General features: G+C 36.5%; 3 protein-coding genes across 4 annotated transcripts; 2 read left to right on the top strand and 1 right to left on the bottom strand.

Moving 5' to 3' along the window:
• Positions 1-815: 815 nt before the first annotated feature.
• LOC122305739 (cytochrome b-c1 complex subunit Rieske-4, mitochondrial-like) lies at positions 816-3,113 on the bottom strand. The gene is made up of 2 exons (XM_043118298.1): positions 2,912-3,113; positions 816-1,459 (listed from the first exon to the last, which is right to left on the bottom strand). The coding sequence occupies exons 1-2, from the start codon at positions 3,111-3,113 to the stop codon at positions 816-818; spliced, it is 846 nt and encodes a 281-aa protein (XP_042974232.1).
• Positions 3,114-11,428: 8,315 nt separating this feature from the next.
• Positions 11,429-13,844, top strand: LOC122302220 (N-alpha-acetyltransferase MAK3). Its single transcript, XM_043113365.1, has 4 exons — positions 11,429-11,721; positions 11,845-11,965; positions 12,652-12,707; positions 13,470-13,844. The coding sequence occupies exons 1-4, from the start codon at positions 11,530-11,532 to the stop codon at positions 13,704-13,706; spliced, it is 606 nt and encodes a 201-aa protein (XP_042969299.1). The 5' UTR covers positions 11,429-11,529; the 3' UTR covers positions 13,707-13,844.
• An 18,167-nt stretch (positions 13,845-32,011) lies between these two features.
• Positions 32,012-59,516, top strand: LOC122302221 (alpha-mannosidase At3g26720). 2 transcript variants are annotated; one of them, XM_043113366.1, is made up of 30 exons: positions 32,012-32,032; positions 32,124-32,343; positions 32,465-32,548; positions 32,675-32,763; positions 32,907-33,081; positions 33,270-33,389; positions 33,524-33,607; positions 33,687-33,758; positions 34,052-34,165; positions 34,259-34,359; positions 34,490-34,583; positions 34,697-34,864; positions 34,960-35,049; positions 38,217-38,282; positions 38,388-38,444; positions 38,969-39,188; positions 39,311-39,450; positions 39,699-39,767; positions 39,893-39,949; positions 40,065-40,136; positions 41,670-41,717; positions 41,824-41,943; positions 42,344-42,409; positions 56,323-56,435; positions 56,566-56,650; positions 57,009-57,119; positions 57,192-57,287; positions 58,022-58,069; positions 59,031-59,099; positions 59,191-59,516. In XM_043113366.1, the coding sequence occupies exons 2-30, from the start codon at positions 32,143-32,145 to the stop codon at positions 59,404-59,406; spliced, it is 3,045 nt and encodes a 1,014-aa protein (XP_042969300.1). In that variant the 5' UTR covers positions 32,012-32,032; positions 32,124-32,142; the 3' UTR covers positions 59,407-59,516. The 2 variants fall into 2 exon arrangements, with proteins under 2 accessions (XP_042969300.1, XP_042969301.1); XM_043113367.1 differs by lacking the exons at positions 57,192-57,287; positions 58,022-58,069; positions 59,031-59,099; positions 59,191-59,516 and having other exon boundaries at positions 32,021-32,039; positions 56,323-56,467.
• Positions 59,517-62,840: the final 3,324 nt, after the last annotated feature.

Genomic DNA, 62,840 nt, shown 5'->3' on the forward strand with positions numbered 1-62,840 from the left:
AAATGCTTTCACCAGAAGTAGTGCAAATGGGAAAAGAGCTTTAGCTGAGTGAAAAGGGCATGGTGTGTATCTAAGGAATCTTCGAGAGACGAGCAAGATTTGTTTTGCATAAAAATAATGTAACTCATAAAGAATTGACTAGGCCAAGAACAATGCTTTCATACAAACAACCGTGACACTTGAACCAGTGGTGGCATCTATTTTTGTGTTCGAAGTTAATTTAGAATGGAGGTTATCGTACGAGAGTAAAAACTCCCTCAAACAATGCACTCTTAACACCAAATTTTATGAGTCGTAGAGTTATGAACTAGTATGTAACCAAGTTTTGGCAATTTCCAATTCTTTTCTAAGGCCAACTTATTTGGAAAAGTTTGTAAGTTGTTATCTATTAAAAAAAATAAAAAAATGATACTTTTTGATGCACATGTTTTCACAACAACAATTACATTGAAATAGACCCCTAATGACACCAACAACTACCCTCCATGAACCAAAAAATGAGGCAAATCACCATAATTCCTTACCATGGCAACATAACAAACCCATTCAAATAATTTAATTGATGCTTCCTGAAATTGTGAAGTATCAAAATTATCCAAACTCAACAAAGGCCATGCAACTTATTAAGAAATCTAGAGAAACACCAACAGTCGCAGTTTACAATATCCAAGTTACAAAATCATTTATAATCATGCCCATGGAGGAAGAGACTGAAATCAAAGATGTATGCAAGAAATCTTTGCTAGTATCTGCTCAAATCAAATAAAGTTGGGATCACATATAACTGTATTTTGCTAGAAAGCAAGCCACGATTCTCAAACAATCATTAACTTGTTCTCTTCAAAAAAGGTGTATGTTGGGACCTCCAAATTGTATGGTGATGGCCCCTTGCAAATCCTGCCAGAGATGTCATAATGGGAACCATGGCATGGGCAGAACCATCCACCAAAGTCACCATCATTTGGCAAGGGAATGCAACCCAGATGTGAGCAGACTCCAATGAAGATAAGCCACTCGAGATTCTTAACCCTCTCTGAGTTCGGTTGTGGGTCTCGAAGAGCTCTAACATCAACACTATTTGCTAGCTTTATATCATCCTCAGTTTGACGCCTGATGAAGACTGGCTTTCCACGCCACTTAACAGTCATAGTAGAGCCCAACTCAATACTGGAGAGATCAACCTCAAGCGAGGCTAGTGCAAGAACCTCCTTACTGGCTGGCATGCTCAACACAAACTTGAGGATAAGGAGGCGAATCAACGAGGCATAAACAAACCTACCACAAGTCAAAACAAAATAGGCAAATGCCTGCTTGCTGAGGTCACTTAGAGGGAAATGTTCATGGTTGTACTCGTCATAAACTATCTTTGAAGTAGGGTTCATAACAGCTACCACAGTTGTAGGAACATCTAGGACTATGCTGTTTTCCTTTGTTGGGGTGAGAGACTCGAAAGCAAAACCTAGAAAACCAATCATTTGCTAGTTAGTCATTAGAAAACACGAAAGAAGCAAAATGCAAAACTATGCCTATGGTCATCAATAAATATATCAGAGTACAAATAATTAGCTAAAAAAGCCAACCAATCATTAAAGGAGAAGGCTGATGAAAAGAAGCTTTAAACTTCTCTAATAATCAAGTGTATCTTGCTTCATGGTGAAAGAACCTACACATGCTCACGCTTTTTTCAGCTGTCTTTATTTTCATTTCCACATCCCTCAACACAAACAGGAAGCAAAAGAGCAAACTCAGAAATAGGGATCACACAATACATGTTTTATGTATTGACTTATACATATCACCACATCTTAGTTGGATAAGCCTACTTCCCACATGAACAAAAAAACCAATCCCAAACATAATGTTGGGCACCATAGTTTGCTATCAATAAGTGGTTAAGAAATTTTACAAAAGGCCAGGGAGTTGATAAACCACACACACACAAATAAGTATTCATGATTATCATTCTATGTATCTTGTCAATATCAGAAGGACTTAATAGAAATATCAACTTTGAACCGGCAAACAAGAAATTAAAATTTTGCTATCTACAATTATATTTTTCTATATAGAAATATGTTCTACAATATTCCAATTCAGAGAATACACATGGATATTCATGAAATCACGACATAGAAATTTATCACCTAATATCATCAAACATCTTTTAGAGAAGCATTTACAACGTTGCACACCATAGTTTCTTAAGTTTTGAACAAGCCTTGCAATTTTCAGGGCAACTCGATATAGGGACACCTAAATTTGGATTACATTACTCCTTGGCCTTTGGTCAAACCAAAATTCAACACACCCAAAAGGAGGAAGAACATTTCTTCATATACCCAACTGATCATGAAATACATTTTTGTCATTAATAATTTCTAGCTTTTATTCTTCCCATAAAAAATCTTAGATTACAACCACAATAGATAAACAAGTTTCCACAATCAAAACCCAGGCACCCCCAATGATTGCAAATAACTATAACTATAATACTGTAACTAGCTACCCCTTCCCAAATAATCAAAAGCACCTTGAACAACAGCAAGCCCAAGCAAGAAAAATGAAGATATTTCAAAACAAAGTAGCTTCGAATATTGGTTTGTATCACTTATATAAGTGGAAACCAAATAAAAATAATAATAATAATAATAATAATAATAATAATAATAATAATAATAATAATAATAATAATAATAATAATATAGGAAAAGGGTAAATATGTATCCCTTGGCATTGTCTATCACGTTGAAGCAACATAACAAGAACCAATATTTATCCAAAAATAAATATAGGTAGAAGAATAGACATTAGTAGAATCATTTCATATTTATAAGAAATAAAATGGCAATTGTAAGTCGTGTGAGACTTGAAAAGTTGTTAGTATTTCAAGGGAAGGAAAAGAAGCCCTAACCTCTTAAAGGTATGTTAAATAAGCCAGGTTTGGAGAAAAAGGGGGAGTAGACGATGCCGTCAGATCTAGGCTGATCAGATGACGAGGAATAACCAACGTTAAAGAATAAATCACAGTGAAGTAGGACCGAGGCTGCCTGGTTGGGTCTCCATGGCGACGGCAGAGATAGAGAAGACAACCTCTTTGCTGCAACCCTCAACATCTTCTATTGACTATAACCAAACTGGTTGGCATCGTCGAATAATTGGGAAATTTGGTTGAGGGAAAAAATGGCAAACCCTTTTGATAATTGATGGGGAGGGGGAGAGCAGAAAGAGGAGAAGAGATTGTTCAGACTTTAGAGTGTCCCTGATTTTGACACATCAGCTATGCAAAGATCCAATGCCTACCAATAAATTGAAAAATCTTCGGTGTACAAGAATCGGTTAAACCGACCGAGACTGACTCAGACTGGTCGTCGAAGCTCGAAACTGGCCAAAAAGGGCATAGAACCAGTCGACCAGTAGTTGAATTTTGTTAAAACTGTTGTTGACTGGTTTTGTCCCGATTTGAGGTTGGACTGGATTGTTGAACCGACCAATTACATATTATATATATTAGATGAAACGGATGACCGATTACATATTATGAAACGGCGTCGTTTCATATGTATTGAATAGAAAAAGAATTTAGAATCTAGGTTTAATCCTCCCTCATTCTCTTCTTCTTCTCCAGTTCTCCCGATTCTATCTCTCGCTTATCTTGTTAAGCAGCGCCATAGCAGGCCAGCAATGTATCTCCTCTCTTATGCAGCGATGCAGTAGCTCATCTCTCTCTCTCTGTCATCTACAACGCATCTGTCTCTCTTTGTCATCTGCCACACATCTCTCTCTCTCTCTCTCTCTCTCTCTCTCTCTCTCTCTCTCTCTCTCTCACACACACACACACACACACACACACACACATTGTGATGCCAAGCCATCTCTCTCTCATCGCACCAAAATGGCAAAACTGAGTCGCACCTCCATCTCTATGTTTCCCACCATTCGTGGCACCGAACGGACACCGACGCTCAATCGAGATCATTACGAAACCAAAGTCGTTGGTTTCCTCCCTCTTCACCGGCCAATCTCAGCCGGTTCTATGCATCTATTGTTGTTGTCAATGCGGTTTTCAGCCCTAATTTAGTGTAAACAAAATTTTTACAAAATAAAGTTTACAATGTAGTTTAATGTGATGATTATAAACTTCTTTTATAGATATGGCGAGTAAATCTATTGTATATGATCTTTGTGTAAAGTTAGCATGTTTCATAAATTTAAAAGGCAATTATCATCGCCTATAGCCTAGGCCCTAAACTGAGTTGAAGAGAATACACAAGATATGAGATCTTAATGTATTTATAATTGGCTGGTTAAGAGTGAGTTTAGATGATGAGGTGATCTCAGATGATCTGAGTTGATATGTAAATAGTAATATTTTATAGGTCCTATTGAGATGTGCTTGATCGTAAATAGATTGATATATGCTTAAATGTATGAAGTAAGTTAAGATCGGTTTAACTTTTTCATGGAAAATTGAAAAAAATAATAAATTCCACCAATTATTGATATGCGATGGATTGATGTGATTTCAATTAGGCCAATGCATAAAAGGCCTTGGGCCCATTCGTCCGAAATACTCGACATGGGCCCACCTGACTAAAGCAGGTTCAACGGATCAATCTCAATTGCACACAATTATCAGTCGAAATTGATAACTCGATGAATTACACACAAAACTGTCATTGTAATTCTCTTCTATTTTTGGTCAGAAGAAAATCATGATTCTCTCCCACATCTCCCTCTCTCATCTCTATTATCTGTTAAACAGATCCTCAGATCAGATGCATCACAAAGATACCGCCTCAGCTTCTTAGCAAACCGGCTCATCTCGGCAAGCACGCTCTTGTGAACATCCATAGAGATGCAAAACTCGTCTTGAGTAAACCCTATAAAGGGTTGCCGTAGCCGTCGTTGTAGCAGTTCTTAAGGGTGAAAAGGACAGCGTTGGGATAGAGATGAAGCCCTGTTTTATCATCGTTGAGACCTCCTTGGATTTCAATGCATTTTCCACTGCCACTGAAACCCTCAATGCGACAAACCCACACCCACAGATAGCCACACAAAGAAATTTAAGAAAGCAACAACTCGATATCAAGCACAGTAAGAGATTAAGAAAGCCAAAATCGAAGTTTTCATGGAAAAATTAAAGAGAGAAATAAAAGAGAAAGAAAGGGGAATCCAAGAACAAAGTGGTAAGGAGGAGTTGGATCTGCTGTGAGCTATGACCACCCTCAGCTTCGAGGACTACGTGGAGATCCTTAAGGTGTACTTGCAGAGGAAGGGTGGGTTTGGGAATCGAGGGAGACAAAGGGGAGATAATGGGTTTGCAAATGAAGGTGAAGGATTGAAATTTATGGGTTTGACCCAATCTGAAATTTACAGGATTGGGTTGGGTCAAGTTGGTGTGACCTTCCCTTCATGTCGGGTCGAGTAGGACTCAAATCTGGTTTGGGTGGGTCGCTGTGCAGGCCTAATTTAAACAATTAAACATAGCTTAAATTTCATGAACAACATCAAATATTTACCAAATATTATACCTCACAATTATATTTATATATAATCTCTTATTCTATATCTTACAGTTAAAATAAACATTTTTTTGCATAGTACCTGCCCTATAAAAAGTTATATCTATCTAATTTCTTTTCAGCATACTATCAACATTTTGTTAATAATATCTCTGTTGATGCTCCATCATACAATGGGGGGAAATGCAACAAAGAAGAAAGTAAAACTGGGAAAAGAAGAATCAGTTAGCAAGGTAAATTTTCACTTGCAGTTGCTATATCATAGATGGACAAGAATGAATAGACAAACCCCGCTTGAACGAAAATCTCTATGGGCCACCACCATCTAGGACTAGGGCTAGAACCCGTGTTACCCTTCCCAACCCTCATGCACTCCCCAATGGAAGAATGAGTGATCTATTCCCTATAGATCATGGCTTTACCATTCGGTCCCGATAGCCAGCAACTTGCTGGTAGCAAGGTGGGTGTTGGGCTAGGCCTTGGCCCTTATCTAGGTTTTACCAATCCATCCAGCATATATAAATATATATATATATATATATAATATTTTAAAAATGGAATGAAATAACGTCATTTTGTTTTAGGATAAATTATCTATATTTTATGTATCTATCTCTCTTATAGAGATATACAAGGGAAAAAAAACATTAGATTGACGCTCATTCTCTTTCTTTCATTCTTTCAATCCCCCCCTCCATCCAAACTCTCCATCTTTTTCAACTCCATTTCTTGCCGACCCCAGCCTCACAACACATCTCCTCCTCCTCTTCCTCTTTATATTCTTTTATCCTTCTTCACTTTTTCTTCTGAAGGTGATTCTCCCTGAGAGATCCAGGAGCTCTGGCATGGTTGTGGGTTTGTTCATAAAGCCACAACCACTACGTTTAATCTATGTATTTTTTGTTTTGTATCTATTTATTTGAAGTTGATGTATGAATTTGGTTGGTGGATATGTAGATTTGGTGAACATATATGTAGATTTGGAGAGTTTGGGGATTCTAGACAAGATGGCAAGACCATCCGTTCACTCGACAACCTGGCGGGATCACCCGTCCATACAAGACGTGGCCGGATGCTGGGTGCCCATATGTAGCCTCCCACCCATGCATGTGTAGGGAGCAAGATAGCCGACTACCCACCAGCCTAGGGAGTAGCAAGCTTACAACCATTAAACTCTAGTGTGCCATGACAATTACTAGGGAAGAAGGAATTATGCCAACTAGAAGGACACAAACTCCAGACACTCTCATTAGATTTCTGGCTATATGTGACCATTGCTTCATTAGATTTCAGATTGTTCTTATTGTAGATGATAATTATATTGTTTGATCGAAACTTATAAAACCAAATGTTTTTTTTTTTTTAAATGATGTTAAAACAAATATTACATACCACATGTTTTTGGGAGAGAGAGACTGCTTAACATTTTGAAGCACAAGATATTGTAACAGTCCGCTAAAAATTCAATAGTGAAATTTCTATAGAATTTAGGAATCTCGTGAAAACTCCATAAGTTTTCACGAATCGACTAATCACAAAAGTTTTAGTCTGTCAACATAGTTAATTTTATAACTCGTTATGGTGCCAGAAATGCAATTTTAATTATTTGAGGTGATAAAAAGTATCAGAATACGTTATGGTCTACGCCACTAGACTCAGTTGAATATTTAGGATTTTATGGCTCAATAACCCATTTTCATAATTTCGAACAAAACGACTGTTCGAAACTGTGAATTTATTTTTATGGGCACTTCGAAGTTGAGTTTTGATAAACGATTTTCACTATAGGTTAATATGAATATTAAGGAATTTTCAGTACTAAGTTTATTATACATTTTTTTTGGAGTAAATAGTAACCTCAATAAGTGTACTAAGTGCAGTGTTTCCAAAACCGTAGTGTGGAATGTCCAAATTAGGTTAGAAAAGTTTTATTTGGACATTTGGCAAGATCTTAGCCACACTTAGTGAATAATACCAGACATTTGGCACAAAGAGGAACCATTAGATGGATTTGTGAAGGAAATCAATATGTGAGATCATGCCACATACGCAAAACTTTTTTTCATCTGATCAACCAAATTGAGCCAGATCAAAGAGGTTTTCAACCCTAAATGGTTGGAATCCAATTGAAAACCCTAAAAGTTTGGTTGAAACTGAAACCCTAAACGGTTTCCCCAAACCCTAAAGTTAGCCTTCAAACCCTTGTTGATCCAATTTCTAGCATTGTATTTAATCATTTGATTAAATCACTTCCACATACTATTAATTTTTCAAATTCATGTTATGACATCATTATCCAACATTTTAAACTTTGGAAATTTAATTGAGCTAAGAAAAATTAGATTTGGGATTGATAGCATTTCAAACCCTAATCAAACCCCCTTTAAACCCCAAATTGAAGCCCCACTTGGTGAAGGCCCACGAATTTGGCCACCTTGGCAAAAATTTTTAAAGAAGTTTCCTCCCCCACATGGAAAACCATCCACTGTCCTTGGCTGCACCCAATAGTGCCTTGATGAGATAGAGAAATCCACCACATCAACTTCCATACCTTATAGCTTTTGCAGGCAGTCATTTCCCCCCACTATTCTCCACTTTATGTCACATAGCCACCTCAAATCAAGGTTCATTCAAGCCCATTTCTTCCCCCTCTAGAAGTCTAGAGTCATTCAAGACAATTATTTCCTTTTAATCACTTCTTCACCCCGTTATTAGAGAGAAACCCAAAAGAGCTCTTTGGGGCAGATTTTTGAGTTTTTTTACATGGATATTTTTGACCCTTTGTAAGTATTTTCACATGATGAATCCTTCATAAAAGTTATTTTTCTTTGAGTATAGTTTCCGTAGATATATTATTTGTATCATTACATGGTCATTTGGTTGGTAAAAAGTATTTGTAACCATAGAAAGGTCATTCTGAGCATGAAACTAGAGAGTATGTTATGTTTTAGAGTTTTTGACCAAGCTAATTGACATATATTGGCCCAAAAATTTTATGGAGTGTTGTTAGCATAGTTTTATGAGTTTACATTGAGGTTTTGTTGCATGAATAAATCTAGAAATTTGAAAACTGGAAGTAGAAAACAGTTTTTATTTGGAGAAAGTTTGAATATTTCAAGATTTGATCTTACTCTAAAGGTTTTGATATTTTTATATGATGATCCTAAGTCTCTTATTTTGCATGTTAGGATGTTATTTTGAAAATATTTAGTATTAGTTTCAAAGATATAATTTTTGTATGCAAGAGCATTTCGGTTAGGCCTCATATTTGATGTTTTTGGGTTAGATCCATGTTTTATTGAGTTTTAGCCATGTGATTTTAATTTTGATGGTTGGGTATTCTTTAGGACACATTTTTAAATCATGTGATGTTTTATTTCGAAGATCTCACATTCTTAAGTCATTGATCAAGAGATTTATCAAAACTAGTTGAGGAAAAAGTTTCTGTTTTTGAACTACTAAGTGTAAAATCAAAAACTCCAAGTGTTATTTTGTGATTTTGGTGACTTTAGTTTGATGATTTAAAGCATGGTTAATCTTAGTATGATGTTATGAATATGTTATAAGTAAGATTTAATTTTTTTAGAACTTTTGGAAATATTTTGATTTAGGGTCAAAACTTGTGATTCAAGTATTTGGATCTTTGTACAAAAAGATTGGTGTTGATTATTAGATTTTTCTAAATGGATGTTTTAAGTATGGTTTTAAACTTAGAATAGGAAGATCCTTGTTGCAAAATTTTGGGTTAAGAATGAGTTTTGAAGTTGAAAAGAATTGTAATAAAAATAAAGAGAAATGATCTATGGATGTTTCAGTCGGATCACGCTAGATAGCGCCAGGCACTAATGCTGATGAAGCCATATTTTATTTTACGTGTGTTCACAGCAAATGCGGCACAAATAATTCATGCGGCCACAACAACTGTGAAGCATACACTATTTGAGACACGACAATTGTGACACGTAAAATATGTGGGGCCACAACAACTGTGGAGTATGTATTAACGCACTCATAGCTGGTGTAGATACTTGTTTTGTGATGCGGTAATCGGTAGGGACACACGGCTCAATGGGACCCATGTAGAACCCATATGGTCACGTTATTAATTAAATCTATTGAACAAGATTCCAACTTCATGTCAAGAAGTTAAGAATAAGCAATCAAGGTGACTTCATGAGATAAGAATAAGTTTCAGATCAAGTTCATGTTATGTTATGTTATGTTCATGTTCACGTTAAGTTTCAAGTTCATGTTCATATTATGTTATGTTCACGTTTATGTTATGTTCAAGCTCACGTTCATGTTATGTTATGCTCATGTTCATGTTATGTTTCAAGTTCACGTTCATATCATGTTATATTCACGTACATGTTATGTTTAAGTTCACGTTCACATTATGTTATGTTCATGTTGATATTATGTCTCAAGTTCACGTTTATGTCATGTTATGCTCAGGTTTGTGTTAAATTCAAGTTTATGTATATGTATGTTCACGTTCATACTATGATTCAAATCCATGTTATATTTCAAGTTCACATTCATGTTATGTTACTAGCCCAATATTATATTATAAGTTCAATTTTATGTCATGTCAAGTCAAGTTCAGTTCATGTTTCAGTTCAGGTTATGTCAATTATGCCATATTATATGTCAAGTTATGCTATGCTTACTTACGACTTTAATTATGCATTCATACTTTTACTGCCATACATGCATCATTAACCTGTGTGGGAGTTTCATGTTAACTTACTGAGATTTGTAATCAAATCTCATCACGATAGTCCCAACTACCATTCCCCCGAATGGTAGGTGATGTATCAAGATCAAAGCAGGGAGCAGACATTGGTAGACTGAAGGAGGTTGACTAGATGCCGCAGACACGACGCGGAACTTACAGCTTCCATAGTTAATTTTTGGACAGTATTCTGGCCTTGTTAGTCAAGTTACAAGAGTTACTCGATGAACTTCCTCAATAGTGTATTTTGATAATGTAAATATAGAGTATAACCTCCCATGTTTTTGAGATTACAGTCTTCTAAGACTCGTACTGAAATCGTGGATATTTATTTTGTTAAGTATGCTTAGATTACAATTTAACTATTTGGGATATTATAAGTTTGATGCATAGTATTGCTCAAGAAAAAAAAATTATTCGCCGCGAATATTGCATAATGCTAGATGCATGTTAAAAATATTGCATCTTACATGTCATGAACGGGGGCAAGTAACCTTGTGTTGTATATCCCGACGTTTCATATGTCCATTCGATTCCAAGCGGAAATCTGAGGGCGTCACATGTATTGTACAATTATAAAGAGGTTTTAAAAAAATAAATTCAAATTGACATGACTTTTTGTGATCCGTTAAATATATTTTATAAGAAATGATACTCACATAATACATTTCACAATGCATGTTGTAAAATAAAGATATTTATGTAAAATGATGTTATTTTTATAAAATAGTTTACAAAAATACTTTTCTTTTTAAAATATTATTATGTAAATTGTTATGAAATGTTACATTTGTTTATAATTTTATTATTGAAAACGTCAGCCTTTTCTGCTTAACGAACCAAAAAACAAAAAGTAGTTTTGACTAACGACTCAGGCCCTATTTAGATGTTGAGTTTAATTGAAATAAATTAAATTTTTTATGAATACTAATGAGTTAAGATTGTAGAATGAGTTTTGTAGAGTCTTAAGATAAATTTAGATGTATTTAAATATTAAGATGAATTAAAAAATCATAAATTTTATATATAAAAATTTTTTAAATTAAAATAAATTTAATAATTTAAATATTAAATATTTAAATATTAAATTTATTTAAAAATTTAATTAAATTAAATTGATTTCAATCCGATCCAAAAAGGGTCTATTAAACGAAGGCCCGTGAAGAGCCCAAAAGCAAACTCCTCTTTCACTGCATGCTCTCACCCCCGTCCAAGTTCAAAACCCTTCACGCAGGCACATAGCACACTGAGTAGGGAAGAGAGATAAAGGGGATGGATACGAAGAACGAAGAAGAAGAAACTAGGAAAGTAGATTTCGAGCCAGTGGAGATAGAGTACGTGAGCTACGGGGGTGAACATCACCTACCCCTGATCATGTCCCTTGTTGACCAAGAACTCAGCGAGCCCTACTCCATCTTCACCTACCGTTACTTCGTCTATCTCTGGCCCCAACTCTCTTTCCTGGTTACCTTTCACTCTTACTTGTTATGGTGTTTCTTTCAAAGCCTACAAACTCTAATTGATTATTTTTCTTTCTTTTGCGTCTGTGTGTGTCTGTGCGTTTGGTTTTCTGTGTATGGGTTTCAGGCTTTTCACCAAGGCAAGTGTGTGGGGACAGTGGTTTGTAAGATGGGTCAACATCGAAATACGTTCAGAGGGTATATTGCTATGCTAGTTGTCATCAAGCCTTATAGAAGCAGAGGCATTGGTAATTTTCCAAATCCGCGGCATTTACCGATGAAAAAAATTAAAATATGCGGCATTTATGATTTTCAATCTGATCCAATCACTGCGATTAATTTTGCAACCGAACTGTTAATTTTGGGCACCCAACTTTATTACGATAAATTTTTTTATATTGTGGAACTTAAAACTTTTTAGGTTATCATATTTATAGTAGTGTGTAACTATGTCTTATGGAACTGATGCCTATTCTTATGGTATGAGAGAGTCTAAGGAGCTTGTAAGGAGGAACGTAATGGTTGAGATGTCATTCATATGCGTGACATATATACTGATTGTTTTGTGTATATGATGTAGACCAATGTGTGTTAGCATGGTGTTTATCACAAAAAAATTGGTTGTAGTTTCCTGCGTACTCAGGAAAGGCCTTTCATTGTGTTTAAGTAAAATTTGACTTTTACCTGTAAAAAGATGGTTGCAGTTATAAATAATGGTCGATTATAAATATTTGAGACTTCTTGTTTTTATAACCTCTACACACTGGTGCCTAAATTTATCATATGGTGTATCTCTAAAAATTCACTTTGCTATATCTTATTGGCTATGAAGCTTTGTGGCATCTTAATATTTATGTTGAGATTTTTAATAAAATTTCTTATTACTTATCCAAAAAAAAATATATATTTATGTTGAGATTTCCTGGTATTGCAGCTACGGAACTTGTTACCAGATCTATCAAAGTGATGATGGAATCAGGTTGTGAAGAGGTATGTGAGTAAGTCAGCATGGATTGTAACGTTACCAACGTGTGTTACCACCTTTGCATAATTTATTAAACGTAACAAATTGGAACTTACACATAACCCTGCTCTTCAATCTGTACCAACAGTCATCTCAGTGAATGTTCTTACCAAAGTGGCATTGCGTGAGATCATTTCGGTTTCTTTCATGATTGAAACCTGTACTTAAAATTTATTTGTGTAGTATGCCTTTACATTTGCACAAAGCATATCAGAAAGGTGGTAGTATAAGCTATTACTAGCATCGTGGTTTTGTTACTAGCTGCTCGTCATCACTAAACTTCAATCACCGGTTAACCTACAGGAAAGATTAGAATATGAAGCAGGTTCCAGAATCATGGTGAATTTTACTGGGAAATTAGGGCTGAAATGAAAATTATGGGAATTTTTTGGTCAAATTAGGAGATGAAAATATATGGAATTGATTGTAGGACTTAGGCACATACTGTTTCTGCAAATAATCTTTTGATTTCACATGTCCATTCATACAATAAAAATTGAACGACTTCATTGGTGAAATAATGGGCTTGCTGCCATGAGCAGACACATGGTGATTTTTTCCATGTTTTGAGCTAATTTATCCAACTACATTTGTTTTTTTACATTCATGATGATATTGAGTTCGGCAATTTCTATCAATGTTTAGAAGCGAACACTGGCTTACGCATATGTTATTTTCCTCTCTCTTCCTTTTCTTCATTAAAAAAAAATATATATATATATGTGAAGGTAACATTGGAAGCAGAAGTTACAAATAAAGGAGCTCTAGCACTGTATGGCCGTCTAGGGTTTATAAGGGCAAAGCGACTCTTTCATTACTACTTGAATGGTGTTGATGCTTTTCGGCTGAAGCTGTTATTCCCTTCTCCAGAGTTATTCTCCTCTCTGCCAGTGATTACAAACAACGAGGACAGCCACCGGCATACTGATCACATGCCACCTGAAGAATGTTGTGAGCTGCATTGACACTAGTATTTAGATTTTCCAGCTCAGTATATGTCCTATACATTCATAAACTTGTCAATTTCATTGCTAGGGCCTTTGAGATGCATACCATCTGAATAATCAATCTTTTGCAATCCATGTCCTGAAAAGGTTCTATTATTTTTTTCGCATTTTGCCAACAACAATGTTATTGTTCACCTTGGATTTGTTATACTTAAGTCTTTCTGGTTAATTTATATTTTAATTGGTTTTTAATGTCAATCAATAAAAAAGAAAACCATTTTCCATGCACCAAATTAATTGACGTGATTAGGGATGACAAAATATATAATAAAGAATGACATTTATCTTTTACTGCTTGTTTTACAATGTTTTAAATCAACTATTCCAAAATAATTAACTAAAAACACCACAAAGTCTTAATATAAATGCCAACCTCTCAACATACCATGTCATCAGAATATGACAAATTTACAGAATAACGTTCTCCAATAACCATGGCATCATTTGGTGTTTAATCCACTATACTTAAATAACATCACCCATGCTCTCTAATCTTGATCCTTAACTGAAACATTCAAATTATTTGAAAAAATATTATGAAGATAAGAGGTAAGTTATCAACAATTCAATAAGCAGAGAATATATACTAGTATGTAAACATGAGCCTTTTCACATAATTCAAAATGCAGAGTAAAACATTTCGATTGCAGAGTGCGAAACCAAAACATGTTCTCAAAATATCATAGCGATAGTTCAAAAGTATTCATATTTACAAATAATTTGTCATAGTATAATTGAACATCATCATCATCTTATCATATTATATGAAAATTTCATATTATAACAGAGGCCATATTTAATCCCATGTTCTCAAAATATCATAGCGATAGTTCAAAAGTATTCATATATAGATATCATTTGTCATAACATAATTGAACATCATTGTCATCTTATCATATAATATCATATCAGAGTATCATATTATAATAGATGCCATGTTTAACCCCCGTGGTAGGGTTGTGCTATTCCTAGTGGCCAAACTGGATAGAGATATAACTGAATCTTTCCATTATCATTCTCAGAGCCTTGATTGTGCACATAAGAAAGACCACGCAGAAAATCCAATTTGTTTCTAAGGTGGGTGCACTAAGAGACAGACAAGTTGGTACCAACCATATAACAAAAGCCACAGTTTTAGACCTGTGGTAAGGTCAGAGCAGAGCATAGCAGAATCAAATATAGAATCAAAATGTCATAACAAAGGTTTTCAAATGCCACGTCATATTAAAATAGAGTATTGAACATAATCATATCATTTTCATATAATCAAAACAGATTCGGAGTATCTATACATAATATTCACAAATTTTTAGATTTCATATTCGCTCTTTTTGCATAATACATAAATAAAATGTCAAAAGTTTTCTCATGTCTACACCAGTCATGACAAAAAATATTTTCTCTTCTATACAGATTTCATGATAATGCAGAATATATAACTGAAGTTAATTTCACATTACTTTTCAAAACAAACATGCATATTTTCACAAATCAACCTTAGTCCATTTTTTTTTTTATGCAAAGTCTAACATAGGAATCGGGTTTACCTGGCCTCTACAGTATACTATCTAAGTTTTGAACTCGAACAGAATCTATGTCCCAACCTAATCCAAAACCACTAATATATAAGTGTCTCAATTTAACATAGAGCCATACTACTAATAAAATCCTAAAAGACTAAGATAATCTATTTTTTCCTAAAATCTAAAATCTTCAAAACCCTAAAATATAGTCACTTTATAAGTAATTGATTCTTGCATAATATCTCCAATCAACTATAGGGTTAAGCATTAAAAAAAATCTCAACAATCAAACATTGATTTTCACTTAGTTCTATTATAGAAAATCATTATAAATAATAAACTCTATTATCAACACTAAACAAGCAAGGTTATATATATATATATATATATATATATATATATATTTTTGTAATTTTGTTGTGGGCCCCTTTTAGATGTGGAGAGGGTGAGGGCGGGTGAGTGAGCTTATGTACAATGGAGTGTGATGGCTACGATGGCGGTGCACAGTATGTGTCTACAGGGCGGTGTCCAACGATCGAGGCTTATTTTCTGGCAAGAGCAGCAGCTTGAAGTAGGTGGTAGGGGATGAACGGTGTGCTTGTTTTCGACTTCACGACGTTGGTTTTGGGATCCATGGTGCAACGACAATGGCTTGTGGAGTATGATTAGCACTTTTTGCATAGGAGGGTTGGACGTGGAGGGGGCCTGGCTATGTGTGGCATTTTCTTAGGTGCATGTGGGGTGGCTTTTGTCTAGTTGTTGCAGAACAATTGTTGGTGATGGGTGCTACATGTATCGTGTTGTGTGGTGGCTAGGCAACTTGTGGTAGGGCCCTGCTTGACGCGAGGAACTACGGTTTACAATGGACTGATTGTTGGGGGGTTGCTCTATTTTTGTGTAGTGGAATAGAGGCTCAAGGTGGTTTATAGAGGGCATGTAGTGGTTGTGCGAAGCAGTGGCTAGGTGGTTCCTAGTGGTTGGCCGAGGTCCTCATTATGTGCAGTAGTGGTCTGGTGCATCGACGCTATGGGACGTGACATAGGGCTACGTCTCGAGTTGGGCTTCATCGTTCAAGGCAATGGTTTGATCTCAGGGGGCTCCACTGTGGTGGTGATGTGGACTTGGGGACAGTTGTGCGTACAAGTCTATTATCACAACCATGAGGGAGAGCCACTAACGATATGTTGTCGTGAGAAGGAATAAGCTACAATGGTAGTCTTGGTTTGTGATAATAGGACTTTTGGCAGTGTTTTGCTCTTGGTGAGGGGAAAAAACTGTAGGGGAAAGAGTGGAAAGAACTATTAGGGAGTGGTGCACAGAGAGCAATTATGGGGAGTGAGAGAATTTTAGAGAGAGTGGGGCGTGAATGGGAGAGGAAGTATCAGAGGAGAGAAAACTAAAAAGGGAGGGGAAAACCGTCGGTGAGTGGGGGAGATCATAAAGAAGGAAAGAATAAAAAGAAGAATAAAAAAATAAGAGGGAAAGAAAGAAGAGGGATTTATGGCATGGGCCTAGGTGTTACAGAGTATTCTTGAAGGATCGTTCTAAAACAATAATTTTATTGAAATTTGAGTATTTCACCATAAAAAATCCATTAATCCTATGGGATAGTTCAAGGGAATGATATGTGTACCAGAAGACCGTGATTCTCCCAAAAGCTCGTTATGATTTAATGAACCTGAAATTGCACAATTGAAACCTTGTAAAGAAAACAAAACACTATGATATGTTTGAAATAAAATATATAACATATTTATGTCTCGAATGTGCTCCAGCAACATCAATATCAAGTGTGAAAGTTCACTTAGGGCTTGTTTGAAAGTTAGACTCGACTCAACTCAACTCAGTTTAGTCTAGTTTTAAATTTAGTCTAACATCCAAACATTCAACTCTCAAATTATTAAACTTATCTCAACTCAAAACCATTTTACATGTGGGACCCACAATCTTTTTTAACTCAACACACCTTTACTTGCAGGATCTACAACCTTTTTCAACTTTCTATAAATATATCTAAACTCATCTTAGCATCCAAACTCATCCCATGTAGCTTTCATTATTTTCTTACTCTTCTTTCGATCTTTCTTTAGCATAGGACAATCTGCCTTAGTATGTCCAAACTTATTGTATTTATAACAAGTTAAAGAGTCATTTTTACTTGTATCTTTCTTGGAAAAGTTTTTGAAGAATTTCCTTAAATGAGCTTTATTTTTCTTTAAAAATCTCTTAATTCTCCTTATTATCATCGCAACTTCTTTATCTTTGTCGTCACTTTCCTCATTTTCATCACTTTCACTTTCATAAAAAATAGTTTTAAGTGTTAAACTCTTCTTTATCTTTCCTTATTTTTCTTATCTTTTCAATGTGTACTCATGGGTGGTAAGTGACATTGCGAGTTTATTTATTTTGAATTTCTTGATATCTCTAACTTTAAAAATCGCCATCATTTTTTATTTTCAGCATTTTGGCAAAGAGTTTAGAATTTTTCTTATTATTTTCACGTTGGAATAGATTTTGCGAAGAGTTGTTAAGCTGTTTATGATGTTTGTAAAATGAGTGTACATACTAGAAATAGATTCATCATCATTTATTTTAAACATTTCATATTCATGAGTAATAATATAAATTTTTGATTCATTGACTTGTGAAGTTCCTTCATAAATAACTTACAAATTACCCCAAATTTTCTTTGCAGTTTGCAAGTCATTATTCTAGTGAACTTATTCTCCTCGAGAGTATTATATAGGAGGAGATTTATAGTCATTGAATTCAATGTTTGAAGTCTCTCATATTTACGATCCAACTCTTCTTCTTTCTTTTTCACATTTACTCTATCAATAATTTTTTTTGGATATAAGGTCCGTTTACAGAGTATTTTCAAATTTCTCGACCTGGAGCATAAAGAAAATTCTCATTCTAACTTTCTAAAATGTGTAATTATCTCTGTAAAATAGTGAAGGCCGACTGTTAGATTGACTTTCACCCAATGTAGCTACAATGTTAGTTATAAGATCTTAACTCAAAATATAGTTAATTTTACAAAAGAGTCATTGCTTTGATACCAATTGTTGCCCAAATAACTAACACAATATGGGAGGTGAATTGAACTAGTTTTAAAAATTAACAATTATAAATCAAATACATAATATAAAATATAAATAAAATACAGAACAATATTAAATATAAAAAGTAATGGTAAGAGAGAAGCAAACTCAATATTTTAACAAGATTCAGCTCTACTGTCTACGTCCTTACCTTATACTACTCTTTGAGAATTTTCAAATTCACTATTTAACCTATTTCAGGTAGAGATAGAAACATATTACACTTATGAGTAACACTGGTATAAATAATTCATGTAGAACACCATATACATTTGCAATCGCTTTATACTTGATGATTTAACTATTCCTTGCTTAGAATACCTTCTACATGCACAAAGGTTATACACACATTTTTACTGATACAAGAGTTGATAGTAGATAGGTTATCAGAAAACACTCATCAACGAGTGAAATGAAACCAGTAAAATGCAAATTATATCTCTCTCAAAATAAACAAGGGTTTAGACTCAATACTTATAGAACAAAGATTGAAAATTTTGAATGAATGTTGTAAGACTTACAATTGATGTGTATATACTTTTCTTGTAACTTTGAAGATCGTAATTGAGTTTTTTATAAGTATATAAGACTTCATTTTTAAATTTAAAAAGATTCATATATAAAAAGAGAGCATCACTCGCTTTTTAAATTTTCAAATAAAATTTTCTCATTTTTGTAATTATCAAAGATAACATTATTCATTTTTCAAAAATTTTAAACCTAATCTTTTACTTCTTGCAAATGACAAAATGAGTATTATTTACTTTTTAAAATTTTCAAACAAAATCAATTACTTTTTGCATATGTAAAAAAGTACATCAGTCACTTTCAAAATTTCAAACAAAATCTTTTATTTTTCGCATATGACAAAATGAGCGTTATTTACTTTTCAAAATTCTCAAACAAAATCATCATCTACCTTTTACATATGTTAAAAAAAGCATCAATCATTTTTAAAAATTTTCAAACAAAACATGCATATCTGAAATATAACAATCAATTATATTTCAAAAATTCAAATTTTTAATTTTCAAACATATCATGCACATGTAGAAAATGCAATTTGATGTTTTTTGAGAAAATATTATTTTTGAGCTTTAATCCAATTATGAATTTTTCAAGAGATTTAATAAATTACTCTAAGAGTTTTAATTGTGAGCTAGTTCCCTTTCTTGCTCATACTTGGTTCGTTCATGTGCTTGCTCCATTGTGCATATAACTTGAGTTTGAAACTCCTTTATGCTTGAATTCTTTTGTTATCATCAAAATCCATATGTAGATATATAATTATATGAACATTGAAACTTTGGGTTCAATACATTTACATTCAGTTTTTTTATTAGCTTTGTAGTCACAAAAAGTTTAGATATACATTTAATGGATGTGGTTACTGCATGTTTATATGTATTACTGGATAATGATATTTATATGAAAATACCTGAAAGATGTAAAATGCCTAAAGCATGTAATTCAAAATCTCAAAATATTTATTCTATCAAGTTACAAAGATCTTTATATGGGTTAAAGCATTTTAGACTTATGTGGTACAATCGTCTCAGTGAATGTTTAATAAAAGAAAGATTTGAAAATAATTCAATTACCCCATGTGTTTTCATCAAAAAGTCAAATTTCAAATTTGTTATTGTTGCGGTATATATAGATGATTTAAATCTTGTTGGAACTCTATAATAGCTAATGAAAGCTGCAAATTATTTAAAAAATGAGTTTAAAATGAAAGACCTTACAAAAATAAAATTTTGTCTTGGTCTACAAATTGAGCATTTTTAAAATAGAGCTATTGTTCATCAATCCACATATACAGAAAAAGTCTTGAAGTACTTCTGCATGGACAAAGTTAATCATTTGAGTACTTTAATGATTGTCCGATTACTTGTTGAGAAAAAATATGAGAAATAAATTCTTGATTTTGAAGTACCATGTTTAAGTGCAATTGATGCTTTGATATATCTTGCAGATTGCACATGACCAGATATTATATTTTCAGTTAACTTATTTGCAAAATACAATTATGCACTAACTAGGGGTGTAAAAATTAACCGAAAAACTAGACCGAACTGAATCGAATTGAATCGGTGGAATCAATCCGGTCTGAGGCCAGTTTCCTTAGTTCCAAAATCGGTCAGTACCGGTCTGGTTCCGGTTCTATGTTCTTTAGAACTAGACCGAACCGGTTCACTATATTATATATTTTAAATTAATTTTTTTAATATTATATATAATATTTTTTATGTTATATATAATAATATAAATTATAATTATATATAAGATAATGTTATTATAATTTATAACATAAAATTTTAATCTTAAACTTGAAAATTTATTTGATCACATGCTTTAATTATAAAAATATATATTAATAACATTTTATGACTCAATAAATTCTCAATATATTATTTTTGATAAGTACATTAGTAAATTAATAATACTAATATACATTAGTATATAATGTATATTAATTACAATTTACATTTTAAGGCCTAATATTAATAGTCTAATACTATATTACTATTAGTAATATATTTTAATTCTATATATAAATTACTATACTAAATAATTATATATGAAATAATGATATGGTAATAATAATACTATCACTATCAATGATATAGTTATAATAAATTAAAATCACTCTAACAAATACTAATATATAGTTATTCTAATCACTGTAACTAATACTAATACTATTAAAATTTGAAAACTGGATCAAACCGGTAAAATTGCAGGTACCGGTTTAGGAGGGTAACCACTGCGTAATCCATTTTAAAAAATGAAAAACTGGTGCATACTAGTTTAATTCTAAAGTTTGTCTAAAACTGGACTAAACCGGACCTGTTACACCTTTAGCACTAACTAGAAAATATTGGAATGAGGTCAAATATATTTTACGCTACCTTGGTGGAGCAGCTTACGTGAGATTGTTCTAAAAAAAATGATCTAATCCTCAAATAATTGGTTGCAAACATAGGTTATTTTTCTGATCCGTATAAAGGAAGATAAAAAACATGATACAAGTTCACTTGTGGTGGTACTGCTATTTCATAGAGATCTATCAAGTAACAAATATTAGTTACTGCTTCTTCCAACCACTCAAAGATTATTACAATTCATGAAGCAAGCCGAATAATGCATTTGGTTAGGATTAGTAATTTAACACATTTGAGAAAAGTGTGGTTTATTCATAAAAAATTTCCTCTCCTAGGGTTTCCTTTGTAGAGGTGTTTTCTATTGCCCTTGTGCAGCTTGTTTCTTCTTTCTTTGAGTACGATTAAGGAGGACGATCTCCATGTTCTATACATGAAGCTGTCTTTAACGGAGAAGGAAAGTGAATATGTGGTGGTGGAAACGGAAAAATTGGAAGACGTGCTACCTTATGGTGGAAAGTGTTTGCTTATGAAGCTTTTCACTAAGAAATATTTTAACAGGGAAACTTTCAAAGGTATAATGCGGAAAGTTTGGCGGACTGTAATGGGTGTTTGATTTCGGGATCTTTTGTCCGTCCTATTTCTTGTGAGTTTGAAGATTGTAGAGATAAGGAGAAGGTTTTAATGGAGAGGCCTTGGACTTTTGATAAGCACCTGGTCTTGTTAGAGGAAGTGGATGGTCGACTTCAATTGCAATAGATCAAGATGGAAATGGCTACGTTCTGGGTTAGACTCCATGATTTACCTCTTATGGCGAGGAATGAGTATGTCGGTAAGAAACTTGGGGAAGAGTTGGGGACTATTGAAGAGGTGGATTTGGAGAAGAGGGAGGTGGAATGGGGTGAGTATATGAGGGTGTGAGTTAAGTTTAATGTCATTGAGCCTCTGTTATGTGGTTCCAAACTATCTATCGGTGGTGGTGAATTAGTGTGGATTCAGTTCTCCTATGAGTGGAAATTTTTGCTATTGGTGTGGTAAGCTGGGTCATATCGACAAAGACTGCATCTGTAGGGTATGTGATTCTGGGATGATGAATCCGAATGTTTAACCCTATGGAATATGGCTTTGGGTTGGGAGCTTTAGTGACCAGAATAATCAAGGGCGGAGTTGTCCAACCATCTCTGATAAGGTAACACACAATAATGCTGAAAGGGGTGGGGTTCCTTCCAATCAGGTGGATGGTGATGTTCAGACGATAGGGGGAGCAGCTACCATGGCTGCTGGAGGAAGTTTGAACAGCGCCGGCAGAGGTGGAAACTGGGAAGGGACAAACGTAATGGCAACAAAGTCAATAGAGCCGGTGAAAGCGGGGGAGAGGGCTGATTTTCAAGAGGAAACGTTACCCATCAATGCTTTGCATGGGAGTGATGTTTTAAGGAATGCGGGGGTTACGTTACCCATAACTGATATTGGGGATGTTAATAGGGAGACAAGGTTGGCGAATGATTTGGGACTTAACCATAAGGAGGTTAATGGCATAGTTGATGGGCTTTGTGGGCTCTAGAAGCAATATGTTAATAAGCCAATGCTGGGCTAAGGCCTTTTTTTGAAGCCCGATACTTCAAGCAGTCAAAAGTGGCACCATGTGTTGTCGTTTCACTTTGAAATGACAAAACCTAATCCCAAATCTTGCGTACAAAAATCCGCTAAGGGTGTGAAGAAGTGAAAGCTATTGAAAGGGAAATGGGTTGTGATAAAGATGCGAGGAAGAGGTTCAAGTCAGACAGCAGTGCTACGAAAAGTGTCTCGGTTAGTGATGATGCGACGTTGGCTGAAATCTCCTTGTTTATAGTGGTGGCAGTTGAATAGCACTGTCGATAGCCATGAAAACCTTGTCCTGGAATGCCCGTGGGCTTAGGAACCCATGGTGCATTTGTAATCTCTGTGATTTAGTCAATAGGGAAGTGCCCGACGTGTTGTTCCTACAAGAGACAAGACTCTGTGTTCGTGAGGTTGAACAATGTAAGTTTAAGCTTGGATTTTCGAATTGTTTAGCTATTAGTGCTACTGGTAGGAAGGGGGGGGGTATTGCATTATTATGGGGAAGGGATGTAGATTTATCGATTATTAATTACTCTTCTTATCATATTGATGCTGTTGTGAATGATGTTACAATGGCTTGTGGAAAATGGTTTTTAACTGCTATTTATGGATTTCCCGAGACACATTTGGGGTTATAGGACTTGAGATCTCCTTAGGGGCTTGTGTAGGTCGAATAGGGAGACTTGGTTAGTTATGGGGGATCTGAATGAGATCATGTTCCATCATAAAAAAATGGGAGAATCTTAGACCTGAGAAACAACTTGTAGCCTTTCAGGATATTATTGAGGAGTTTGGGTTGTATGATATGGGGTTTAATGGGTATAAATTCACATGGTCAAATAGAAGGGAAGGAAATCATTGTGTTAGTGAAAGACTTGATAGGTTTCTTGCCAATTCAGCTTGGTGGAACTCTTATCCAAATGCAAAAGTTTGTCATGGGTTTGTGGCATATTCGAATCATTTACCCATTTGGGTTGAGTTAAAGGGTGACACTGAGGTTCCTAGAACAAAAATGACTTTTCAATTTGAGGAAATGTGGGTGGGAAATAAGGATTGTGAAGCTATTATAAAAGAACAATGGAGGAGGAGCAGTGCTCAGTCAAATATAGAGGATGTAGTGGGTATAATTTGGGAGTGTGGAGCAAAACTGAATGCATGGAATAGAAACAAATTTGGTCCTGTTCAGAAGAAACTTCAGCAAGTGAAATTGCAGTTGAAAAAGTTATATGAGGATAACCATGGATTTGATATTTTAATGCTGAATTTGGCTAGAGATGAGGTACAGATCTGGTTGGAGAGGGATGAGTTAATGTAGCGATAGTGGTCAAAGGCTTTGTGGTTAAAAAAATGAGACCAAAACTTTAAATACTTTCGTATGAAAGTCTTGCAAAGGAGAAAAAAGAATAGAATGGTGAGGATTTAGGATGATATTGGACAATGGCATGAGGGTCCAGTAAAGACAAGGTGATTCTTGATTACTTTAGAGAATTATTTAATATTGCTAATTTGAGTGACTATCTAGAGTTTCTAAATGTTTTAAGGGCCAAAGTTACACCACAAATGAATGGAGATTTAAGCAGAGCGTATACTGAAGATGATGTCAAGGAAGCACTATAGCAAATGAATCCTTCCAAAGCTTCAGGCCCAGATGGCATGTCTCCAATATTCTTCCAAAAATATTGGCATGTGGTAGGGAGTTTTTTCACTGCAGTTGTATTGCATGCTCTAAATTTAGGTTCTTTCCCTTCATCTTTGAACCACACTTTTATTACTTTGATGCCAAAAAAGAAGTCCCCCCTTAGAGTTATTAATTATAGACCGATAAGTTTGTATAACGGGGCCTATAAATTAATTGCTAAAGTTCTTGTAAATAGGCTAAAATGGTTTTATCCAGCATTATTGGGGAAAGTCAAAGTGAATTTGTGCTGAGGCATTTAATTATTGATAATGTACTGATAGCCTATGAGTTAATTCATTATTTGAACCTTAAGAAAAAATGGAAGAAGGGTTTTATGTCTTTGAAATTGGATATGAGCAAGGCATATGATAGGATCACGTGGTAGGGGTGTACACAAAACCGGCAACCCCTCCACCGACGGCAACCGATCGCCGGACACCAAAACCGACGAAGAACCAGTCGGCTGACAGTAGAAATTAATGAAAACTGATGCCGGTCGGCTCAGTCCCGATTCGACCACAAAAAAAAAAAAGCCAACGACACCGTTTGGTCTCAACCAAACGGCGCCTTTTGGTACAAGTTAGGGTTATTACCCTTCCTGTTCCCAGTTCCCCCATTTTCCCTTTTCTCTTCTGCCGCCCCCCCATTCTCTCTCTCTCTCTTCTCTCTCTCTCTCTCTCTCTCTCTCTCTCTCTCTCTCTCTCCATTCAATGGCGCCGCAAAGCTGAACCAGTGACCCCCATTTTCCTCCGTGACTCCCTCTGCCTCCGGTCTCTGTGAGTATTCTGTATATATATATATATATATATTATAATCTTTATATAAATTATATATAATATGTATATACATATAATCTGTTATATATATAAATTATAATCTGTTTTATATATATATAATCTGTTAGTTATTAACTTATATATTAGCATAAATCGTATATATATAATCTGTTATATATCTGTTATATATATATAATCTTGTACTCAGATTCTTACTTTAACATAAATCATATATATATAATCTGTTATATATATATATATTAACTTATATAACAAATTGTATATATAATCTGTATATATAATCTGTTAAGTATATATAATAGATTGTTATATATATAGCAATCTCATATAATCTGTTAGTTATTGTTAATTATTTATATAAATTGAGAGAAGATGAGTGAACAACTTAGATTAGAGTCTTAGACTTGTGATATTTGCCATGTTGCAAACTAGCTGCTGGGATTTTTTGTGTTATGTTTACCATGTTTCAAACTTGTGATGTTGTTAGTTGTATAACATTTATATTTTGTTTTATAATTTAGATGGATTCTTCTTCGTCTCCGATTGATGTTGATACAAATGAATCTCAACCAACAATTAATTTGAAATAAGATGTGAGAGAGACCCATGTTTCAAAACCCCTAGTGCCCCTACTAGTAGTACTTGTCCATTACCTAAGAAACGGAAAGGGACAGACAACTTGATTGTATGAGATCATTTTACGAAGGTGGATAGTTGTCCTATAGATGATCTGAAGGCTAAATGTAATTATTGTGGCAAGATGTACACTTGCCACTTAAAGAGGAATGAAACTTCAACGATGCAAAATCATTTGTCTTTATGTCGTAAAAATCCTCATAAACCTGAACCTTTGGATAGGTATCAAAAAACATTGACAGGTGAGGCATCACCTGAGGAGGGGGTTGGAGAAAGTGATGGTAGTACATTAAGAACTCTCGTAACCCACAAATTTAGTGAAGAGATTGCGAGGTTGGCTATTGCAGAAATGATAATTATTGATGAGATGTCATTTAGGGTTGTTGAAGGACAGAGATTTAGAAAATTTGATTGGTCTCTTGAACCCCGGTTTAAAGTTCCATGTCGTGTCACAGTTGTAAGAGATTGTATGAAGTTGTATGAAGTAGAAAAGGAAAATTGTATGAAGTTGTATGAAGTAGAAAAGGAAAAACTTAAAAAAAGTGTTTAAAGATGGGGGCATGAGGATTTCCTTGACGACAGATACATGGACATCAATACAGAATTTGAATTATATGTGTCAACTGCAAATTTCATTGATAAGAATTTGAAATTGCATAAAAAAATAATTAATTTTTGTTTAATCCCTAATCATCGAGGGAATACCATTGGAAGATATGTTAAGTCGTGCTTACTTGATTGGGGCATTGATAGAATATTTACTGTAACAGTTGATAATGCAAGTTCGAATGATACTGCAATTTCTTATTTGAAATAGTTTTTGATAGGGAATTTGTTGGGGGTAAATATATGCACATGAAATGTGCTCATATATTGAATCTTATTGTGAGTGAGGGTTTGAAGGAGTGCAATAATGCCATTGCAATGGTTAGAAATGCAGTTAGATATGTGCGTTCATCCCCCGCAAAATTAGACAAGTTTAAGAGATGTGCAGAAAAAGAAAAAATTGATTGTAAGAAAATGTTATATCTTGATGTACAGACACGATGAAGCTCAACCTATTTGTTGTTGGAGGCGACTGAGAAGTTTGAGAAGGTTTTGAGGCGGATAGAGAGTAAAGATTATAATTTTCTCTCTTACTTTGATGATGGGCACATGAGACCTCCTAGAGCTTCAGAATGGGAGACAGTGTGGGTGTTTATCAAGTTTTTGAAGATATTTTATGAAGCCACTACTAGATTTTCTGGATCTTTATATGTGACAGCCAACACCAGCCTTTTAGATATTTGTGATCTTCAAACTGAATTGATTATGCTGAGCGAGAGTACTAATACTTGTTTAAGGAGTATGGCCATAAACATGAGAACCAAATATGATAAGTATTGGGGGTCATTGGATATGATGAACTTGTTCATGTTAATTGTTGTTGTGCTTGATCTACAAAGCAAGTTAGGACTTCTTACTTTCTATTTGAAGAAAATCCATGATGAGTTTCGTGCTGAGGAGTTGGTTTCGAATGTGAGACATGTATTAGCAGATTTGTATGTTAAGTATAATGCTACATTCGGTTCCACCATGAGTACTCCAGTTTCTCAACCCCCTCCAACATCTAGATCCATGAATGAAGGTGATGACAAACATGAGACCAAATGGTTCAAGGAGTGGTATGGGGCATCTTCTTCCATGGGATCTAGTATTACCAAAACTGAAGTGGATCAATATTTATCAGATGGTTGTGAGGCACTCAACGAATCGTTTGACTTGTTGACTTGGTGAAAAATAAATAAGGCTAACTATCATATACTTGCGAGGATTGCACGAGACTTATTGGCCATGCCTATTTCCACAGTTGCATCCGAGTCAGCATTTAGTATGGGAGGTCGTGTGCTTGATCCTTTTCGGAGTTCGTTGGCTCCAATAACTGTTGAGGCACATATTTACTTTGAAAATTGGTTAAGGCATCTGTCAACACACATTGATATCCGAGAGGCTATGGATAATATGGAGAGCTTTGTAATAGAATCGGGTAATGTTTTCTTTGTTTTCATTGTAATTTAATTTTGTATATTTTTCAAAATATGAATTCACTAACATTTGATATTTTATTCTTATTTATTCTTATAGAGTTGACTGCACAATCGAACGTAACAAGTATTGACGATTAAAGATTAAAGGCTTGAAGCAATAATGAACGAATTTGAAGATCAATATTCTTAATTTTTTACATTGTTGCTATGTTTAAGTCTTTAAGACAATTTGTTTTCATTTATTTATATTATTTTTTTACTTGCATTTTTGCTATACTTAAGACAACTTGGCTTGTTTTCCAAATTTGTAATATGTAATACTAAATATCTAGTGAAGTTATTTTTATTTATTTTTAATTATGTAGTAAGTAATATAGTAATTAGTTAGTTAATATGATGAATGCTTTAGTTATTTATTATTTTTATATTTTTAATATGATAAATAATAAATTTACAAGATCTTGGATGATGAATTGAATTATTAGTTAAGAACAAAAACTTAAAAAGATGTAGGAAGATGAATTCAGGAAAAAATATATATATGTAAAAAAAAAAAAAAGAAGAAGCCCAAGCATGTATTGGATAAAAGGTCCAAAACCCACGGCCCAAACTGACTTACCAAACCGAAAGCGACCGGAAAAGGAACCAGCCGGTTTTCTCCCCCATGCACAGTCGGTTTCAACTGGTTTAACTCTAATTTCTTGAAGTGCCGGTCGGTTTCAGTTTAGGCAAAAAACCGAAACCGGCTGGTCAGTTTTCATCCCTATTGAGTGGGGATTTCTGAAATATATTATGGAGGTGATGGGGTTCAGCTAGGATTTTGTTAGGATTATCATGTTGTGTGTCAACTCTGTGTCTTTTTCTGTGCTTATTAATGATGAGCCTAAGGGCCCTATTATTCCATCTAGACGACTTAGACAAGGGGATCCATTGTCTCTTTACCTATTTCCTTTGTGTACTGAGGGGCTTACTACTTCATTGAGGGATGCTTGGTTGAGAAAGCAAATTTCAAGTATAAAAATCTACAAAGGGACCTCGAATATTACTCATCTGCTTTTTGCAAACGATAGTTTGGTTTTTTGTGAGGTCAAGATAGAGGAGAATATGAGGGTTCAAGCTATTTTAGAGAAGTATGAAACTGTTTCAGGTCAGCAAATTAATCGTGAAAAAAAGCCATGGTGTTTACTGGCAATGTATCTAGTGGGTTTGAGAGGAGATAAAAAATTTGTGGAAAAATTTTGATATACAATAGTATGAGAAGTACCATAGGAAGGTCTAGAGCTCAAGTCTTTCATTCTATAAAACAAAGAGTTTGGCAAAGATTGCAAACTTGGAAGGAAAAGTTGCTTTCATTCTATAAAACAAAGAGTTCGGCAAAGATTGCAAACTTGGAAGGAAAAGTTACTTTCATAGGGAGGTAAGGAAGTTTTGTTAAAGGTTGTTGCCCTCTCTATAGCCTCATACTCCATGAGTTGTTTTCTCCTCCCCTCAAGCTTGTGTTTTTATTTGGAAGGTATAATGGCTTGGTTTGGGTGGGGGCAAAAGGAAAATGAGAGGAGAATACATTGGTTAAGTTAGAACAAAATGTTTGTTAGGAAGTCGTGGGGAAGTATGGGTTTTAAGAAGTTGAGAGTTTTTAATTTGGCAATGCTAAACAAGGGTGGAGGTTACTCCAAGATGAGAATTTTTTACTACATAGATTGCTTAAAGCCAAGTATTTCACGGGCTCTAATTTCTTGGTAGCTGGTTTGGGTAGATCTCCATCTTATACTTGGAGAGGGATTTGGGAGGCAAAAAAATGGGTTATGGATGGGTGTAGATGGAGGATAGGGGATGAAAATTCTGTTAATATTTGGTTTGATAAATGGATCCCTGGTCATAATTCACTGGTGAAAGAAGGGATTGTGGTTAGCGAGGGTAACAGGCTGGATTGTGCGAATTCTCTTTTTTTGGACCTCTAGAACTTAGGATGTGGGAAAACTTAGAGCTCTCTTTAATCCAAGTGGTGTGGAAGACATTATGAAAATACTCTATGTGCTGAGAATAGTGCAGATAAGAGAGTTTGGGGTTATGAAAGAAATAGTTTATTCAGTGTTAGAAGCTGTTATAAATTTATTCTGGACTAGTAAAGCTCTCAGGAAGCTGAGTCTTCATCTGCAAGTGTTCAAAGAGTGGTTTGGAAACATATTTGGAAAATGTTGGTTCTTAACAAGATAAAAAATATTTGCATGGCGTGCTTGTAAGGATGGGTTACCTACAAAGGCAAATCTATTATTAAAGCATGTTCCAAACGATGGGATTTGTAGCTTATGTAATGGTGGACAATAAGGAATTTATTATGCTTTGGTGAGTTGCGAGCAACTTCAAAGAGCATGGAAAGAATATTTACCTGCACTTGTTATTGACAATTATTTGAATTTCTTTGAGGTGACTTTTAATTTCTGTAAAGATAAACAATATGATAGTTTGTCTACTTTCTTTGCTTTGGCTTGGGGGTTTTGGTATAGGAGGAATAAATTTATTAATGAACAGGTTGTCATTTCTCCTTACCAAGTTGCTGAAAATGCAGTTTCATTACTTAGAGTTATAAAGTTGCTCATAAGCAAACTAGGCCCCAAGTGCAAGACTTTAATAAATGGAAGGCCCTGCAACCAGAAATTTTGAAGTAAAACATTGATAGAGCAATTTTTTCAAGGCTAGGTAAAGTAGGGACTGGTGCAATATTGAGAGATAGCTCAATTAGAATCTTAATGGTTGCAAGCACATTAGGAAGGGCTATTGATGATCTTGAGTACATAGAGCTGTTAGCTCTCTTACGTGGCCTTCAGCTTTGTGTAGGTATGGGAATAAACAAGATTCAAGTGAAAAGTGACTGTCTACTGGCTAATGAGGCATTGCAGTAAGATAGTATGACAAATTCAATGTTTGGTGGTCTTTGTTATGAAATTAAACAGTTATTATATTGCTTTAGGGAATGTTTTTTTACACATGTTTATAGATAAGTTAATATAGTTGCTCATTCTCTTGCTCAACATGTAAGAAATGTTGAGAGTATCAACATGTGATGGGATTGTATTTTAGACTTTTTATTTCAAACCTTGTGGTATGATTTATGTTTGTAATCTTCGATTGATTAATGAAGTTCTTAGTTTTGTTATAAAAAGAAAAAAGAAGAAAAGAAAGCCTAACAACATTAGATTAAGATAATGTTGCTTGTATAATACAAATCAAGTAAGGTTATATCAAATGTGATAGAATCAAACATATCTCACCAAAATTCTTTTATACATATGAGCTCTAGAAAAGTAGTGATATTGATGTCAAATAAATACGATCATGTGATAATTTAGTTGATTTATTCACTAAAGTATTACCAATTGCAACATTTAAAAAGTTGATATACAAAATTGAAATACTTAAGCTCAATGATATTTTATCATATACAATTGAAACTCTACATATTTTTGAAGAGGATAAAATAATCAAATGGATTGTACCATTTTCTCTTTGTTAAGGTCTTTCTCCATTGAGTTTTCATTTGTAAAGTTTTAATAAGGCAAATCTACAGCATTCAAAAGTACATAAGAATATTGTACTCTTTTTCCTTCGTCATTTTTTTTATCGAATTTTTCCTTAACAAGATTTTAACGATATATGTTTTTTGTGTATGTTCATCTAAATTCTATGTATCTACATAAATATATACCGTATTCTACCTTGGTGGATGATTTTAAATATATACATAAACTTGGTGGATGATTATTTAAATTCTACCTTGTAGAATTATACCGTATTCACTTATCAACTATTGAAATTAATAAATTAATGATTGCACCTCATTAACTCATTAATTCATGTATCACATTTTCATATATTTTTATCTTATTATTATTATAAAAGATATATTGAGTATAAGTTGTATAATACAAGAAATTGAAAATAAATATTAAACTATAGAGTTGTATAATACAAGAAATTGAAAATAAATATTAAACTAAACTACTATTACGTTCCAATCTTGCTACTTCTATTACGGTACCATGTACCTACCAACTCTTTCGACGATCTATCCTTCGCCTACTTTTCAATCTTTTCTTGCTAATGCACCGTGCGCTTCGATCTCCAGGATCTCCAGCTGGACAGCCATGTCGATCGTGCTTTTCTTCTTCGCGCTCATTTCTTCAGCGGCTATTCAATCATCGGAATCCAAGTACATAGCTTACAACACCACTCACAGAATCGTCCCCGAAAAACTCAACGTCCACTTGGTCCCTCATTCCCACGACGACGTCGGTTGGCTCAAGACCGTTGATCAGTACTACGTCGGCGCTAACAACTCCATTCGAGTACACCGCTGCTACTTTTCTGTTCTTCCTCCTTATAATCTTTTATTTTTTTATTTTTTTCTCTTTAGTTCCAACTACTTTTATTGGCCAAAGAAAATTAAATTTGGGGTTGGTGGAGTAGGGGGCGTGTGTGCAGAACGTGTTGGACTCTGTGATTTCGGCTTTGTTGGACGATAAGAATCGGAAATTCATTTACGTTGAGATGGTAAAACTCCTGAAATTTCGTAATTTGTTTTGGTTTTTTCTTTTGGGTTTCTATTGAAGGTAGTAATTTTTATAGTGCATGCGGACTATTGTTGGGTTAACTGATTGTGGTTTAAATTGCTTTCAGGCGTTCTTTCAGAGATGGTGGAGACAGCAAAGTGAGACTATGAGGGTTAAAGTCAAGGAGCTTGTCGACTCTGGTCAACTTGAGTTCATGTATGATTTTCACAAACTAATTGAACCAGTTCTTTCTTTATGAATTGAACTTTATAATATAAGAAAATCCCCAATTTTGATAGAAGTTTGTGATTATTTGATCTCATATGGAACCTTTTTTTTTTGGTTTATTGATTTTGAAGAAATGGAGGTATGTGCATGCATGACGAGGCCACTCCTCATTACATTGATTTAATCGATCAGACCACTCTAGGGCATCAGTTTATAAAAGATGAATTTGACAAGGTTCCTAGAGTTGGTTGGCAGATTGATCCTTTTGGGCATTCTGCTGTGCAAGCTTACCTCCTCGGTGCAGAGGTATGCATTTAGAAAATTTGTAGCTCTTTTATAGAGTTTGTATCTTCTAGAAATTTACTTTCTGTTGCAATATAATAATGGTTAGCCTGAAAACCATAATAGAATTGGATCAAGGTCCAAGGAGGTAGTCATACGGTCTGGGTTTGCATGAGCATCATCTTCCTCACGTGCCTGAATTTCTGTTGCAGTTAGGCTTCGATTCCCTCTTTTTTGCTCGAATTGATTATCAAGATAGAGCTAAGAGACTAAATGAAATGAGTCTCGAGATTGTCTGGCAGGGTTCCAAGTCCCTTGGTTCATCTTCCCAGGTTAGGGACATGATGTCTTTATTCTCTTAGCCTTTCCCGTTGTTTGGCATGAGAATTTATAACATCTTTAATGCATTCTACTTTGATGATGTCCCATGCATTCTTCTGACTCCTTTTGCAAACTTCATATGCAGATATTTGCTGGCATATTCCCCAGGCATTATGACCCTCCTGATGGTTTCACATTTGAGATCAACGATGTTTCTCCTCCTATTCAGGTTATTTTAGTTTATTTTATACTTTTTTTTTTAATTTTTTTCTCTCGAACTCATATTGACATAATATTTTCTATTGAAGGACGATGTTCTCCTGTTTGACTATAATGTTCAAGAGCGAGTTGATGCCTTTGTAGCTGCTGCTTTCGCACAGGTTGACATAATTTCAAGGTTTTGTCTATAGAAGCAATGAAAATTAAGAGTTTGAATTGGTGTTAGTTTTGATGTTCTGATTCATGGGTAATGTTGATCAGTTGATGTAAGTCCAGTTGAATGGTCATTTTATTGTGCCATCTCAAGTTCAGGAAGTCATTGAACTCATTATAGTTCACCATGTATCAATAGAATGTAGTTCCTTATTATCAACTGGAGTTTTTTTATATTTTTTTATATTTTTTTTATAACTCTATGGTTATTGCAGATAGATGATAACAGGATCTTTTACAGGCTAATGTAACCAGGACAAATCATATTATGTGGACCATGGGGACAGATTTTCGTTATCAATATGCAAACTCGTGGTTCAGGCAGATGGATAAGTTCATTCATTATGTGAATGAGGTACTTTATAAGCCTCATTGAAGATGATAATGTATTTTATTGTGTTATGTGGCTTCTTAGCTGTATGCGATTGTTTCTTTGGAACATTCTTAGGATGGGCGTGTCAATGCATTGTATTCAACCCCATCCATCTACACCGAGGCAAAACATGTAGCAAATGAAAAATGGCCTCGTAAAACTGACGATTTCTTCCCGTGAGTTTGTTATGATCATTTTGGCATTAAAAACATCTCTCTCTCTCTCTCTCTCTCTCTCTCTCTGTTTTTGATAAGAAGATCAGCTTTGTTTTCTGACTTTTGCATCTAAATAATGAATCATATTCAGGTATGCAGATCATCCAAATGCCTATTGGACTGGTTACTTCACAAGTAGGCCAGCCTTGAAAGGTTATGTTAGGATGATGAGTGCCTACTATCTGGTAGATCTTGGTCACTTTTCTTTCTTTACAAAGTGATTCTATCATGTCCTTGTAGGCTTTCTTGGCATGTTCTAAACATGTAAAGCTGCCATTTTTTTTTGGTTCTACAATAGGCAGCAAGGCAGTTGGAATTCTTCAAGGGCAGGAGTAATTTCGGACCAAACACTGATGCACTAGCCGATGCTCTTGCAGTCGCTCAACATCATGATGCTGTTAGTGGTACAGAAAGAGAGCATGTTGCTGCTGATTATGCGAAACGATTGTATATGGGCTATGCAGAGGTGCATCTTAGTTTGATATCCAAAAATATGATATGACTTTTGACCTTGCAAGTTTAATGTGAATGTTTAATAATTCCAGTTATAGTTATCTGCAGACTGAGAAGTTGGTTTCCTCTTCACTTGCTTTCCTGGCAGAATCGAGATCTAGTAGTAGACAGGGGAACCCAGTCGCAAATTTTCAGCAGGTAATGTACTATTGGATGATTTTCTTTCTTTACCTCAAAACTTGTATGCACATGCACTCTGTTATATATTACAGCAGAATAATCATGTTATAGTAGCTTACATGGTTTGACTAATTTTTTTCTTTGATAAGTAATAAGAAATTTTATTAACAAGTAAATAGGCATAGTCCAAGTACATATGAAGTATACAAGAGAAAGCACCTAAATACAAGCTAGGGACTAGAATAGGCTAAAAGCAAATCATAAAGTTTCTCTATCTTTAAAGCACCGCCCATTCCTTTCCTACCATAAGCACCGCATCAAACATGAAGGAATTGTCTTCCATATGACAGCAATGCGATGGCTCCCCTCAAAACCTTGCCAACATGCTAAAAGATCCACCACTTGCTTAGGCATCGCCCAAGCAATACCCGTCCCACCAAAAACCTCATCCCACAAAGTCTTAGCCACCTCACAATGCAGAAATAAATGGTCAACAGATTCATTATCTTTCTTACACATGAAGCACCAGTCCTCAACAAATAATCCACGCTTTCTCAAATGATCCATGGTCAAAATTCTTCCAAAGGCGCTCGTATCTCTCTCCCTTGCATGTCCCCCCATTTTCTTTTCATTTCCAGCGCTCCTCACTGTAAATTTTCCTAACCTTTTCTTCGGTTCCTTCTATGTTTCCATTTTCTAACATTTTCTTTCCATTATCTTCTTTCCCTTTTGGATGAGAGAGAGAGAGAGAGAGAGAGAGAGAGAGAGAGAGAGAGAGAGAGAGAGAGCGCCCTTAGTGTGAGGTGGCACAACCCTAATACCGAAGGCTCGTTGGTTGTGAGTTGACGGCCGTCGGCGACTCTTCTGGGTCCGGTGACAGAGGAGAGAAGGCTCTGTCTCCATGAAGCCGGAAATCAAGCCAGCTCCATTGCCATCTCGTATAGAAATCGCCGATCATACACTCTTGGGCCACTGAGTTGCATTTGGGCTCCATTTTTACAGATAAACCACACAGATCCTTCTCATTCAGCTGTGTTCCTAGGTTTCCAGCTGTTCTTTAGATTTGCTTCAGATCTGCATTGAAGGTTTGTGCTTGTATATTTTGCATAAACATTCGAGAGGAATGAAGCTTGGGAAGCTCCTGCATTTGAAATCGAAGGTTTGAGATTAATATGGGTTAGTTGGTGCGCTTTTGGGTGGAATTGAAGGTTTTTGAGATTTTACCAGAAGCGTGGAGGTCCTCATTAAAAATTGTGGAGAGGAGTAGAAGGGTTTGGAGGTTTGTAGCTATGGGTTGTAGTAGTATAGTGTGGCTGGTGGCTATGGTGGAAACAATGTTACAGGCGGGGGAGAAATTCGGAATTCACACCGACAAATATGAAACTTCACGAGGAGATGAAACACCTCTGATGGAAGTGCCCTTGATAGCCTCTTTCCCTCTGAATTGCCATGTAAAACCATTGTCACCACCACTTTTGATCGCCACTCTGTTCTCAGAAACAGAAACAAAGGGTTGAAAACCAACCGTCTCTCGCATTTTCCTCACAAAGTGTGGTACCCCCATATGCTAAGATTGAAGGTAGGTGGCGTATGGGATCCCACATTGTTTGGGAAGGAGAAGTTCTTGCTCTTTATAAGGTTTCAATGGGGTTCCAATTATATCATTGACTAATCTTTTTGGAGTATAGGTCATGTGGTTTGGGCCTTACATTAAGGCGTTACAAATGGTATCAGAGCCTATCCCAACCAGAAATGTGGGACTTGAGCCTTGCCACCTACAACGGACAGGCCCAACGAGGACGTCGGGAATTTAAGGGGGGTAGATTGTGATACCCCCATATGATAAGATTGAAGGTAGGTGGTATATGGGATCTCACATTTTTTGGGAAGGAGAAGTTCTTGCTCTTTATAAGGTTTCAATGGGGCTCCAATTATATCATTGACTAGTCTTTTTGAAGTATAGGCCATGTTGTTTGGGCCTTCCATTGGGGCGTTACAAATGGTATCAGAGCCTATCCCAACTAGAAATGTGGGACTTGAGCCTTGCCACCTACAACGACAGGCCCGATGAGGACGTTGAGAATTTAAGGGGGGTAGATTGTGATACCCCCATATGATAAGATTGAAGGTAGGTGGTATATAGGATCCCACATTATTTGGGAAGGAGAAGTTCTTGCTCTTTATAAGGTTTCAATGGGGCTCCAATTGTATCATTGACTAGTTTTTTTAGATTATAGGCCATGTGGTTTGGGCCTGTGTTACACAAAGCCAGCCCATCCACTCCCTTTTCAACCTTCTGGGCTCACAATAACACCCTTCCCAGCCCCGGTACTGTACTCAACCAATTTCACAAAACTTCCAAATGAGTTGTGGCATCGACTTCCTGTTTTTCTCAGAAATACAAAAAAGATTATCACCTTTCCTGAGAAAAACAACTGCTTTGCTTTGACCCAACGACTTCGCTCCATTGTCAAACTTACTAAGAATAAGCTCCAATCATTGAAAGAGTTAAAAATAAAACAAGAAAGAAGAGAATGAATGTGATGGAAAAAACTGGAAAGATTAGGGATTATTCCGGCGAGAAGCGCCGGGAATAGGAAGACGAAGAGTCATGAGAGAGAGAAAGGACCTTGGAAAATAATTGTATAGGAAAGATATATGTGGTTTGACTAATAATTTGACATTAAAAGTTTGTGGCTGATCTTATAAGTAGTTCATATTAATTTCATCTTTCGTATGCTTATCCTGCAACTTGGGTTTATTTCATGCTCATTTTTTCTGTGAATATGAACATGCATTTTATACTAAAATACAGTGCCTTAAAGAATGTTTGATATATAGAATAAACAACTAGATCTATAAATTTAGATGTTAGTATCTGTTGGGATGGAATGCGTTGTGTAATTATAATAACTCCCCTCAACAAACTTATCATGTATAAGAGTGTCATTCAAATATTCTAAGAAGATATTCATGAAAGGCAGAAAAAGGTCATTGAAATGCTCTGCTCTGGCTTTCATGCAAAAATTTTCATGAAGAGTACAGATATGACTAATTGTGTTTATTGTCATTTTTGCATTTCATTCAACATTGTAGTTGAGAACCATTCTACTTTTTTTTTTTCTAGTTCACATAGTTTCAAATGTTCTGCTAATTCCTGTCACATGGAATTTCGTACTTGGCAGTGTCCTCTTCTTAATATAAGTTACTGTCCCCCATCAGAAGCTTTATTGTTGGATGAGAAAAGCATGGTAAGGTATCATTTTATTTTAAATTATTTCACTTTCCCTTGCATTAAAGATTAGGCCTGAATCTTGGATCTTTGTATGTCATCTTATTTTCTATCTCCACTGCAGGTGGTTGTTGTTTACAATCCCTTAGGATGGAGGAGGGAGGAAGTAATACGAATTCCTGTGAGTGCTTTAAATCTTCAGTGTTCTGTTCTGTCTCTCTCTCAAAAACCTCGTTCCTTAATAGGTTTCATCAATTGCTCCACATTTTTTTATTATTCTATACTTTTTTGTTCATCCTCTATATATCTAATGGTGATTGAATGTGTGAAAGCTTCTTTTCTTAAGCTTAATAATTCTGATCTTTGCACCTTATCGATATTGCTCTGTGTCACTTAAAGCACCCCAAATAGTTCATGGTGATAGAAATGAAACACAGTTGCTCTATGTATTCACTTGGTTAAATGCGTGCACACACAACTCCTCCACATGAATAAAGATACTAGAAAACATATACAGATTCAGTTTACGTGGGGGAGCTGTGTGTGCACGCTGTATGTAATGTTGAATGGCACTCATTCAAAATCATATGTAAATTCTTCTCTTTATTAATATAGCTATCACTAACAAACATAGCACTCATTCAAAATCTTAAGAATTTAAAGTTCAGTTATATTATAGCTGACTGCAAATTGAACTTGCTACAGGTTTCTTCTGAGAAAGTTTTTGTTCATGATTCTGATGGGAGGGATATTGAATCTCAGCTCCTACCTTTATCAAATGCCACTTTGAGCTTAAGAAATTACTATGTCAAAGCATATACGGGTAAATCCACCAATGGAGCGCTCAAGTATTGGCTTGCATTTTCAGCATCAGTATCACCTCTTGGTTTCAGCACTTACGTAGTCTCAAGTGCAAAACAGACAGGTTAGGCACCTGTTTTCAGTCCAGTACATATTCATAGAAAAAGAGGACTACTTAAGGAAACCGTGGTTCCAGGTTACTGACATATAATATTACGTTCCATCTTCCTATTTTCTGAAATAAAGGTCCTAGTTCCACCATTTCAATGGTATACACATCAGAGGGAAGCACAGATAATACCATAGAAGTGGGGCAAGGCAGTTTGAAGCTACTTTATTCTGTAGATGAAGGAAAACTTACTCATTATGTTAATAGCAGAAATCAGGTATACTCTGCTGTGGATGCTTTAGTTTCATAGTGCTCTGATATACTGTTGATTTGACTTTGTCTTTGTCCTAGGATATGTTGCTTCACAGTATGCTTTGAAGCTTAAGATCTAGAAATTGAAAAGGACGATTAAGTTTAATTATCGTGCTATCATAGGCTGAGATGCTTTTTTTTTCCCCTGTATGTTCTTGAATGATGGATGTATTCTTACAACTTTTTATATCATTCCTCCCCTCATTACTGTAGGTCACAGCATTAGCTGAGCAATCATACAGTTATTACTTCGGAAATGATGGAACCGATAAAGATCCTCAGGTAGGCAAATCTATGTGTATCAAAGCTTAAATTTATTGTAAGATCATTCTATTTCTCTTTCTTCATATCTAGAAAGAAAGCTGTGAGATTTATCATCATTTTTATATTTTTGCCTGTCTCTGAAGGCTTCTGGGGCATATGTCTTCCGCCCGAATGGTACATTTCTGATAAAACCTGACCAGGTAATCATGTTCTCTCAATAACTTACAAATTTTAAATTTATTAATAAACATCTCTTGGCATAAATATTGCTTAGAATGCATGCTTGATTGCAAGTCAATATTATGCTTGTTCCAGGTTCCTTTAACTATTTTCCGGGGTCCAGTATTGGATGAAGTACACCAACAAATCAGCCCATGGATATCTCAGGTTGTTTACTTGGCAAAAGAGCACACACACTATGATGCACTGACTTTTGTCTTAAACCTTATTATTTTTACCTCTGAAATATACAGTGCCTTGATTTGATTATCTCATCCAATCAAATGATAGTGGAAAATCATTTTTTTCGTTTAAAATTATATCTAAAGAGCTTGGTGCTGATGTCAAATGTGTGAAGATGCAGCTGCATATCTTTTACATTAGAGTTATTTGAGTCTAGAGAGAGACACCATGCAGCTGCATATCTTTTACATTAGAGTTATTGAGTCTAGAGAGAGACATCAACATGCATGGCTTGAAGGTGCTCTTGTAGTACTATGTCTGTTGGGAGAACTATGGCAACACAATACATCTGTTGGATGGGAGTGTGTGATACCCCATATGATAAGGATAAAGGTAGGTGGTGAATGAGATCCCATATTGCTTGGGAAGTTTCAATGGGGCTTCAATTGTATCATTGACTGGTACTTTTGGAGTATTAGCCATGTGATTTGGGCCTTCCATTGGGGCGTCACAAATGGTATCAGGGCCGATCCCAACCAGAAATGTGGGACTTGAGCCATGCCACCTACAACAGACAGGCCCAACAAGGACGTGAGGAATTTAAGGGGGGGAGATTGTAATAACCCATATGATAAGGATAAGGGTAGGTGGTGAATGAGATCCCACATTGTTTAGGAAAGAGAAGTTCTTGCTCTTTATAAGGTTACAATGAGGCTCTAATTGAATCATTCACTAGTACTTTTGGAATATAGGCCATGTGATTTGGACTTTCCATTAGGGCGTTACAGAGTGCCATTTACCTAGGTTGTTGTGGATGGTAAATTAGAGCTGTAGACTGGTTAATGGTTAATGGTTGATATGGATTTGATCAGTTGTGTATGAACTTCTTGTTTTGTATGTTTCTGTGGACTGGTTAGATGGTGTTTCAGAAGTCTGTGGAGCTGGCTTAGGCTTACTTCCATGGTTGTCTTCAGTTTAGTTGTATTTTTGTGAGGGCCACAGGTGAGAGGGTTGTTCTGTTGGAGAGGCTGAAAATTATGTGTAGCTGTCTCACATTAGCCATAGTCAAAAATGCTGCATGTGGTTTCACCTGTGAATTTTCAGCTATTATATCTTGTAATTTCGTTGGTAATTATAGAAATGTGAGATAAAATACCCAAGTGCTTTAATTAGTCATATTATTTTTAGGGGCCATTAGAATAGGAAAATTTTTCCTTGAGGTGTACTTGCGGAAAACTCCTTGCTGAGGGCCTGTGAACCCACCAGGATTAGTCAGGAATTTATTTCCGGACATTAGGTGCCAATAATTTTTTTTAAAAAAGAGATCAGACAGTCTTATTAGATCCTGATACATTTATATACTACTTTAGATCCTGATACATTTATATACTACTTTCTTTCTGAATAAATTTTTGAACAATGACATTATGCAGACAAAGAATCAGTTTTTTTCCCCACCTACAGATTCTTTTGCCTTCCACTTCCACTTCCATAATATAATACTGCTTGTGTGCACAGATTACCAGAGTATTCAAGGGAAAGGAGCATGCTGAAGTTGAGTTCAGTGTAAGTTAACCTCTATTGTAAATTGATTTATTTTTGCATTTTTTGTGGCTTTTATATGGCTGAGAAATCCTTTGACGTTTGACTTGTTTATGTGCATGACTTATAGATTGGGCCCATACCTGTGGATGATGGGATTGGGAAAGAAATCACAACCCAGATTAGAACAACAATGAAGACCAATAAGACATTCTACACAGATTCTAATGGACGTGATTTCATCAAACGTGTATGTCAATACTTACCATCTGCTGGGATTTGCTTTCTCCAAGTAAAATTTAGCTGCATTACTGATGATTGGAATGATCTGAATTCAGACTAATACTTGTATCTCCTGCATCTTACTGGCAACACTTCTTGTCTCTCGTTTTTTTTTTTTGGGGGGGGGGGGGGGGGGGGGGGGGGGGGGGGGGGGGGGGGGGGGGGGGGGGGGGTGTGAGAATTTGAGCCAAGGAATAACTAGAATATGCGAACTTAAGATCTTTATGGTCATTAAGAATGAAAATTTCAATGGAGATATTTGGAAGAGAAACTTATAGGATAAGCTTGATTGAAAAGAATGCACTGAGTATTATTATGTTGTTAACCTTTCTTTTGGCTTTAACTTTGTACTTCTGATTGATTTGCAGGTTCGAGATTTCAGGACAGACTGGGACCTGCAAGTGAACCAACCTGTAGCTGGAAATTATTTCCCGGTACGTTTCTTCCCCCCCCCCCCCCCCCCCCCCCCCCCCCCCCCCCCGGGAAAATGGTGGAGATTTTTTTTTGCCCGGGGGGGGGGGGAATAAATATGTTGATCTCGTAAAAAAACTATGCAAACATCAGTGCAACCTGCTTGTACTGGATTAACAAATCAATAACTCACAAAGACAGAAACAATGAAACAGTGATAAGCTTATAAAAAAGAAATAAAACACTGAGAGAACAGTGTAAAGCCTTAAAATTCTTTGTTTCTCATTGGATTTCATTTGAACCATTTAGTTTCGCACAACAGACACCAATGTCTTTTGAGTGCTGCATCACTGACAAAACATAAGAAGAATCTGAAAAAAATATGGAGCTTTTGATCTTCTGCAAGGGTTATTCTGCAAAGGCATTAATCCTTCAAATAATTTTGCAATCTCCTATTGCTGTCTTCACCAGACCAAGCGCAAATACTTGGAAAATAAAACTTGTGAAGGACCATATTCTCTTTACTCTTCCAAATCCCTCAATCATTAAGGCTACACAGCCACCGCAAAAATACGCTGTCATAGGCCTCAAACCCAGTCATGACATAGCCAAAACACAAAACCAGACAAAGTTTGACCACAACCATCCACTTTATTATCATTGTATGAGGCAACCGCATTACCAATGTGTGAGGCTGCCACATTTTGAAGACACATGGCCAGACCCAACCAATTATAGAATATTGGTAAACCAAGTACCTCCAACCAAACATGCCCTTTTGAAGGACAAACAACCAAACCCAAAGATTTGGCCCACCAAAGACAAAGAGAGACAATAGAGTGTATGCACAAACCATTGAAACCCACACACTACCTCATGACTCCAACTGAAACCCAGACACAACCCATAAACCTGATAGATCCATCCTGTCTGATTTGGGAACTGCTTCAGTGGGTTCTCGTGGGGAGAAAATGCTGCCTTCTTGGCCAGATTGATTAATAGAGGATGCTAGGAAATTTTTAATACGTGAATTTTTACTTTCACATTCTAGCTTGTTCTCTACACTTCCAATCGACTTGAAAATGTGGAATGATGAAGAATTTGGGAAGATTGATGATCAGAGGAAGATTCTTTTTGAGGAGCTTTCTTGCTTTGATGAAAAGGAGATTGTCGGGGTTCTTTAGGATGAGGAGAAGGCAAGGAAGAATGTTGTTGCGGTTGATTTGGAAAAACTTACTCTCATGGAAGAGATTTCTTGGCGATAAAAGTCTTGGGCCCTTTGGTTGAAGGAAGGGGACAAGTGTACCAGATTTTCCCAGAGTGGCTAATTCTCATAGAAGATTTAATGCCACAGAGGTGCTGCATTCGGAAGGAAATGTTCTTTTGGACAGATAGGAAATTAAGGAACATGTTGTACAGTTTTTGATAAACTTCTTACGGAGCAATTCCCTTGGAGACCTAAGTTTGATGGGTTGGCTTTTGACTCGATTTACCAGTCGTGTGCTGATGGTTGGAGAGGATGTTTGAAGAGGAAAAGGTGCATAATGTGTTAAGAGGAATGGATAGCGATAAAGCACCGAGACAAGATGGATTTTCAATGGATTTTTTTTTTTTTTTTCCAGGTTTGTTGGGACATTATTGAGGATGTTATGAAGGTTTTTGTTGAATTTCACTCATATATGAAATTTGAGAAAAGCCTTAATGCAACTTTCGTAGCTCTTTTTCCGAAGAAGGCTTAGTCTATGGAGGTGAAAGATTTTTGTCCCATCAGTCTTGTGAGTGGAGTGTATAAGATCATCTCCAAGATTCTTTCCAATTGCATGAGCATGGTTATGGAGAACATTGTTTTGAAGCCACAAAATGCATTTTCTAAGGGGAGACAAATTCTTGATTCAGTACTCATTGCAAATGAATGTTTGGATAGTAGAAGAAGGTCCGGTGTTCTAGGTATTCTTTGCAAACTAGATATGGAGAATGCCTTTGATCATGTTATTTGGGACTTTTTGGTTTATATTCTTGGTAGATTTGGTTTTGGGGAGAGGTGGTGCAATTGGATGAAGCATTGCATCACTAGTGCTAGATTGTGGTGCTAGTTAATGGTCGTGGTTTAAGACAAGGAGATCCTCTAGCTCCCTTGCTCTTTGTTTTAGTTATGGATGTGTTGAGCAGAATGTTGGAGGCAGCGGCGGATGGGTTTTTTTTGTCTGGTTTTTCAGTGGGTGGTTCTTCATTTGGGAGTGTCAATGTATCTCATCTTCTCTTCTCTGATGATTAATTCTTTGTGAGCTGGATCCTAATCAGATCCATTCATTGAGAGCTCTTTTGCTTTGCTTTAAAGCTGTTTCTAGCCTTAAAGTGAATTAGTCTAAATCTGAATTGGTTCCAGTTGGCTTGGTAAATCATATTGGAGACTTGGCTGAAATCTTGGGTTGTAAGGTGTTGTCTTTGCCTATGAAGTACCTTGGTATTCCATTGGGGGCCCCTCATAAATCCTAGGTAATATGGGATGGTTTTATTGAAAAGATTTGAGAATAGATTGGCTGGTTGGAAAAGGATGTATCTATCTAAAGGGGGAAGAATCACTTTAAGTCAGAGTACTTTATCTAATCTCCATATGTATTTTATATCTTTATTCCCGGGTACCTGCTGGTGTGGCTAATAGAATGGAAAATATCTTTCATGCTTTCTTGTGGGAGAGGCTTGGGAGATGAGAAAAAATCCCATTTGATTAAATGGAACAAGATTTGTACCCCTATATCTTGTGGAGGTTTTGGGATAAGAAAGCGAAAGCTAAGTATTTTCAATAATGCATTACTTGGGAAATGGTTGTGGTGGTACTATCAAGAAAGAGATGCTTTATGAAGGATTGTTGTTGATACTAAATTTGGGAGAATTTGGGGAGGTTGGAACTCAAATGGAGTGTATGGTGTGGGAGTATGGAAATTTATTAGGAATGGTTGGGAGGGTTTCATTTGTAATATCATATTTGTGGTGGGTCGAGGAACCAGGGTCAGATTCTGGTTTGATGTTTGGTGCAGAGATGTTGCTTTAGAGGAGGTTTTCCCTTCTCTTTTTAGAATTGCATTGAATAAGGAAGCTTCTATAGCTGAATACATGGACACTTCGAATGGCCTGGTGCAGTGGAATGTGAGATTCATTAGAGCTGTTCAAGATTGGGAAGTGGTGGATATTTCTGATTTTTACAGCACCTTGTATGCATTGAACTTGGAGTGTGGTGGGGAGGATGAATTGCTGTGGATTCACTCCGGGAACAAGAATTTCTTAGTCAAATCCTTATACAATATTTTGTCAACCCATTCTTCTGCTCTTTTTCCTTGGAAGTGCAATTGGAAAAGCAAGGTGCCCCCAAAAGTTGCTTTTTTTGGTTGGCTGGCCTCTCATGGGAAACTTTTGACCATTGATAAGTTGTGGAAGCGTAGTATTTTTATTATGGATTGGTGCTTTATGTGTGAAAGGAATGGTGAATTGGCGGATCATCTTCTTCTCCATTGTGATGTGGTGAAGGCTTTATGGGATGAGATCTTTGTTAGCTGGACATTGCTTTGGTGATGCCCAAGAGGGTGGTGGATCTTTTCGCTTGTTGGAGTGGAATTTAGGAAAATCGTCAAAAAACGGTTGTTTGGAAGATGGTGCCATTATGTCTTATGTAGTGCATGTGGAATGAGAGGAATGGATGCTGTTTTGAAAATAGAGAATGCTCATTGAGGGGTGATTAGAGTCTTATTTTTCTATTCTTTGTTACTTTGGGCTAAGGCTATTGTATTGGAGGGGGTCAACTTTATGATTTTTATGCTTCTTTTTCTAGTTTGTAGGCTGTAATTAGGTATTTCTCGCTTTATATACTACCTATGTGCTTGGGCTTTGCCTAATTATTAGGATCAATAAATTTTCTTACTTTTAAAAAAACTATATTTTCTCGTTCGTTCACCAAAATAAGGAAGTCTTTTAGGATATTTGCACTTGATGCTTTTTCCCTCGCATTTGATTGGATAGAAAACGAATCATTCAAAAGCAAGTGGGTTGTAAGGCTTTCAAATTATAAAGTGATTAATTTTGCGTTGTCTTTTGGGGGCAAGCTGTTGCTATTGAAGATTTAGAAGGAAAAGATCCTAGGCATAAGAGATTTTTTCTAGCACTTAGTGTCTCCCTGTCTCCCCCCCCCCCCCCCCCCCCCCCACCCCCCCCCCCCCCCTCTCTAACTCCATGCATCTTTGCATCTGTATATCTGGCACTTCTCACCAGAAATAATTGAGTTTTTCATCTCCATTTTATTTCTTTCTTCTCATTTTCCTTTTTTCTTTTCATCATTTCTCTATCATCTGGGTCGTTTTGGTTCCTAGTCTTTTCTTTTGTGATGGGTTCGTGTCGGAAACTATTAATTGACCAAAAGCTTTTTGGTTTTAAATGTGAGAATGATTAGTGGTGGCGGATTACAGAGTGAAGTCATAAGGTTACAAAGTTTATCTCTATTGATGTCTCTGCTATGGACTGGTTGGCAATTGTGGTGGGAGCTTGCAGTGCGCCAGCTGGCTCTTCAGAGTTCTATAAGACTAGAAGAAAAGGGAATCAAGTTTTAGTGGTCCAACGATGCTATAACAAGTATGGCCATTTCTTGATGTTGTTTGAATACGATCAAGAGGTGAGGAATGGTTTCATTGCTGTTCTAGAAGGTTCGATGGGCAAGGGTTGGATAGAGGTTTGTTGCATTGCTTAGAGAGTTTGTTAATCTCTCCTCTATTTCAACTGCGAAAAACATAGCATTTTTGAAGGATTATCCTCTTGACCACGTTGTTTCAGGAAAGAAGGGGTCTTTTGTGGAAATCTTGAAGAATTTGCCTTTGTTTTGGTGGCTCATGGTAGCTTGGAGGGTTGGCGGGATGCTCGTGGGGTGGTTGGTGGGGAGGTGGTGCAGCCGGTTTTGCAATTGTTGTATTCTCTTAAGGATGACGGTTATTTTTCCAAGGGTGGCTCAACAAGGGAGAAGGATGGGTTTTCATTGTTGGCCATGTAGATTGTCTTATTGGACATGAAGGAGAAGGTTGACTCCATGTTGCATTGGGTGGAGTTGGGCCTGGGCTTGTCTATGGGCTCTGTGGGATTAAAGGCTAGTGTATTCGGTAAGCACAAGGCTACTATTTTTGATGGGCTGGATAATTTTTTGGGCTCCAAGTCAGTCGAGGCTTTAAAGTTCAAAAAGAAAGGTTTTAGGGCTGGGCTTGGTTAAAAGCCTGAAACCTGTTTGGAGGGTTAAATCCTGTATCGGTTTTGTCTCGAGTATATTGGATTTGACTATTTCATAATCCACTACGGCACTGATTCTTGTTTTGACGTCGTCAGAATTGGTATAGACTTCATTGCTGGTGCCCGACGAACTTTGTGATGTTGTGACGGATGTGGGATTGTTGCAGGAAAGTGAAGGAGAGATTATTCTACGGAATGATGTACGGATGCTAACTGTTGGAAAGGAAGTCAACTTGTTAATGCCTCTGGTTCCTTTAGCTAAGGGTATGCATTTTTTGGAGTCTGTTTTGTTGGTTGTTAAGCCTCTATTTCATGTTGAAGTTCTTCAGCAACTAGGGATTGACAAAAGGGTTTTACCTCAGGTGCTGATTAATATTGGAGTGTTGCAACAGGTTGTCTTTCTAGGGGGTATCAGACGACTCTAATCTGCAAATGGCATTGTGCGAGGGGGATTGATTTGATGAGAATAAGGTTGATCCGATCCCTTTATGCACACTCCCGCCTCAATCTTCTCCCAGTATTGAGGAAATTCAAGCATGTGTGGGGATCTCTTGTGATGGTTTCGAAGAGCAATTCAAGGCTCTCATTATTGCTATCGAATCTGGTCATTCATTGGCTTTGAAATCAGCTTCTAAAAAAGAAAGGGAATTAAGAAGATTAGAATGCTCCATCAATTATGACATTAAGAGGGGAGCGGTGGGAGAGATAGATTCAAAGGGAGGGCGCTCTTTTTTCTCATGAAGCCTAAAATTTTCTCTTGGAATATTAGGGGGATTAATGATCCAAACAAGCGTCTTCATATCAAGTCCTTACTACACAGTTGGAAGGTCGATATAGTTTGTCTACAAGAAATGAAGTTACGCTTTATTGATAGATGTATAAATTTATAATACGCCATTTTTGGGGGTGTTCTTTTGTTGGTTGGGCTTATCTGGCGTCTATGGGAGCTTTAGTAGGTGTTCTTTTGATTTGAGATACTAGAGTGGTAGAGTCAGTGGAGGAGTGTATTGAGAATTTTTTGCAACTTTTTCTTTTAAAAATGTTGTGGATGGGTGGGAGTGGGCCTATGGGGGCCAAATTCGAATAGGGAGAGGAGACTTTTGTGGGAGGAATTGGCAGGCCTGTACTATCTTCAGGATGTGCCGTGATGTATGAGCGGAGATTTCAACATTACTCGGTTCTCGAGTGAGCATTCAGGGGAATCTAGCATTTCGTCGGTGATGAAGGATTTTTTGGAGTGTATTTTTGACTTGGATCTTCCTGTTGTGGGGGGTTTATCCACTTGGTCCAATTGTTGGGGTGGGTTGAGATCGAATATAGAGAAGATTACAATGGCCCCTGTGCAAGAATGACATGCATAAATCGAGAAATGGTATCAGAGCCTATCCCAACCAGAAATGTGGAACTTGAGTCGTGCTACCTATTATGGGCCAGACATCGGAAGTTTAAGGGGGGAAATTGTGATATCCCATATAATAAGGATAGGGGTAGGTGGTGCATGAGATCTCGCATTGTTTGGGAATGAGAAGTTTTTGCACTTTATAATGGTTCCAATGAGACTAATTATATCATTAACTAGTCCTTTTGGAGTATAGGTCATGCGGTTTAGGCCTTCCATTAAGGCCACTTCGGCGTTGCAATGCCATTGAGTTGCTTCATTATGATAATTGTGTGTTTTCATCTCCAACTAAGATATTAGTTCATATTGTGCATTATTATGAAGGTCTTTTGACCAAACTAGAGTGTACGCCAACCCCCATGGAAGCCAACTTCCATATTGCCACTTGTCACGCATGCATAGGTCTATGGGATTTCTAGAAGAATCTATTGATGGAAGAAAAAGAGATGGAGTTCGGCCAATGAGTAGGAGATGCCACGTCTTCCGTGCAAAGGAGTTTAAGGGTTCTAGAAGAATCTCATGATGCAAGAAGACCTTAGGGTTTCAGTTTTGTGAGGGCACACGCCAACCTCATGCCATTTGGAAGCCATGCACTTCAATTTCCTATAGGTTTATTGTATCTAGACCACAAAATGGAAGGAGGGAAGCTTAGGGTATCGGCCACCTCAAGGGAGGCGCCACTTGTCCTCCATGCAGATGAGTCCCTTAAGTTTCCAAGAAGAAACAATGATGAAGGATTAGACATTGTGTCTCTACTGCTTGATTTTCGGCGTTGGTCAAGGGTAACCCATGTGGTTTTTCCATAGCTCTCGTGGTTTGAGACACAGAGACCCTTTATCCCCTTCCTTTTTGTTATTATCATGGAGATGTTGGGTCGGATGGTGGAGGCTACTGTTGAGGGGGCTTCTTTCCTGATTTTAGGTGGGAAATGCCAATAATGGGTCTATCACACTTTCTCACCTTTTTGCAAATGACACTTTTATTTTTTGTAATGCGGATCGTGGTCAAATTATAACCTTAAGGGCTATGTTGTTATGTTTTGGAAATGTCTCAGGCCTTAAGGTGAAGTTGTTCCAGTGCACTATATTAATTGTTTGGCGAGTTTTTTGGGTTGCAAAGTTGCTTCTTTACCAATGAAATATTTAAGCCTTTCATTGGGAGTGTCTTTTTAAGGCTGATGCTATTCGGGATGGTGTTGTTGAGAAAATTGAGAAAAAAGTTGGCTAGTTGGAAGCGGTTGTATTTATCAAAAGGGGGCATAATTACTTTAATCAAGAGTACCATTTCCAATCTTCACACTTACATTCTATCTTTATTTCCATCGCTTGCAAGGGTGGCCAACTGGATTGAGAAGTTATTTCGTGCTTTCTTATCGGGTGGAATTGGAGAGGAACTAAGTTCCATCTTGTTAGTTGGAATAAAATTTGTTCTCCTATTTCAAATGGAGGTCTGGTTGTAATTTGAGGAATTTCAATAAAGTTTTGTTGGGGGAAATGGTTATGGAGATACCAATCAAAAGGGGAGCCACTTTGGAGGGAGGTTATTGATCAGAATTATGGTAGTGCTTGGGAGGGTTAGTGCTCTAATGAGGTAAGGGGCCCTATGGTGTGTCTCTGAAAGTTCATTAGAAAGGGTTGGGAGAGTTTTGTTAAACATGTTAGTTATGCTGTTGGAGAGGGTTCTAGGATCCGTTTTTGGTTTGATATTTGGTGTGGTGATTGAGCCCTCAATAGGGTGTTTCTGGCCATTTTTCGTTTGGTTTCTGATCGGCATGCATCTATTTCTAATTTGCCAGTCCATTCTAATGGATCTTTTCAGTGGGATGTTCATCTTACTAGAGCTATTCAGGATTAGGAGATTGATGAAGTTTCAGCGTTTTTCAGTATTTTATACCCCTTGAGACTTGGTGGTCAGTGACGAGGGGACCCTGGGGGAGGGGAGGGAGGGAGCGGGGGGGGGGGGGGGGGGGGGGGGGGGTGTGGGTGGATGGCTGGCCCAATAGCCTGTAAAAAAATTCTAGTAACTAATTTTTTTTTATCTTTTTTTATTTTATTTTATTTCAAAAAATTAAATTCAATATATTATTTTTGAGTGGAACTATATCCAAGAAAAGCACACTTAACAGATTGAGGAGTCAATTTATGTCTTTCATGTGGTGGAAGATGAAAAAAACACAATCAAAGATATGCAAATCAGAATAATTAGGAGTGTGACCAAACAATATGGAATAGGGAGAAACATTATATAAAACTGGTGTGGGCAATCTATTAATTAAATGGACAGCAATAGATAATGCTTCACACCAAAAACGAGATGGAACTGATGAGTCAATAAGAAGAGCCGAAACCATATCAAGTAGATGACGATTCTTATGCTCAATTACCCCATTTTGTTGTGGTATAGATGCGCAAGAACGTTGAGAAAGAATACATTTTTCTTTAAGAAAATTCGGAAATTCCTGAGACATATATTCACCCTCCGAATCAGATCGTAAGACCTTGATAGAGGAAGCATATTGTGTCTGAATGAGTGCGAGAAAGGCCTTGAAAATAGAAAATACTTCACTTTTAGTACAGAGAAAATAGATCTAAGTGAATCTACTGCAATTGTCAATAAAAGTAACAAAATACTTGTAGTGAGCATGTGATATAACAGGAGATATACCTCAAACATCGCTATGAATTATATCAAACACCCGAGAAGCATGAGAACCATATTGTGGGAACAGTAACACTTTGCTTTTGGTGAGTTTGCAAGAGGTACAATCAAAAGAAATTGTTTCCATTGAAACAGAATTTTTTATTGTCAATAGCGTCAGATTTAAACAAAGTTTGGACTACATTAGGATTGGGATGTCCTAAACGTTAATGCCAATCCTTAGTACTTATTTTGACAGCATTACAAGAAATAAAAGAACTAGACACAATAGAAGCTAAATTAGGAATTATTGGAAATAGCCGACCCTCCTTAGGACCCCTCGTGATCATCCTCCCGAACACTCGATCCTGTACAACACAACCAGAAGATGAAAAAGAGACATTACAATTATTTTCAACAAGCTGTCCAATAGAAAGTAAACTTGTGGAGAGGGTAGAAGAAACCAAAACATTTCGAATGACAAAAGGACATATCACCCCCGGCAGAAATTGGTAGTGAACTACCATTTGCCGTGTGGGTTTTGAGAGGACCATCATAGGACTGAAGATTGTGTAACAATGTGGAATTATTAGTCATGTGATTTGAGGCACCAGAACCTATTGGCCAAGAATTAGGTGATGACTTTGGTTTACCTTAGATGCCTAAAGCGGAAAAGGCAGAAATTATCATTTGTTGTACCATATCAGGAGTAAGAGTACTAGAACTGGAAACGGCAGGTGCTGAAACATGAGTGGCAGCAGCAGGAGCTGGAGAAGAGGATGCACTTGAGAACTCAACAGAGGTGGAATAAGCACTCTCTTGCTTCCGCGGAGGTTGGATTAGGCAGTCCTTGATAATATGTTCAGATTTTTTGCAATAGTTACAAATTTCTTTGGACAGCGAGTGGCAATGTGACCAAATCTCTTGCAATTATAGCTTTGTGTAGTGCTATAATCTTGGCCCTTGGATTTTCCTTGTGCGGTAAATGCGACTTGAGCAGGAGATGCAAGCTACTGTTCCATTGTACTCCGAGTAAGTAACATTTGCTCCTCCTGAAGCAAATCTCCCAAACAATCATCAAGAGAAGGAACTGGATCTCTATTCATTAATTGAGAACGAACAGAGTCGAAATCTGGACGTAGTTTCATAAGAAACTGATCCCTCCTACTAGTTTCATGCACACTTTGCACATGAGGGAGACCAGCAATAGAGACAGAAGAATACACGATGTCAGTGTATTCAGCCCACAGATTTGAAAAACCAGAATATAAGTCCTCCACTAATAAGCCACCTTGAGAAAAATTAGCCATCTCAAATTTCAACTGAAACCTTTGAGCAGAATTATTTTGAGTGAAGATTCTCTTCAAATACTCCCGCATAGCCTTGGAGGTTTTGTATGGTTGTAGATTAAGGATGATGTGAAGCTCAATAGAACCTAGGATCCAAGTCATGATCTTGGCATCCTTACTCTCCCATGTAGACAGTTCCTTTGCACTATTAGGGGCTGGAATACTCCCATCAACATGACCCTAGAGTTCTTTACCCCTGACAAGAAGCTGAAAGTGAAATGCCCAAGCAGAATAATCCTTACCATTAAACCGAATGCACAAGGAATCAGATTTTTCAGATGCCATGAAAACAAACCAAGCACAAGATAAGAGAAAGAAAGCAAGAAGAGAGAGCTGCTGCCGTGAACAGAGGGGCCCAGGAAAATCAAGAAACTAGAAGCAGCCTCTGGAAAAACCAGAAAACAGAAACCCTAAAGATTTTTAGGGTTGGCCGAGTAAGTGCAAAAAACTAGGAAATCAGAGTAGCTCTAATACCATGTCGGATTTGGCCGAATGCCTCTTTGAGGTGCTTCCTTCTTATTATAAAAAATAGTTCCAGAAATAATTACAAAGATAAGATTGAGAATTCAATTTGAATCTCAACAAAACTACATCTTTATCTCTATCTAAACTAACCTGACTTTATCCTATCTAAATATGTACAAGTTTAATTTAAATACAAGATAGGATTAGAAATAAATCTTAATCTATTTGAATTTCAGTTCTGCTGCATCCCAATAAAGTAGGAGATTAGCTGCCATGTAACCCTAGCCGCAACTTAGTAAAGAAAACCCTAGTTTTCCTTTGATAGTTTTCTTTTGATATATGGTTGCTCTCAAGTGGATGCAGCTTGGAAGAAGGCTTCTTTGTGTCTTATGTGGTGTTTTGGATGGAAAGGAATAACGGAATTTCAATGATAAGGAGTGTACTTTTGAGGAATTTAAGAATTTTTTTATGCCCTCTTTGTTGCTTTAGTTTTCTGCTTTGGTGATTAACAGAGCTTTTGCTCATGATTTTTTGCTGTCATTTTCCGTTTCTTAGAATGTATTTAGGTGTTTTCTTTTGTATACTTCCTGTATACATGGACATCTGACTCATTAAGTGTAACACCCCGTTCCCGTAGGATAGAGACGTTACTAACAAACATGATAAAATGCCCGGTAAAGAGACTCATTACTCTGAAATACCTCATTTATTGAAAGAAACTTAATTGAAATGATATAAATAGTCTTGAAACGTGAAATTGAATAAAGCAAAACATGAGCTAGTCTTAAGCAAGACTAGTTATTGAAATGACATAAAAGAAACTTAATCCTTGTGTAAAAGACATTTATTCATCTCTAAGTCCTTATACTAAATCTACTCCTAGCCATCCATCTTTGCATCATCATAATCACCATCTGTGGCAAACAACATAGAAGAAAACAAAAAGACAAACAACAAAAAAATGAGTCGAATACTCAGTAAATAATACATCATACCGTAAAATACTATCTAGCTTAGCATAAATTTGATTTTTAAAGCCTTATCATAACTTTCATATAACATTCATGGATCAACATGAGCGGAAACATTCATAATCATGGCAAACATGAAGCGTGAATGCATGAGTAACTTGTTTATCTTGAATTGTACTTATTTCATGGTGAACCACGCTTGAGTCCATGGCACCACATAACTTGTCATGTAGTGAAACACGCTTGAGTCCGTGTTTCCCTTAACTTGCATAACATGAAGTGAAACACGCTTGGAGCGTGTTTCACTTATCTTGCTTGACATGGAGTGAAACACGCTTGAATCCGTGTTTCACTTATCTTGCTTGACATGGAGTGAAACACGCTTGGGTCCATGTTTCACTCATCTTGCTTGACATGAAGTGAAACACGCTTGGGTCCGTGTTTCACTTAACTTGCATGACATGGAGTGAAACACGCTTGAGTCCGGGTTTCACTTAACTTGTGGTAACCACGCTCGAGTCCGTGGTACCGTCTTAGCATAACTGTGGTAAACACGCTTGGGTCCGTGTTACCTTAAAATGTTTATCTTTCTTGATGCATGATAATTTTCTTGGACTTCTTAGACTTTTCTAGCATGGCATATTCTTGTACATGGCATGGCATAACATGATATATTCTTGTACATGGTATAGTATAGCATGACATGGCCTAACATGATTTAATCATTTTATGACATTTCATGGCATGCATGATCTGAGAACTAATGAACATGTCATACATGATCTGGCTATTTATTACATGGCATGCTTGACTTAAGTTATTGCATGAACAATACATGGCATATATGGTCTAAGTACTACATGAATGAAGCATGCATGATTTGGCTATTTTAATTCATAGAATACCTATCTTAAATTATTATATGATCATATCATGACTTCCATGTGATTTTAGTAACATTCAATCCATTAATCAACAATCCATAAAAGCATAACATATATATAGGCTTACTTTCATGTAAATCATCGTAATTCATAGAAGTTCGTGAAAGCGATCTAACCTTGACTTGGCTCTTAGTGCAACGTAGATAACCATCAAAACTATATCATATTATCATACCCAATTATAATATTTACATTACGCGTACATTTATATGATCATACTATTTACCTCTTAGCGCTGCTTCCGAAATCTCACGCCGTAGCTCGTGACCTATACGAGGCACTAGACGTTACTAATCTTTCTAGAAAACGTGTCATAGCAATCTAATTACTTAAAATCTTACCATAGAGATAATTTAATAAATAAGTAATTAATAAAAAGAATAAATATAATCAGAACATAACTAAATAATTTCTAACTGAATTAACCTAAATTCTAGGTTCGTATGTTACATTAAGTGGGGTGGAGACTGCTAAAATCTAAACTGATAAACATCAAAGTTTAGAAAGAAGTATCAAGTGAAAAGGTTTCAAGGGCTGTATTCGAATTCCAAAATCCAGTCAGCTACAACTTTCAAGTTATATGTTGCATATCAAAGTCTGATAAGTATTATAGTGGTTCACTTTCTTCCCAAACAAAGGCATTATTTGGAAACTAAAGCATGGGTGAGTCCTAAGGGCTTTGCCGTGGGGTGGTTCCCACGTCATTCTTTAAAAAAAAAAAAAAATGGAAACTAAAGCAAAGTAACTTCTAGCTGGTTTGATTTTGAGGAATACATGGTCTAAAGCACCGAGTGTCTTTTGAAAGCATGCAAAGAGAACTCTCTATACATAATCTTAGTTTGATTTTTAGTTTGAAGGTTCCTTTGCTTAAAAAAGTTTTCTTGTTTTAACCCTTCTCTGTCACTCCAGATCAATCTTGGAATTTATGTGCAAGATAGCAGCATGGAATTCTCGGTATTGGTGGACCGTTCAGTGGGAGGAACCAGCTTAGTGGATGGCCAGATAGAGCTGATGCTCCATAGGTTTCTTACATCTTTCACTGCTTTCGACAATGGTCAATTATTCTGTACTTTTATTCTATGGTTATCCATTTGACTTTTATAATTGATATCTTGTATTGTCATGATCTCAATATGCTTCTCTGTTCCATAGGAGGTTGCTTCATGATGATTCAAGAGGTGTCGGTGAGGCATTAAATGAAACAATTTGTGTCTTAGACAAATGCGAAGGTTTAACTGTAAGCATATCTAACCATTTTGCATACAAACACGCAATAGTCAATAATTATTTTTTCCCACCTGCTCATGCTGTCATTTGGTCAGTTTGGAAAGATCTCTACTAGTCATGGTTTTTGGATTCTGTATATCATTACAAGACATTGCCTTCCGGGCTTTTCCCAGATAAATTTATTAATTTATGCTCAATTATATCACAGAATGTCAGACTGTCTACTGTTTGGTTTCAATTATTTAAAACATTATCTAAAGGTGCTGTGATGACCAACACCCCCCCCCCCCCCCCCCCCCCGCGGTGCGTTGGGTGTGGCATTGCAGCTGTCACCTATTATTGATTATTGATCTATGGCCATATTGCAGATCCAGGGGAAATTTTATCTCAGAATTGATCATATAGGAGAAGGTGCCAAGTGGCGTCGGACAGTGGGCCAGGAGATATACTCCCCACTTCTCTTGGCGTTTACAGAGCAGGTGAAAGAGAACTCTCGACTTTGACTAGGTGCCATGGCCAGAGTCTTAAGTGAACAGTTTTTCTTTTTGCAGGATGGAAATAATTGGATAAATTCCCATGTAACTTCCTTCTCAGCGATTGATCCTTCCTATGCTTTACCAAATAACATTGCAGTGATAACTCTCCAGGTAAGGAGAAAATTCTTCTATGAAAACCTTTTTTTGACAAGTAACAGATTATATTAATAAGAATAGGCATAGCCCGAGTACACGGGGTGTATACATGAGTTTACACCTAGTTAAGAGAAAGAAATAGAAACAAGAAGATCATGAAAATCTAGGCTACTACAATCTACAGCGTTTGTCCATAGGAACAAAGTTTTAACAAAGAACAATCTAATCTCCTCCAATGTTCGCTCCTTATCTTCAAAGGTTTGATCATTTGTTTCCTTCCATAGGCACCAAAGAATACATGTAGAAACCATCTTCCACACAACTGTGATTTGTGGAATTCCACCCAAATTCTTCCATCTAGCCAGGAGTTCAACCACCGTAGCAAGCATAACCCAGGCTAACTCCAATCTTCTAAAGACATCATCCCATGGCAATCTAGCAACCTCAATAGATGATCCACGGTCTCACCATTCTTTCTGCACATATAACACCAATCCACAACAATCACCCGACGTTTTCGTAAGTTATCCATAGTCAAAATCTTGCCCAAAGAAGCAATCCAAGAGAAAAAGTTCGCCTTATTTCTCCAAGTACCCATGGAAAGCTATTGTGCTGTGGATTGATGAGGGTCTATGAAAATGTTTTTCCATAGCGAAAATTTTTTCTATGAAAACTTCTTGCAAGTTCCCTCCCATTAACGTTTAGGAGAAGGAGATAAGTATAATTTTCTTAATTTCTTGATATTTCAGGAGCTTGAAAATGGAAAAGTACTTCTTCGGCTGGCTCATTTGTATGAGGTGTGTCTATCTGCTTATATGGCTAAAACTTGTTGCCTCTCTTTGAGTGGATACCAACTTAACAAGATTTTCTTGGTTAACCTTGAGTGCTTTGAATAATGGATTTATTAACAAGATTTGCTTTTTAAGTTGGTGTATTACATTGCTCCATGTGAGTTCCTTATTGTGGAATGAGTCACGAGAATACTTTCCTATTGAAACCATGATTTGATGTCATTTTTTTATCCAACTTTATTGCATTTGCATGCTCAAGCACCTATATACACACGTGCTTGGGATATGTGCATCTCTGGTGTCCTTTGGTCTATCTTGTCAGCATGGTCAGAAAGTTTTAGTTCCGTTTGGATACCTAGAATATCTCGGTATATTTGTGAATAATAGTGAAATTGTTTGAGTTAAGATGTTTTATTGGGTTTTGAAAAAAGAGAAAAAAAGCTAAATAAAAATATTATAAAGTTAAAAAATTGTTTGAATATAAATTTTTAATATTTTTTTTGTTTCGAAATTTAAAAAAGTTGTATTGGTTTTTATTTTTTGTTTTGGAATTTGGGAAAGTTGTAATAATTAAGTAATGATTAGATAAAAAAATTGAAAAATTGAAATTGAAAAATGTTTTGTGTACAGTGATTGATGTTTGGGAAGTAAAATTTGAGAGAATGAGAATACTTGAGAAAATAATTGTATTGCCAAATGGACCTTAATCTTCTACCTAACATCGTTTTCCAAGTTTCTTCATTCGTCTTTTATTGAGAATTGTTTTTGCACTTTGCTGTTGAGAAACTTTGAATTGGCCATCGCCGGAAGTGGAGGTAGCCTTCTGGCACTGTTTTGAAACTGTCTAGGTCTTACAAAAGAAGCAAAAAATGGAACACGTTGCACTGTTTCGACAGTTTTAGTTGAATATTATCTATGTTTTGGTATTCTACTCATATGCCTCGGTGGGTATTTGATGTGTTCAAAGATTGGAGAGGACAAGGACTATTCAATGATGGGGAGTGTGGAGATGAAGAAGCTGTTTCCAAACAGGAAGGTAAGAACAATATTGTGCATGACTCTAAAACTGCTCTAATCATTGACAAACCTGCCTTAATTCATATGTTCCTTTCTATATTCCTTTTCAGATAAATAAAGTGACAGAGATGAGTTTATCAGCCAATCAAGAAAGAGCTGAGATGGAGAATAAAAGGCTTGTCTGGAAAGTAGAAGGCCCTGCTGAAGAACCCAAGGTGGTAAGGGGAGGACCGGTTGACCCTGTAGAGCTAGTTGTGGAACTTGCCCCAATGGAAATCCGCACTTTCTTTATCGACTTTGATTACCTCAAAATGTATGGTTCCTGAAGCAGAAGCTTTGGCCTATGTATGGTTCCTGAGAGGAGAGGGAGAACATGGAGAACAGATCTTTTTTTTTTTTTTTGAGAAATGAAAGCTTGGTTTTATTTTCTACATTAGACATCGATCTAATTTTTCTACCTCATGTTTCGGTTTGAAACAAAAAACCTACCCACATCTTGCCTTCCTGTCTTTGAAGCGAAGAATTCCTCACCCCACTGTGAAGCCGCCGTGTTGCCCCTCACTATGAAGTAGCCCCGATGCCCCTCACTGCGAAGCCGCCACCTACCCCTCTCTGAGATACAAATACTCAATTTTTCCTAGTTTCCTACATTTTGTCGTCAACCAAACACTACCCCCATAAACCAAGAAAAAACCATCAAATTGGAAAAGGTTTCAAAGAGTGCAAAGCTCAGTTTAGTGGTAAGATCTGAAGAGGGATTGAATAATTTGAATACAAATATTGTATATATGAGAAAGCTAAGAAGTAACCCAGTGAAAGCCACAAATCTCAGTTAAAAAAAAAAAAATTAAAAATCCAAATTTCTCAAGACAGGTAAAAAGAAATGATGAATGCTATAGAGATAAAAGAATCTCAAAAAGGGATCCCACACAATGATGTGGTACTCAATGTGCTACTTTTTTTTTTCCCATTATCTTCTCATGTGTTTTTCCTCATTTCCTCCATTTTCTCTCTCCCTTCCCCTTGCATGTGGTTTCCGACCACCCTGGCCACTGGATCGTCGACCACCCTTGGACATTAGATGATGCTCGTCGACCATGCATGTTGCAATTGTGTCAAGACCCCAACAAAAATTGCACTAAGACAAGGTCCTAAACATGCATGGACATTTGAGATTGGGCCATTTATAGGGTTGAGCCTAGCTTTGGAGGACTTCCCTAACAGTCTAGTGCAGATCCTAGGAAGATTGTGGGAATGACACAGGTCAATAGGAAGATGGTTTATGTCTTTTCATTTGACTAGGTCATAGCTCAATCCTGACAATCTATTAACACTATTGTTGGCATGCCTTGACAGCCCATTGACATTGTTGTTGGCATGCTTTGACAGCTTTATGACACTACTATTGGCATGCCCTGACAGCCCTACGGGCCCTACCTTGACACTGTCACTGACATGCCATGATAGCCCTAAGGGCCATCAGTATTAGGGGTGCTACCCGCACCATACGGTGCGGGGTAGACCCCCCCGCTCCCGCATGGGGCGGATGGGGAAAATCTCCCCCGTCCCCCACCTCCAGTGTGCGGGGGCGGGGTACCCTATCCTGCATGACGGGGTACGGGGTGGGAGGGCAATCCGTCAGCCCCCCCGCACCCCCCTTCTGAGCCTTGGGCCTAGGAGTAATTTCTGGGCTGAAAATGGCCCAGAAGTAATTTCTAGGCCATTTTGGGCCCAGAAACCTCAGCAATGGGCCAAAATGGCCCACAAGTATGTATTTTTGACCCAAAAAAAGCTTGTAGGTCATTTTCATTTTTCAGCCCATAAAATTATAAGTAAAAAGGAAAAAAAATTTAAAACCCAAATTAAAAGAAAAAAAAAAGTGTTATGTCTAAGAGTCTAATACGTAATAAACTAATAATAATAACTAAGCTATTACAAAATTGAAAGGCTAAACAATTACAAAATTACAAACATAAAAGTGTCTAAGGGACATTGTATCAACATTACAAATTATTGAATACAAAATTTGAACAAATAATTAAAAATTGATCATTCTAAAGAGGCTTGTCAGTGTGGCTTGTCTTTGAGTCAATGGGTGTGACAGTTGGGGCGGCCCGGGCTTGAGCACATTTTTATGTTGCAGAGGTGCTAGACGTTTCATGTGTTACTACAAAAATTAATATTAAAATTAATAACGATGAAATGGAAATGAATATAAATAAATTAAAATAATAAAATAAAAGACAATTACCAGGTGGTCCAAATCCAGACTGATCACCACCCTCATCGGTCTTCTTAAAATCTAAAATATCCGGAACATGAATATCCTTTCCTATCGTCCAACTCTGTGTGCATATCAATGCCTCTATAGTTGTAGGAGACAATGAACTACGGAAAGGATCCAATATACGACCTCCGGTACTAAAGGCTGACTCTGAGGCAACGGTGCTAATAAGGATTGCTAAAATACAGCGGGCAATCTCATAAATGATGGGATATTTCTTTGAGGCATTCTTCCACCATCCTAATATATCGAAATGATCATCATTATCTTGGACCATATCCGCTGACAAATAGTTGTCTAACTCAAAAACGACCTCCGTAGATTGATGGACTAGTGTGAGATTCTGTGCGAGGGTCTTAGTCCACGGCATTCTACGCTTCTTTGTAGGAGGCCCGGTCACGATGTCTGTAGAAGGCGTTGGGGTCAGTGTATGTGTCTTCGATGTAGTACCACCCTTAATTGTCATAAACTCGCCATACAATTTTTTCAGGGTATCTCGAGCCAATTTACTAATAATTTCAGTCCATACCTGATCGTGAACAAGTCTCAACCCATATAACAAGCCTGAAACTTTCAGACGGGGATAAAAAATAATAGCCACATATAAGAAAATATTCATTCTAGTCAAATCTACCCAATACTTGTCATATTTTAGTATCATGGTCACTGTCATCCCCCTCATCCTTTCATTGGAACCCCTACTCATATCTTCTAATTCTTCTTTTACCCTACATATTTGTTGACAAAACCCATGGGATGTAGGGTACAAAGAACCAGATATATTCAATGTGACATTATAAAATAATCCAAGAAAATCAACGAAAGTAGAAATTACCACCCAATCATCATCATTAGGCTTTTGTGATCCCCTGTGCTCATCAAAGTATTTGACATATTGGACGTCTTCATCACCCAATAATTGAAAGGCTGCCTTATATTATTGGGCCGCCTCCAACATCAAGAAGGTTGAGTTCCATCTGGTAGGAACATCAGTACAAAGACCCTTCTTCGATGTTATGCTCGCAGCCTTTGCAACAACTTTGAATTTCTCCAATTTAGAAGGAGAAGACCTCACCCATTTCACAGCCATTCTAACTCGTGCAACCGAGTCATCAACATCTTTCAACCCCTCAATCACAATTAAATTCAAAATATGTGCAGCACATCTAACATGCAAGTATTCACCACCCAAAAATGTCTTATTTGCATCTTTAAGATAATTCTTTAGATATCCCAATGCGACATCATTAGACGACGCATTATCAACTGACACAAACAAAACATTTTCCAACCCCCACTCCTTTATTGCGGCCTCCAATGTCTTCCCAATCGTCTCACCCTTATGATCAGTTATTTGACAAAATTTAATAATCTTTTTGTACAGAACCCAATCAGCATCAATAAAATGCACAGTCAACGACATGTAATTCATATTTTGGATAGAAGTCCAAGTATCGGTAGTGAGACAAACTACCA

This window comes from Carya illinoinensis, chromosome 3 (assembly GCF_018687715.1).
Source record: "Carya illinoinensis cultivar Pawnee chromosome 3, C.illinoinensisPawnee_v1, whole genome shotgun sequence".
NCBI lineage: Eukaryota > Viridiplantae > Streptophyta > Magnoliopsida > Fagales > Juglandaceae > Carya > Carya illinoinensis.

Coding starts and splice junctions, on each gene's coding strand:
- LOC122305739 (XM_043118298.1), bottom strand. CDS start 3,113: ATGTTGAGGGTTGCAGCAAAGAGGTTGTCTTCTCTATCTCTGCCGTCG. Junction 1,460..2,911: donor ATTTAACATACCTTTAAGAG/GTTAGGGCTTCT, acceptor TTGGTTTTCTAG/GTTTTGCTTTCGAGTCTCTC.
- LOC122302220 (XM_043113365.1), top strand. CDS start 11,530: ATGGATACGAAGAACGAAGAAGAAGAAACTAGGAAAGTAGATTTCGAG. Junction 11,966..12,651: donor TTATAGAAGCAGAGGCATTG/GTAATTTTCCAA, acceptor CTGGTATTGCAG/CTACGGAACTTGTTACCAGA. Junction 12,708..13,469: donor TGGAATCAGGTTGTGAAGAG/GTATGTGAGTAA, acceptor ATATATGTGAAG/GTAACATTGGAAGCAGAAGT.
- LOC122302221 (XM_043113366.1), top strand. CDS start 32,143: ATGTCGATCGTGCTTTTCTTCTTCGCGCTCATTTCTTCAGCGGCTATT. Junction 35,050..38,216: donor CAGTCGCAAATTTTCAGCAG/GTAATGTACTAT, acceptor CGTACTTGGCAG/TGTCCTCTTCTTAATATAAG. Junction 38,283..38,387: donor TGTTGGATGAGAAAAGCATG/GTAAGGTATCAT, acceptor TCTCCACTGCAG/GTGGTTGTTGTTTACAATCC.